This window comes from Mustela nivalis (assembly GCF_964662115.1).
Source record: "Mustela nivalis genome assembly, chromosome: 15".
In the NCBI taxonomy this organism is placed as follows: domain Eukaryota; kingdom Metazoa; phylum Chordata; class Mammalia; order Carnivora; family Mustelidae; genus Mustela; species Mustela nivalis.
In genome coordinates, this window is record NC_139034.1 from 38170898 (window position 1) to 38242986 (window position 72089).

Below are 72089 nucleotides of genomic sequence, written 5' to 3' on the forward strand. Positions count from 1 at the left end.
GCCTTTTGAAAATAATCTCCATCATTCCTACTTGGCAATGAACCTCCAGGATCACACTCAAAATTAAGTTATAGTTTTCATTAAGTGTAGTCTAGACTGTCTGTGTTGTTACCCAAATCCAAACAAACAGCTTGATTTGCCACTTTTCCAAAACTTCCTCCTAAGGAGAAAAAGCGAAAGTATGTATGATAGCTTTTAAACCTGAGATGAGCTAAGTATAGTGTTCAACAACTTCATCAAATAAGGTCTAAATTTTATGGTGCAAATACCAGGCTTCACAGGTCAGCGAGCTGTTTCAAATGGTACACAAGGCTGCCTATATCAAATTTGTACAGAAGAATTGATTTTGGTGGTTGGAATAAGGCCATTTTTGTCTTGCTGCAAGCTTTCCAGAAATAATGGTGCTATATTAGAAGAGAAATTATAAATAGATTACTGTTTTTAAGTATTCTTCAGAATGTTAACAACTAATATAATGGACTTTCTATTGCAATCCTAAATAGCAAGTGTCAACCTGATTTTTAAAGTTCTCCGCTGCCTCTCAGCAGTCCTGTGGATCCAGGGAAAGCGTGCCGTGTGGCTGACAGAATCGTCGTGTTTTGTTCTCCCCCTTTCTTTTCTTCCTTTTGGGTCTGCTGTGCCTCTGCTACCGGCCAGACAAGCCAAAGGAGGCAGACAAGACCTTTGATGCCTGGCTCACGGGAAGTGGGGAGAAACGTGTTTCCTAAATGGGGATTCTTCACGTGTGTTGCTTTTGAGTGAGACAGTAATGGGCGGAAAGTCAGTAGGTCCTCGTAATGCATCTGAGTCGGCCTTCTGCAGTGCTGCCTGTGCCCTCGTGGCCTTTCACCTGTGGACCATCTCCCAGAACGGGAGTTTTTCCTAATGTTTCCGCTTCTGAGAGGTCACGAGGGCCTTGTGGGGTACCCAGAGGCAGCTCATCTCTACAGAGGGCTTTCCACAGCTGTATGTCTCTGGTGGCTAGGAATTGAATGCAGTGAGTGTTCCGTACCTATAAAAATACAGAGTTCTGCAGGAAAAGCCTTTAGTTGCTTGAAGCCGACTCGCTCGTTTTCTGTCTCTGTATACCTGTTACCCTTTCAACTCACCTTCCTCTCTCACTTGTGTGCATGTTCATCTCCTTGACCCGGAAGGGAATTCCTCCAGAAGGTCTGGCACACAGTAAGAGGTTTGGTGAAATACCAGTTCTTCACACCAACCTTGGGGCTGAGGATTAAAATCTGGAAAAATGTGATGAAAGGCTCAAATACAGAATATTGGTTAATGTGAGGACGGGGCTTAGTGGGAAGAAATGCAGAAATCGTGTTTGTTTTCTTAGAAGAGTGAAGCTAACTTTATTTCAAACCCTCACAAGAAAGAGATGCACGCTTTCAGGGAGGAAAAACCTTCCCATTGCCGATTTCTCTTCTGTAAATGCGGAAGTTAGATAGATCTCAGGGATCCTTTCAAGCCTAAAACTTTTCAGCATCTTTGGCATAAGTTATTAATTCCTTTTATTTTGCTTTGTCCTTTATATTTCACAGATCTGATGTTGTCTTTGCTTTCCAGAATGCTGAAAAGTATGGATTCGATCCAGAAGGGCTTTATCAGCCATGAAACTTACAACAGACCTTAACTACAACCAGCACGCTGCGGAGAAAACTGCCAAACATCATTAGGGGTTTTTCAGTGCCTGAGTGAGAAGATATTTGCAGCTGGCATATCAAATTACATGTTTCATGTAAATCTTAGTAGCTGATGACTGCACTTTGAAATGTCAATAAAGAAAGGTGATTTTAATAGAATCAGCTCCAGTCGCCCATCCACTATTACCATGACCCCTAATGTATAGCTGTTTACTTCCCTGTTAAGTAAAAAGCATCTCTTCTTTCTCCGGGCCCATTGTGCCTAATCGGGCGATTGCTCGACAACCTCCTGTTAAGGATCGCACGTCCAGTCTGGTCAGCAATAGAAAGTCTACTCTAGTGGTGCATTTCCTCACTTAGAATAATGCCAGTGCTCAGACATTTAATCGACTCAGAGCCAAGGTGGTTGGGATCCATCTAGGCAAGGATGATAATGAGAAGAAGGGGGGAGGGGGCTCTGGTTCTCTTCAATGCCAGCCATGCATCAGAGGGCTCCCTTCCCTTGCTCATGCTTGTGTTCCACTGCTGGTCCTCACTCCTCCTCCTGGGGGACTGTGAGTTTCTGTTTGGTCTTTAGCATAAAAACCTGGAGCTTAAAGGGACCTCGTAGGTCCTTTGTAAGTTCGATGGATGAGGACGTTAAGGTCTGGGGAGGTTGTGCAACCTGCTCGAGGTCTGGACCTGAACTCCAGGGTTTTGGACTCTTCTGTCTGGCTGGAAAAGGAGCAATGCCAGTAGCGGCCTTAGATTTCATACTGTATTTTATATTAGCAAGAGTCTCACTTGAGGTTTCTCTCTCTCGTTTTATGTGTGTGTGTGTGTGTGTGTGTGTGTGTGTGTGTGTGTTTACTTCTCCAGTTGCCTTTGTTTTCCTACTCGGAAGGCTAATCTGACATCTTGGGCAAAAAAGTGACCCCTTCCTGCGTGTTCAACAGTGGAAAGCAAGTAGTACAAGTATTTAGGGACATTCAAGTGCTTCGTGCTCCCAGCTTCCAACAGCTCAGTAAGCGTGCTTGTCCTGATCAGCAAGGGAGTGGAAGAGGCAAGAAGAAGCTGTGTTCCGAGGCCCGGGCACCAGCAGAGGAGCAGTGTTGCAGTGAGTGAGGGAGTGAGGGAGTGAGGGAGTGAGGGACAGCCTTGGCACTGCAAGAGCTTGAGTTTTTCAGAAAATAGAGAAATGCAGAATCACTGTCTCTGTAGCTCAGAGAGCCTGGCAGCCAGCAAGACTTATTTCTGGGATTCCACATAAAATGTCAGTCAACAAGGCACTGCATGTCACATCAGGGGTCCCCAAGGACAAGCCACGCATCTCTTCTGTTCCCCAGAGACACACAGGGACTTTGGCTACAGGCTCATGGTGGGGAGAGCTAATCCCACACTGAAATGCCCATGAGTCTATGCCTGCTTGGAGGATACTGGGGACATGACCTCAGCTTAAAAGTGTCTAGATATTGGAGGCCCACGTGCAGGAAGCTTAAAAAGACTAAACCAGACATGATAGAGGTGCTGCAGTTTCACCTTGCCTTTGACCATCACCTTTCCTTTTTCCCCTTTTTGTTGCCCTTCCTGTCCCCCAACCCTAACTAACCCACAAACTGCAAAGCTTGCAGAAACATCAATGAAGAGCACTATTCACACAGTTACCAGGATGGGATCACCCCAGTGATCCTGAGCCACACTCCAGTCATGCGTTTCAGAGCAGTTAACGATGAAAACTGCTACCTGAGCAAGACACCAAGACACATACTCTTCCCTTGATCTTGTCAAACTCAATCCTGCTTCTTTTGCACTCAGAGATACCCTTATCCTCAGATGCTTATCGATGCACCTGGGGCGAATAACGCTATTAATTGCTATTTGAGTCATCCAAACAATTTTCTTTTACGGCACCTGGGTGGCTCAGTCGATTAAGCATCCTACTCTTGATTTCAGCTCATGGTATGGTCTCAGGGTCATGAGATCGAGCCCCAAGTGAGAGCATGGAGCCTGCCGAAGATACTCTTTCTCCCTCTGCCCCCTCCACAGTACCTTGCTTACACGCACTCTTTCTCTCTCTCTCAAAAAACAATTTTCTTTTGACAGGCAGTTGTGATTCTAAATAAGAGGTTTTTAATCTCTGACTTTTAAGGTGTTCCTGGGAAAGACCCATCTCGGGACACCACATGGACTGCTGTGATGAGGTGGCTGGAAAGTAAGAAAGATGTGAGGCATGATTCAGGGCCGGCAGGAGATGCCAGGTGAACGAGGGTTAAACCAGTGCTTTCAGAGAGTGTGGTCTTGCCAAAGTCAGCCACACGAGGTGAAGGACACAGTATAGGGAAGTCCTGCCAAATCTGCCCGATATTTCCGACACCATCTGCAAGTTTTGGAGCCCACGGGCTACCTTCACTTCAGATCAGCTGGCTCCAAATTTGGCGGTCCCCAAACCCTGAGGTTTGCTGATTCACTAGGACGATACACAGAATTCATGCTTACCATTGCAGGATTATTATAACAAAAGGACACACAGATTGTTCCTGGACAAAGGAAGAGTTGCGTAGGGCAGAATCTGGGACTGGGAGGGTTCTGACCATGAAGCATCCATGTCCTCTAGGACACAGTATCTTCTTGGAATCTCTGTGTGGCAAAGAATTGTCAACCTAGGAAGCTCACAGTGGTTTTGTGTCCATGTTTTTTATTGAAGTTCATTGTATAGGCATCGTTAATTGAGTTACTGACCACAGGGTTGAACTCAGTTTCTCATTCATCCCTCCCCAAGTTCAGTTGACTTCATGTGGCCCAAGCCCAACTCTCTCGCTGCATGGTTAGTCTTTCCAGCATAGTCAGTGCCCATCCTCAGCTGGTCTGTGTGGCTGGCTCACCCGCATCACCTCCTTAGCATAGACTGTGAGGTGTCTTGCATTGGCCTACACTATTCTGTGTGGTCTCATGGGCCTATCACTAAAGAGGAACACATGCCCTTCACTTAGGGAGCTCCCAGGCTTCAGGGATTAGCTCTTAAGGAGCTGGGACAAAGATTCAACCTTTCTTTAGGTAGAATGAATCCTTTACTCCATTGTTTGGCGCTGCAGGTTGACCCAAAGCACGTGTGTGTGTAACCTTGTGAGAGAGTGTGGTGCAAAGGAAGGGAACGGGTGGTGTGACCACAACACTTCACCTGCCCAGGCCCCAGCGGCACAACCTGTGAGCTGTTGAACTGCGCTCGCCCAGAGCCCAGCGGGGAGGTGTCACCCGAGCAGACGGGACAGAGATAGTAGCGTATGTGGTCAGGATGCTTCCATCTCTGGTCTTGCTCTACTTTTTATATCATATAGGTCACCAATGGCTATAAATCTGTGGTCCCCCGTTTCCAGCCTCAACTGAAAACAGAAATACCTAAGGGTGTCAGACTAATAAACCTGGTCAAAACCGACTCTCCAAACTCTCAGTCCTTTATAGTCCGCCTGACAGAGGGTAGGATTGAACAAATTGTCAGGCTGTCTCCAAATTTAATTAGCGTTTGTGTTTTAATGTGCTCCGAGGTTTGCGTTTGCGCCCTCAGACCCTCTGATGAAGGGAACAGGCAGTAATCTCGCTTTGCTCTTCCTTAGAAGCTGGAACAGACGGTTTCTCTTTGAGGTTAATACAAAGGAAGAGGCTAAGCTGAGTCATATTTTTTCAAACTCTCCGGGTGATAGGGACTGGGTGACCTACTGGACTTCAAAGGGTTTCTCTTCAGGAGAAGTAAGTGCAGGGAGTTAAGAGTTCCCCAGAATAGGAAGAGACCAAGGTGATGTTTCTCTCAGATCACCCGGAGGGAAGGTAGGAAGCAGGTGTGTGAGGCTAGTCGGGGGAAGAGGAAGAAGGACAGGCTCTGGGCACTGTGTGTTTCTCCGTTACTTCTCTGTTACTTTTCAGTCAGAGAGACCACCATGCTGGAGTACTAGTCTTGTTACAAGGAAACTGTTTTCCACCCTGTGGAGGGAGGGTTCCTGCGACAAACGCAGTGGATGGTTTGAGGAGAACTAGGTTTGACCGAGACTGCCCCACTTACTAGCTGCGAGCCCTTGGTCAGTCCACTAACCTTTCTCCCTCTCTTTTCTCACCTGTAAAATGGGAATAAAGATATCCATCTTAATAGTCCACTATTAGATTTCATGCCCTAACATATATAACAGCATCTAGTGTGCTGTCTTACCCTCAGTGGGTGCTCAGGAAGCCCACTTTCCCCTGTGTTGCCTGCTGCCTTTTACCCCAGCATGTCCTGTTCTAAGAATTCTCTGAGCAACCATTTTGACACAGAATTCTGCATTGTCTCCAGAAATCTCATGCAGCCTGCAAACCCAGCTTCTGTTTAATTGCTTCCTCCCACTATTGCTCTCGGTAAGCTCTGTATAACTCAGTTTGAAGTTTAACCCTATTTGCCCCTAGTTCTCCCTCAAGGGAACTGTGCTGAGGTGGCAGGGGGGCAGGGAGTTGTAAGCTGTTTCTGAAGAATTGTGCAATTTAGGAAAATTAAGTTTCAGGCCAGCCATGTGGCTCTGACAGCTTATACTGCTCAGTACTTAGCAATAATGGAGAAAATGCCAGTAAAAATGACAAAACGGCAGAGCCCTGACCCACCAGGTAATTGTATATTGAATATGTCTTGGCTCAAACCGGGGATGATTTTGCTTAAATGAACAAGGGGCAAAACTGCATGTTGTAAGTCATATAAAACAAGACCAGTGCACTGGGTAATTAAAGATGCAAACTAGCAATGTAAGATGTTTTCAGAAGAAAGTAGGTATCACTGGCTTTAAAGGGATAAGACTGGGTAGAGGAGGTGGAGGTGGGGAAGGACAATTTCTATATAATCAGTAGATTTTAGGCTTATACATGGGCTTGAAAGAAAAGACAGTCATTCAAGCCTAGCTCTATTTTTTTTTTCTTTTTTGTATTGGAAGAAAAAAGATGACAGATATCGGTTGTCCAGAGCCCACAACGGCTCTTATCATCCTGCAGATGCACAGAGAGGGGCAAAGAAGGTAAAGAGTTTGAAGGAGATAAGTGCAAAACCACGGAGTGAATTTGTGCAGGAATGAGGATTAGAGCCGTTAAGTGCTTTAGTCACTTGATCCTGCTAATCTTTGTTCTCTAATGTGAAGAATTCATGGGCTTCAGGAAGAGACTTCTGTAGGTTCTTATATGAAATCAGGACTGGCTGTCATTGTGTAATCCCCACATATTTGTGCTGTATCTCTTCAGTAATCAGAAATAGGCAGCTGGAGAAGGCAGGCAGAGAGATTAGCTCTCCCCATCCTAGCACGTTGTGTTTCTGTCTTGCAGCATCTTTAATTACCAAAAAGTAATTCACTGAATAGTGCCCTAGTGACTTGAAAGAGTTAATGCAGTTTCCAGAAGTGTCTTGCCTTCTCCCAGGGAGTAGCTTAAGTACAGAGAAAATCTGGCTCGATAAATACTAAACAACAAGAATGGACTGATAAGGGTCAAACTCCACAAAACAAAATTGAACCAATGGCCCATTTAATCCAGTACCTTCTCAATAAATCCCCTTTCTCCATAAAGCACTATTTGCCTGGTAATTTCCATGAAATGATGACCATTCTTCCTTAATCCTTTGAGGTCAGATCAATATCCATTTGTTCCCTTCATTCATTTCATCCCCCATCTGCCGTCCATCCATCCATCCATCCATCCATCCATCCATCCATCCATTTATCCATCCGTCTTACTGAACACCTACTGCCCAAGGTTCTGTGATAAATAAGACATAGTCATTCTCTGTCAAGACCTTCCTGGAGGAAGGCAATGGGACGAGGTAGAATATATCACCAACTTTAGGAGAGGCCTGTGGTCAGTGATCGTCATCTCCTCCAGATCCCTCATGGAGAGGAGGAGTAACCACAGTCTGGGTAAGCTGCCCCCTCTGTGTGCTCCCACATAACTCCATGTTTCCCTGGATTCTGTCACTGATCACATTGTGCTGTAATTGTCTTTTTATTGTCTGTTTCCCCTACGATGCTGTAGACTCCTTGAGGGCAAGGGCACTGTTTCATTAATCATTTTATGATTTTTTTCCCCCCAGTGTGTACTCACTGGTTCCGAGAAGGCCTTAGCAAATGTCCACTGATGGATGAATGGATGAGGATAACATTATTTTGGCTGTTAATCGAGCTATACCAGGCATGGCTTTGAGCTACACATATAACCATCTATTGCCTGAGTATTTTTAAGAGGAAATAGTTGGAAACAGCCACAGAATCTCAGGCTGTCCTATTTATGGCTTAGGCGAAATTTAAAATTTGTCATACAACTGCTTTCAGAATGAGAAATACAAATTCATCATGGAAATACATATTTACATGCACAGATATGCTATATGTATAATGGCATCCTAGATTGTTTCCTTTACCTTATGAATTATATTCAGTCAACTTCAACAGCCTGTTGATTTCACCACCTTCGTATCTTTAAAATCCGTCCAGTTCTTTCCATCCTCACTGCCACTAACCATAACACAGACCATTATCGTTTCTCACTTTGTTTATAGAAATTGTTCTGGCTTGCTAGATAGCAGTCTTTCTCCTTCTTTCCCCAAATCTATTCTTCGTACTGATGTTAGAATGTCTTTTAAGTCTATGTGATTATGTCTTTGTCTTGCCTAAGACCTTCAATGGCTCACAGTTACATACAGGATAAAGTCTGAACTCATTAGCATGGGAGACAAGGTCCTTCATGTTCACCCTCTGATGTTTCTCTGTTGATTGCTTTGTCCTATGGATGTACCATGCTCCCTCTTGCCTCCTGGCCTTTGTGCTGCTTGTTCTTGGTGGTACTGTCCTATTTTGGGAAGCCCCAAGGGCCACCCCCTTCCCTCTGTATTCTCAACTAAGTTCTAGCAGCATAAACATGTCTCATCCACAATTCCTTTGCTGAATGTCCACTCCTCTTTGCCCCTCCCCAAACACACTTGGGCTCCAAGTCATTCTTTTGTCTTCACATAGCATCTATCCTCCTTTTCATGCGGAGGAATAGATGCTTCTTTGTTTATCTCTCTCTCTAGTGTTTTGGTGGCAAATGCTTGCATTACAATGCATTCTCTAATGCTCAGCTTTTATTAGGCAAAAAGCACTTAGCAATTAAGATAAGCAAATAACTGAAAGAAAGTATTTTCAGGAAAGCTCAATGAAGGGTCAATTCAGTTCTAATTTTTGGCCCAACTGGGTCTTTCCTAACTCATTTCAAATTTTAGGTGAATTTTTATTGATGGGCAAATAGAAGGGCAGGATATTTCAAACCTCTTTGATATTTCTGAAGATATTTTATTAAAATTTTGAAAGACCCATTGCCTTCATTTGCCTGGGGCTGTTCTGGTTTTGTATGTTTTTTTTTTTTTTTTTTAGTCCTGCTTCCCAGGGGAGCCCTTATTTCCGGCTTCACCCTGAACGTCTCTCATGCTGGGAAGGCCCTCCTTCCCAGGGCTAACCAGGCACACTCAGACAGGTACATTCCCTAGAAGTCTCAGGCTTTGGAGGTCGGCTTCTTGGACTTTCCCCCCACTGAGTTACACACCTCCAGCATGCTCAGGAGGTGCAGCCCTACGGGAAACTTACAAACAGTGGAGTGAGCTGGGGCTCTATGAGATCCCACCAGCTTTCTGTACTACCCGGAGGTAGAAAACTTAGCAATGCCCTTGCAGTAGCCCTGTGAGACAACTGGTGGAGCTGAAATTCAAACCCATGACCAAGTGTCTGCAGAGGTCCTCTTCCTGACAGCTGTGATGAGCGGAGGGACTCCTGAGCTGGGAGCTGGAGGACCTTAAATGGCCTTAGAGAATTCCCAAAATTAGGCTGGCCCCAGGCCAGCTGTTTCATCTCTCTGACCCTCAGTGTCTTCATCTATAAAATGAAAGAGCGCCTTTCTGCATCCCAGGGTTGTTGCAGACCGAGAAGGATAGTGGGTAGGAGAGCAATTTGAAACCACTAGTGTTCTGCAAATGTGAATGATTACCATTATCCCATAGCACCGTTATGTGAACACAAGCTGAATTTTTCCCCTCAAAGTTATAGTTGGGATAGTTCTCAAGGTGCCTGCTCTCAAGCATATTAAAAAGACCTGTGCAGAAACATGAAGCAAATCTGCCAGTGCATGATGGCCAGTTGCAATGTTGGAAGCTCCTGGCTGAGCTGCAGGGCTGGCTGGCCACAGAAAGTGGTGTCTTCTGAAAATATAGCCTGGGATCATTTCTTTTACAGACATGAATTGTACAAATTACACAACAGTGACCCGACTATCTGGTCGTTATTTTTGGTGACATTTGCCCAAGTCGGCCCCAGACTGCATAATAAGTCGGCCCCAGACTGCATAAGCTGAATTAGGAAGGCTACACGGAAATTCAACAGCTACTCCTTTATTGCTTTAATGCTTTTTAATTGCTTTAATGCTTTTTTTTTTTTTAAGAGGTGTGGTTTTGCACTGCTATTTTATTCTCTTTCTGCAAAATAGGGAATAGGGAAACTCAATTCCTCTGCCTCTCTCTTCTTGTAGCATGTTTGAAATATAAGATATTTTCCAGATAGAACATAATAGACTACCTTTTGCAGAAAATTTATGTCATTCCTCCTTGCCGCCTCATCCCCCAACACACACTCAGTTCTACTGTGATGTGTTTGCAACAAAGAAAATTACTGACCCCATGATCTGAACAACAAAGTGTTCTCAAAATGTATTGCCTCATCTGTTAGGTTTGATTAAACCATTTATCAGCAAAAAATAAAAATTGCTTTTCTTTGCTTAGTGTATCTGGAGATTCGGGAGCACTTTGTGGGGCTATTGTTATCTTGGCATTTGTGGTTGAACTGTGTACTCTTACTAGTTTATGATAAGATGGAGCTAAACTTAAATGAGGAGGAAGACTCTTTCTCCTACTTGCACTCTTTGTCACATTAACATTGCTTATTAATTCCGACTGTACCGTTGGCTACACCTACAAGTGTTTAGTTGCATAGTGTATATATGTATTTACTTTTATTTTCTAATTATTTTGTTTTATTATTTATTTATTTGTTTGACAGAGAAGGTGGGGAGCACACAAGCAGGGGAAGTAGCAGGCAGAGGGAGAGGGAGAAGCAGGCTCCCCGCTGAGCAAAGAGCCTGATGTGGGGCTCGATCCCAGGACTGGGATCATGACCTGAGCTGAAGGCAGAGGCTTAACTGACTGGACCACCCAAGCGCTCCTGTATTTACTTTTTTAAAACAGATTTATTTATTTGAGAGAGAGAGAGAGAGTGTATGCAAGTGGGGGGAGGGCCTGAGGGAGAGAATCCTCAAGCAGACTCCCTGCTGAGTGTGGAGCCCCATGCGGGGTCTGATTTTATGCCCCTGAGATTGTGACCCGAGCCGAAATCAAGAGGCAGGCACGTAGGTGGCTGAGCCACCCAGACACCCCTATATGTATTCGCTTCTATTAACGAGATCATGCCATCTTTCCTCCACCCACGATATATATGCATTGAGGGTTCCCCCCCCCCCTTACCATGGAGATGGATTTATGGTATGTGCTTTCTCACCTTTAGTGAAATATCTGGCTAAAATTAGGAATGTGGCTGGATATTAAGCAGCAGACTTCAGTTAGAATTGCTGCGTCAAGCTCAGTGATTCTGACTGCCTCCGAATTGCTGTTTTCTTCTGTTTCTTCTCTTCCCTCCTTGAGGAGTTAGTTACTCCAATGAATGTGTATTAGATGGTTGCAGAGTTTGAGCCTCTGTAAATCCAGAAGGATTAGGTGGGCCTCACACATATGGTCAATTTCGATATGCTTCTAGGTGAAGTTGCATTTGGTGTAGGTTGATTCGAGCAAATTGTTATTCAGACCTCATTGCAGACAGTGCCAGGAGACAGTATGAGACCAAAGCCATGTACATGGGGCCACAAATTTAACAAGAGTGGATTCTTTTTGGAGTTTTTGGAGAGGTTTGTAGAAAAGAGTGGTAAATTTATTCTTTTTTTTTTTTTAAAGATATATTTATTTATTGGAGAGAGAGAGAGCAAGAGAAGGTGGAGGTGGGGAAGGGGCAGAGGGAGAGGGAGAGAGAGTCACAAGCAGACTGTGCTCTGAGCACGGAGCCAGATGCAAGGCTTGATCCCATGACTCTAATATCATGACCTGAGCTGAAACCAAGAGCTGGATTCTTAACTGACTACACCACCCAGGTGCCCCCAATTCATTTATTCTTCTAACACCTATTGAGCATATAACACAGACTTGCAGATACACACTGATGGCAAGTACGGTAGCTGGCTGATTAAACTGTAGAGAAAACATGGGTCTAGGAGAACCGCACTTTGCCTGGGGGGTCAGGGGAGTTTTCTCGATGGAATAGAATTTGATTTCAGATTTAACAGATGATTTTTAAATGTTTAAACAAGTAACAAAATAAAAGCACTGGAGGATGCGAAACATGTACCAAGGTCTGCAGCAAGAAGGAACCTGACTGTTCAGTATGGCAGGGGGTTCGGGCGTGGGGTTTGTTGGGAATGGGGGTGTCAGGAGGAGGCTGTGGGCAGCATGGGATGCAGGGAGTCAGGGTCAGGCTGGCCGCAAAGGGTCTTGGGCGCAGGCAAAAGAACTTAGCCTTTATACTGTACAAGAGCCTTTTTGTTTGTCTTTGGCTTTTTTTTTTTTTTAAAGATTTTTATTTATTTGTCAGAGACAGAGGGAGAGAGAGTGAGCGAGCACAGGCAGACAGAGAGGCAGGCAGAGGGAGAAGCAGGCTCCCTGCCGAGCAAGGAGCCCGATGTGGGACTCGATCCCAGGATCCTGGGATCATGACCTGAGCCGAAGGCAGCTGCTTAACCAACTGAGCCACTCAGGCGTCCCAAGTCTTTGGCTTTTTGTTTGTTTTTAAATCAAGACGGAGGTTGTGACAAAGGGCAAAGCAAGCAGGCATTATGAATCCCCTTCGCGTAGCTGTGGCTTGCCTTGTGCCTATGAAAGCTGGTGTGCCCTTGACACCATGTCAGACATGAGTGAGAAAGAGCCAGGACCACCTGCCTCCGTGCTTTCCAACTATCGAATGTCTCTGAGAAGGGGTATCCTGAGTTGGGTTTTCATGGTCACTTTCCTAATGCAGAAACCAGCTCACAGAGGTCAGGTGACTTCCACCCATGTTAGAGATCTAGTGATGTTTGAGGCAGAATTTCATTCAGGTTGACTCAGTGCCCCTGAACAACTTTCATCTCACTGGAAAACTGAAGAGAAGTCGAAGGGGAATGGGGTAGATGAGGACTTAGAGCAGACAGGGGAGTGAGAAGCTGAGTGCTGGGTGGTTGCATGGAATGGAGAGGAAGAATCATCCAAAGATGAGAGAAAATAATAGATGGGCATCTGGTAGACAGCCTTAGATTTCTGGTTAAAGAGCTGTCACTGAAGGGGAAGCTTCTGGAAGGTTAGAACAAATTTCAGAAGGAAGTGGAGGCTACTGTGCCTTGATGACTCTAACAACTAATTTATCCATAAACTAGCATAGTTTTTTTTTTTTTTAAGATTTTTATTTATTTGACAGGTAGAGAGAGAGATCGAGCACAAGTAGCCAGAGTGGCAGACAGAGGGAGAAGCAGACTCTCCGCTGAGCAGGGAGCCTGCTGTGGGGCTTGATTCCAGGATGCTGGGATCATGACCTGAGCCGAAGGCAGACACTTAACTGGCTGAGCCACCCAGGCGCCCCTAGCATAGTGGTTTTGGATTGAATGATCTAGTTGGGGAACTGGGAACCCAGACCCACTGTAGCATAATTCAGTATAACACGGTTCTTTTGCCTGCGCCCAAGACCCTTTGCAACCAGCCTGACCCTGACTCCCTGCGCCCCCCCCCACCCACAGCCTCCTCCTGGTGAAGCTTAGCTCTCACTGGGGCCTTTAGCTTGTGTTCTTGTTCAATGGAGTAGCTTGGCACATTCTAGGACCTCCTTCTTATTCCAGATGGAATACTCACTGGGAGCCTCCGGTGAGTAAGAACCCATGCATTGGAGATGTAACATTGTCGCTCCATTGATCATATGCCGAAAGTTTGGCGACATCTTCTCTGAAAGTTCACTCAGAATTTTTTAGTGTTTAGCACATCAAGAATGGGGGTTCTGAAGTGTGCTGGAGGTTAAGCCACGTGTTGCTTTGTTTGGGTATTTGTATTGATATTTGGTATTAATATTTTCCTTGGTCCCGTTCTCTGTCTTAAATAACATTTATAGGGACCAACAACTTTTTTTCCTGATCTGTGAGATCACGAGGACATAGCCCAACACTTGGATAAATTGCTCTGAGGCCTTTGAATATCAGCCTAGAGAGAAATGTGACAAACTGAGTAGACGTGTCTGATAGAATAATGGAATAATTGGATGGCCAATATTTTAAATGCATTTTGCCTTTTAAATTTTGAAAGTGGGCAAATAATCCTCTGTTGCCTCTTTCCTTTTCTAGAGAATATCTCTGTCTCTGTCTCTTTCCAGTTTACTTTCTAAAAAACAATCTAGCCGTTGAGTTCTGATTAGAGGTGAGGCAAGCTTCAATATGCAGGGCTGAGATATTAGAGCAAAAGATAATGCTTGAAACCACACTTTTAACATTCAATTTCAGTGCTGTCCAGAACAACTATAAAACTGGGGAAAGGTGAGTAATAGATTTGACAGCTATACTCTAAAATGGACCTTATTAGTGAAATATAAATTATAACCAGGCATTTCCTATCAGCACCCCGCACAGTTAATGATAAGCAGTCAATGAGATTTATATACCCTTAGCATTTTTATAATGAGTCTGTGGCTTTGATGACAGTTTACTGTCAAACATTATGCTTAGAAATTTATAGCATTTGATTCAAATGAATAGACAGTTTAGCTTCATTGCAATCTGTTCTGATTTTCCTTTTTCACGGGCCTCACACTTTTGCTTTTCTTTCTCTCTCTTTTTCATCCCTAGACTAAGCTGTTAAACACTTACACTGGAAATGAAGTTTTGAAGTGGGTGCACATTGACCAGGAGGAAGTGTGCGTTAACTCGAGGGGAAAGGGTTCAATGAATTCCAAGAACAGGCATGAGGAGTCTAAGAAGTCGTGTTCTGCTAAAGTGTTAAGAATTTACAGGTGCATCAGGATGGTGGCTGTAGGGAAGCCGTGAAATGTACTAGAAAGAGATTGGGTGGGGAGAAGGGTCTTTAACTCTGTGAGGGGGCGCCCATAATACGTTAGCGTCAGGGAGATAACATCTTGTTCCCTCTCGGAAAGAGACACACATCGGTCCCCAGGGCAGCCTACCGCTCTGAGGACTAGTGTCCACTAAAGGCTGCAGACTGACTGCTGCTGGAGAGGGTCACCAAGACAATTCAGACGGCACTCTGTAGAGTCCCACTGCCCCCACAGAGTTATTTTGCCGCCTAGTTGAAGCAGACACAGCTGTTGGACCTGATGGCTGCCTCCACGCAGCAGGTGCTGTCACTTCCGTAACAGGTGCCTGATTTTCAGGAAATAGAACTGCTGTTCGGAAGATGTGGTGTTTCAGGTAGACAGGCTCTGAACACAGGTGTTCTTCAAAGGTGGTGGTATTAGAATAGTATTTATACAGCATTTTTAAAATAGCTCAGATGGGTTAAAGGCATTCTGATCTCTTACATCCTGTGCTCCATGTTCTGTTTCAGACCCTTTTTGCCTTCTTTACACTCCCAAGCACCGCTGGCTCGGGTGGGGTGAGCTGGAAGTACACCTGTGTCTGAGATTTAAGATGGCTGCTCCCTGCTCCCCACCTGCTCGTGTCCTAACCCCATCTCCATCTCGACTCAGAAATCTTGGCCCTAAAATTTCCTGAGCCTCACCCTTTGGATTCCAAACTGGATGATCCTCCGGTTTTTTGAGTCTTGTCTTTTCTGAAAGAGCCCAGAGCTGGCTTGTCCCTCTGGCCCTTCATAGACCCTGTTCCTTCTGGTCAGAATTCCTTTTGGATTTGGAGCCTAAACCGTGTCAATGACAATTTACTGGTAATCAACCCCAGGGCCCCAGCAAGGGCCTGGATGTTCAGACAGGTGCCTTTTTAATAATGATTTCAATTACGGTAATAACATCATTATCTATTTGAGCCTGATTATGCACCAGGCTCCGTGCTAGGTATTTTAGACATTTTATGGTTTAGACCTTACTACCGCCTTGTGAGGTAATCTTAGTACCCTCATTTTATAAATAAGGGAACTGAGACTCCAGGATGTGTCAGAGGCTCACAGATTCAAATCCAACACAGTATTCTTTCAGAACTATTAAAACCATAAGTGGGGGGGTGCCTGGGTGGCTCAGGGGGTTAAGCCGCTGCTTTCGGCTCAGGTCATGATCTCAGGGTCCTGGGATCGAGTCCCGCATCAGGCTCTCTGCTCAGCAGGGAGCCCACTTCCTTCTCTCTCTGCCTGCCTCTCTGCCTACTTGTGATCTCTCTCTGTCAAATAAATAAATAAAATCTTAAAAAAAAAACAACAAAACATAAGGGGAGTTGGTGTAATTTGGAAAAATAAGGAACACTGATTTCTCATCCCACCATCCATCTTGCTGTCCTGCTTTGAGGTCTCAGCTGATGAATGTCTCTTTCTTTTTCATGAGGACACCATTTCATGTGATCATTCTTGCTTCCCAGTTGATGGATGACAAGTGTTAAATTTAAATAATGCCATGTTTAGGAAAGAGGGGAAGGAAGCTTTGGAGTTCTCTGTGGCCTGAGTCAGGTGAGGCAGCAGACCAGGTACCAGGCACCAGGTACCAGGACTGAGAGGGTCATCCTTAGCTAGTAACTTGCTGGGTTGGGCGTGTTCCCAGGCGAAGTCCCCGTGGGGTTTGTATTGGGAAAAAAGACACCAACATTGGTGGTCTCAGAATGAGATCCCCACGGTGAAAGCAGGCTTCAGGAGGAGTGGTTGTCAGGGAGAATTATGAAAGCAAGTGAGTTCCATGGTGACAACTTGGGAAGACATTAAAGGGTCTTAAAAGGGTCAGAAGGCAACATTTCTCCAGCGTGCCTGAGGTCACGTAGCTGAAGGCACCCCGCCCCAGTGACTGTGCAGGGTGCTGAGTGGAGGGCTCGAAGCAAGCAAATGAGAGGCTCATATTCTGCTGTCCGGAGCTTAGAAGGAGGCGAGATGTGTGATCAAGTGGTTATTGCTCAGACTGGGCTAGGAAATCCTTTCTAACCAAGGACCAATATTCCCTTAATATAGCACAGCACATGCATGGGGCTGTCTGCCAGTCCGTGGGGCTTTTAAAATACAATATTACCAAATTCACTGACATTTTATTCATAGAAGGTGAAAAATACTGCATTGGTTATCAAATGCCTTTTCATAAACATCATATTCATTTATTTCATATTGCCGTTCTCCAAGGTTTAAAAAAACAACAACTTTTCCTTAGAAACCCAGCGAGGGCACGTGGTATGGTTCTAAATGAAGATATTAATATTCACATTATAGCTAAACCTCGCTAATTTGCACTAATGACTGGGAAACCTATTGCAAATTACCAAATTAGTGAGGAAGCCAGCAACCAGGATTTCAAAAAGCCCAAAGACAGCACCAGAAAATGAACCCTTTTCCATAATTTCATCAATGCAATTGAATTTTAACTACTGAGAGTAATTTGTAGTCTCTATTTCGTCTATCTTGCGAATCTATGTGCATTTTGAAGAGCAGTGGTGGGGCCGTTAACATAAAATCTGCTTTTCACGTATGGTTATGGCTGAGATATGTAAGTAAACGGAACCAAGTCAAAACCTGTGGGAATAAAGAAGAAACTGAAGGTTGTCTAAAGGGTTTTTACTTTTTAGTCATATTTTTTCGGTTGTTATACCAGATATATCTGGGTTCATTTCCTCCTCTAGGTAGCAATCAGAAAATGCAAAAGCTTAATGAAATATTGCGCAAAAGACTCATAAGCATTAGTGAAATCTCTCAACTAACCAGATCCCTTCTTTGCGAAAGAGGTAATTTTCTAAACCCCAGTTACACGAAAATGGAAGTTGGCGGAAGCTGGAGGAGGACGGGAGTTGCAGTTAGCGGGGACCGCCGCAGATCTACTTGCTATGACGCTGGGAGGGGCCTGAATGGACCATCGCCGTGGTCTACCTGCTAATATGCTCTAGGTGTTTTTCATATTCTTAATAAATGTTCACTTTCTTTTCAAAAAAATTTTTTTATAACTTTTATTTTTTTTAAAGGTTTTATTTATTTATTCATTTGTCAGAGAGAGCGCGAGTGCACAAGCAGGCAGAGTGGCAGGCAGAGGCGGAGAGAGAAGCAGGCTCCCCACCGAGCAAGGAGCCCGATGTGGTACTCCATTCCAGGAATCTGGGATCATGACCTGAGCGGAAGGCAGCGGCTTAACTGGCTGAGCCACCCAGGTGTCCCTCAAAAATTTTTTTATAGAACTGTAGTCAACATACCATGTGGCATTAGTTACAAGTGTACAACATAGTGATTCCATGACTCTTTCCACAAGTGTAACTCCCATCTGTCACCACAGTGCCTGCCGTTGACTGTATTCCCTATGCTGTGCCCTTCATCCCCACAACTTATTCATTCCGTAACTGGAAGCCTGTATCTCCCACTCCCCTTCACTCGTCCCCCCAACCCTGGCCCATCAGACTGTTCCCTGTTTTTGTGGGTTTACACCCATTTTTATTTCCATGTTTGATTATTCATTTGTAAGAACCAGTCACTTGCATACCTAATTTTGTATTTGCAATTTTTGTATCCTTTTTCTTGGTTGTATAAGTTTCTGTCCTTCCCAAGCTTGAATCTTCCCTGGTAGTTGGAGCCAAGGTCTGGACTTGTCCCGGGAATAGTTCGGGGAATGAGAAGAGAATGGACAGAGGGTAGTGTCTGAGAGTGTGGATATATATATTTTTAAATTTTATTTATTTAACAGAGAGAGGGATCACAAGTAGGCAGAGGCAGGCAGAGAGAGAGGAGGAAGCAGGCTCCCCGCTGAGCAGAGAGCCCGATTCGAGGCTTGATCCCAGGACGCTGAGATCATGGCCTGAGCTGAAGGCAGAGGCTTAACCCACTGAGCCACCCAGGTGCCCCGAGAGTGTGGGTATTTAAAGAGGAAGAATAGTCTAGACATGGAGAAGGAAGGACCTCTGCGCTCAGACAGTTGCAGAGATGCAGAGACCTATCCTTGCCCTCTCTCTCCTCTTCCTAGACTGGGTTCCCCTCTATCTTCTCAGGGGTAAGGGGATCATCTCTCCCACCCCTCAGAGAAGATCAGAGCTTCTGTTTGCCTGGATTGGATGGGGGCTGGGGAGAGAATGGGAGTCTATTGAATCAGGTTCTCAAGTTGTGTGGGTTATGTAATCAGTCCTCAGAACCACCTGAAACTTAAGAGTTTTTAAAACATAACCCTGATTTTGTTCCTCTCCATAGTCTTGTGGCTCTGCTAGCATTTGTTAAGCTTGATTTTTTTTTTTTTTTTTAAATCTAACTTGGAAAGTTAAGTTGGGAGGTAACCAACCAGGTGCCATTGGTCAACCACAACTAGATCTGGAATTGCTTAGGCTCGGCTAATTCCATGAAGCCCTGAGAGCAACATGGCAAATGTTGGGAATGCTCGATCTGGAGAATGTAGGCTGGAATCGGCTGTGCTTCCCCACATATACTCTTGACCTGAGTAGTACAGATTTACAGAGCTCTCTCTTCCCTCATTAAATAGGGACTATAAAGTAGGAGACTGACTGTCTCAGACTGACTGTCTCAGGACAAAAAGCCTAGGAAAAAATCCACCAGCTAAAACCCTCCTTTCCCTCTTTGCCCTTAAAATGACTTATCACATTGCAACACGAGCCCATGAATTTCAGACAGCCCTGGACAAGAAGGAAATGTACATCTCATATGGGGATGGGGGATGGGAATGTTGCCACTATACATATATAATGGATTTCTATAAAGTATCTGCCTGTGTATGATTTAGCCACATCCCTTCAGAAACTAAAATAGAATCGTGAAAGAAGCATATATAATGGTTGTATTTAAAGGACTTATGATAGATGAATTGTTTGTGTTCGCAGCTAATTTTAACTTTACCTATGCCTTAAAATCCACTGTTTGATAATCTTATTGGGGCTCTATCTTATTTGAAGAAATAGGAATATGAATAATGTTTTTCAAGGGAAATGGCTTTTTTTTTGTTTTTTGTTTTTTGGTGTTAAAATCTTTGAACTAGAAAAGGAAATAAGGCTTTTAGTCCCCCTCATGATTATTTAAGTGGAGTTGTAGGAGTTTGTTATTTATTTATTTTCAAGCTTCAAGTATTTTGGAGTGTTGAGTTTGCTGGCAGCACTGTATTCTTTCCTCCTCTACTTTTACTGCTTGGAATACTTTCTTGGGCTGTTTCCCTGGAGACGGTGACGGTAATGGTCATAACAGGTATACTTAGTCTCCATCACTCTTATAAGGATGCAGTTGGTGTGAGTGGATAAAAACTTCTTGTAATGAAATCCCATTCCAATTACTACTGGGTAGAACTTAAAGCATCAGCAGAATATGTTAGGAACACTTCAACATCTTCTTGTCTTTTTTTCTACCTGGCTCAGATACTGTTACTTCTTAAGCCTTCGTCTGGAGGAATCCATCAATGTCCTTTTTCAAACTCTCTAAAAACACTCTCCAAAGTGGATGGGTAATTTTCTTTTATCTGAATTCTCGTGGAATTTTAGCTCAAGTTTTATTGTACTTTTAAGAGCCCTCGAGATGCCCATATAAATATGGGTGAGTTGAGTTTAAACACACATGCTACAATGAATGCATAATCTTAAAATATTCTGTTGGAAGAATAATCAGAGTAATTATCCCTTTGTTCGGGAGAGAGGCGACCCCAGGTCTTCTCATCACTTGCAAAGGTCTGAAAATTCAATGCCCTTAGCTGGTTACATGGCTTTTTCACAGAAGGCGTTGGAAGTGTTTATGATACACATTCACAAATAGACACGAAGCATCTTCTTATGTTGTGCCAGTTTGGGGAATTTGTGCAGACTATGACAATTTAATCTCATGGATGCCTTCACTCTGTTAGGTTGTAAAGGAGGCCTTTTTCTCTTTGTTGACTTAGAAGGTCCTTCCACAAAGCAGTGCTCAGGCAGCACACTCACGTATTCAAGGAGAGGAGAGGCTAATGGATGTTTCCAAAAATGTTTGCTGAGACTCCGCAATTGGAGTTAGCTGTTTCATTATATTCCGTATCCATGTTCGGGAATGTTTGAGTCTGACACCCTCTTCTCCCATCTATTCCGTTTTTTTTTTCTTCCAATTTCCAGATGCGTTTTTAAAAAGAAGGCGAGAGTGGTCTCATTGCAATTATCTCTCATTGAGAGGCTTTATTCTGCTTCTGTCTTCAACTTCTCCTCTTAATAGCTTTCCTAGAAAGCAACGAATGAAAATTCTTAAATACAAATAACAAAAGAATTCACTTGTAATTACCATCTTCTTGATTATCAAATTTCCAAACTGAAAATAATTCTCTTAATAAGGAGAAATTTTAACCAAGATAATGAAAACTGTTTTTTAGATTTCTTTTTTTCACATTGTTTACTTAACTAAGATTAATTCTATTGTCTAGCAACTTCATGCTGTAGAATTCTGGCATATACGTTACGGTCAACAGAAGTCATCTTGTTTGCTTGCATGGATCCCATCTGCGAATAGGCTGATTCCTTCACATAAAATCTGAAGAAACAGTGAGGGCCATTTCGACTCAGTCCATGCATGAATCAAAATGTTGATAAAGACCCTCCATAAAGAAGATAGGATGCTATCATTTAAAAAAATTCATTGATTTTTTAATTAATGTATAATGTATTATTTGTTTCAGGGCTACAGGTCTGTGATTCATCGGTCTTACACGATTCACAGCACTCACCATAGCACATACCCTCCCCACTGTCCATAACCCAGTCACCCCCTTTCCCTCCAGCAACCCTCAGTTTGTTTCCTGAGATTAAGATTCTCTTGCGGTTTGTCTCCCTCCCCGGTCCCATATCTCATTTGATTTTGCTATCACAGACACAGAGATATGCTACACATCAGCCTGCTTTTAAAGCAGTTTACAACTAACATAATTATTAGAGACACATAATCACATGACTAGTAAGAGAATGTCAAGTCTGACAGCATGAACTGTTGGAGGATGGTGAGCTCACGGTGGGCGGTCGCATGCTAAAAGACTTCCTGAGTTGTGCTGGATAAATGAGGTCCACGTGAGCTCTGGTACCTATGAAGGAGGGAGAAGTAAGTACAGGTCTGTAAGACATAAATATGGGGGAGAAGCGAGAGGGAACATGCTGCAGGGGGAGCCATTGGCACAATTAAAAGTGTGTCAGCAGCACAGGGTTGAGATTGGGAGTGGTGGAAGGAAGGAGGGCCTGCAGATCAGTAAAACTGGAGTGGGGAGTGAGCAGAGGAGAGCCAGACCAGACAGGAGAGTGGCTGAAATGCTTGATCAACGCACTTAATTGTTATTCAAACTAGGATTTTTCAACTGAGATTTCAGCCAGTCCGGACACCTATTTCCCTGTCCAAGTGGGAATTGATCCTGTTGTCCTAGTTAATTGATTCAAGTTTTAGTATCAAAGACTGGATGACGGAACAGCTAGCTAACGGTCTTGATTTTGTTCACCATGCTTTTGACCAGAGCAAAGAAGCACATACTTTCTGTTCCAAATATGTCTACATACCTGTCAACATTCACGGTTCCTGGCAGGAACTCCTTTTATAGGGGGAACACGTGGCCTTATACATGAGTTCATAGATGCACACGTGTACAAAAACAGGTTCATTTATATACATGCATGTGTATTTTGGACAGAGAATTTACATAGGGGTTGCTGAAAACTCTTGTGTAGGGTGAACAGCCTATATGCAGGGGAAGGGTTTTCTTTGATATGTATCTATTCCTGTTATTTTCGGGCATTTAATGATGGTGGGAATGAATGGACCATCCATATCGTAGTCTGTTCATTTCTTACAAAGTGCATGGTCTTTGATCATGGCTCTAGGCTATAATCTATAATTAACCTATATTCAGAGACGGGCTATGATTACCACCAAGTTTGTTTGTTTGTTTCCAGGCAAACTCTGTTCTATGAGCAGGTAACCCTCCACACCACGAACCGGTCTAAGGCCAAACGTAAGAGCAAATGTGAAAATGGCACCACAGTAATGGTTTTAAAAGGATTCTTAATTTATAGGTAGAATAACTACATGTAGTCTTGCCTTTCGGAATGTACCACTGAATCAAATTATTTCAAGTCATTTGTCTGGTGAGTTACTGAACGTTTCATAACAAATCATCTATTCAAGGAAATAATTGCATCTGAGACGTATTGATGACAGGTTTGGATTTTAGAAAACGGTAATTTTTAGTCTCAGCTCCATTGTCTTGATGACCTTCGCTAGACTGTACTAGTATTTTACTTATTCTTCTCTCTTCGTTGCCTTCCAACATCCCAGAGAATAATTCATATTCTCACTCACCTTTGCTAATGATTTTCCCAAAGGTTTTCCTTCATCAATATCAGGGAAAGCTAACCTATTGTCATCATCTTTTAAAAAGTAATTAGCCATGAATAATTGTTCCATCCTGACATCTCTCTAACTGAATTGATTTTCTTTTTCTTTTATTTGAGGGTGGATCTATTAACTGTGGCCATGTTAAAATGCTATCACCCTTCCATTTTCCCGTTCCCTAACTCCCTGCTTTTCTGCGAGTGCTCTGGATTACACTAGGCTTGTGGACTTTCATGTCATGTGAACATTTCCCTAGTTTTATTATACATTCTATTCCAAAGCAAAAGAATGGATTTTTCTATCCAGCTTTATTAGATTCGATTTTGGAATATTTTACTTAATGGCTTATTCTCATGGCAGTCCCTACGCAACATTTATATGGGAAATGTTGTGCTTCTTGATTAAAAATATCCCCACGGGGGATATTTTTCCCCAGAATTTTTCTTAAAATTACCTTTTGGCTGTGTAAAAGTAAAAAATTACCTTTTCCCTGGGCAGGAGTTGGTCACCCTGTAACAATCTCGAGACACTCCAACACAATAATTGGAGGAGGGCCATGACAAAGGATAAAGGAAAAATAAGCAGAGCGTGCCCGTATAGTTCCTGTTTCTAATGCCTGGATGGGATTTTGTCTATGTGCTCTCCTAAGGAGCTGCCCTGGAAAATTATTCAGAAGCTTTGGCTGCTACAGGCGCCAAGAGGTTAGTTATGCCTTCGCTTGCTAGTCTCCATTAGTCACTGATTTGCTTCTGGGCACAATTCGAGGGATTAATTTTTATCTACAAATCCCCGTGAGGTTGGGTCCTGGTTATCTTGGCAATAGTATTTCTGCTCACTCTAAACGCAACTAAGATTCACAAGGGAGACTCCCTGATAGCATTATATATGATGGGAAGCCAGTGCTCTGTGCTTAAATAGGTAACCTTAATGTTGTGTGACTGGAATTTGGCAGTAAACAGGTATCTTATGTTCTGCCAAGGTTTTACTATCAGATACACTCTCCTGTTAGCTATTTAATGAGACAAGGTCTTTTCTCCCCTTTTGCTATATTGGAGCACTGCTTAGATTTATGTCTGATTCAAAAGCAGCTGTTCCCAGTTGCTTCCTGGTACTTAAAGTCTGAACTATGTCTGGTGTTAGCAATTGGAAAAGCCTTTGTAGCTTGGATACTGATCTTATATGATGCTGGTGGCTTGGTGAATACTCACGTAAGCAAACAGAAATGAAAATAGTACCCAGTTCATTAGTAGAGTGTTGAAAGCTTGGAATACGCTCTGAATTTGAAACCGATTCAGCCATAAAACCGCTCTTTCTTGGCAAAGGTAATCTCTCTCTGCTTCAATCGCCTGAGTTAGAATATAGGGATTATACAATTTTCTAAACCTTGGCTCCTGTGGAGGATGATAAAGATTACTCATTGGAAGTAAGGTTGCAAATAGAAAGTGTTCCAGAATGTGAAAGGAAATAACACTAATTAAAACCATATATATAGGAGAGGATCTATTCCTTTGGGGTCTAAAAATCCCCTCAATAATGCAAAAATGCAGCTGAACTTGTCCTTTTCATGTTTCGGTCATCTGGTTCAATGTGGTGGTCTTTTCATTGTCCTGGCAACTTTTAAGAAATTGAAACAAAACGTGCCTATAATGAACAGCACTGGAGAAAGACAATTTGACAGACCGTATGCATTGTCTGGGAGTTTGAGGGCCACTGGCTCTGAACTTGTTGCCTTCAGAAAAAAATCTCAGCGAAGTAATGAAAGAAGAAAGGAGAAATAACGATAAGCTGACCTATAGCTGTTGCATCTATAATGTGATTATTTTCCACCTAATGGGGTCCTTGGAGAAGGCCACCACCACTGAGCCTCCTGTGCCAGCCTGAAACTTGGAGCATCCCAAGATGTCCATATGAGTTCATTTGTTAAAGTGCTAGGTATTTATTGAGGAGTTACGTTGTGCCAGGATAGGTGCTGTGCTGGGTAAATCAGATAGACTTGGTTCTTGCTCTCACGAACTCTTCGCAAAGAGACAAACACGAGACGAGGCCAATAAAAAACAAAGAATGGCAAATTGCTGTAAGCCTGGGAAGGGCACACATTAGGTGCTCAGGTAGATCATAGTAGGGCCCCCTACCTCCCTTGGATGGTCCAGGAAGTCTGCTCTGCGGAGGGGACATTCAGCCTGAGCCTCAGAAAACAAGGAGGGGGGTCCCTCCCTGTGGAAGGTGTTGGAAGAGTGCTTCAGGCAGAGGGAACAGCGGGTGGAAAGCCCTGAGGCCAGAGCAGAGAGAGATCCTGGGGCTGGGGTGTGGAGGCTGAGGAGAAGCCCCAGCAGTGGGTCCTGTTAAGGGCTCTGGATTTCATCCAATCAGCACCAGGAAGACGGAAGAATTAGAAGTCAGGGACAAACAGGATCTCATTCAGCTTTCAAATCTTGCTGCTGAGTAGAGGATGGACTGAGGATCCCGTGTCCTAAAGAGCCCTTGAATGTGCTCATTTTCTCCTCTTCACTGCCACCGTCCTGGCCACCGTCCCCTCTTGCTTCACTGACTGCAATCACTTTTTGACTGTCTCGTTAAATCTGAGCTTCCTCCATGTAGTGCAGCCGCCACGCTGAGGCTAGAGTGATCTCTGCATCACGCAAACTTGGTGTTCCTCACTTCTGTTTAGAAACCAGCAGTGGCTGCCCACTGCTTGCGGGATGAAGTCCACATCCTTTACTCTGCGAAGCCTGCACTGGCTTGGCCCTTTGCTGCCTCCCCAGTGTCGGCAGCCGGCTCTCCCTCCCCTCTAGACTCCAGCCAAAAGAGGCTTTTGTCCGTGTCTACAACACGCCCCTCCCTTCCTTTACACGTGCTTTTTTTCTGTCACCCTAAACATCTAGCCCTCCACTTTCCCAACCCCTATTTCCCCCAGCACAACAGTTCTCAAACTTTCTAAAATGGGAAAATGACCCCTATCTCTCTGGGGACATCACGAGGATCATGGAGGTCAATTCCTAGAAACAAGGAATACCAAGAACTGTTTCTTGAAGTCTGTATCTCCTTCCTCTCTTGCTATAAGGAAGTCTAGAGCTGGGATTTTGCAATCAGGCAGTGAGTAGCATTCGACCACATAATCTTGGAAACATCAGCTCAAAGCAGAGAAATGATTGCTTGCAAGGCCCGAGAGGCTGACCTGGGACTCAGAAAGCTAGTCCGACCTCTCACCATCGCCATCTCTCTGCATGATGGAACAGGCTGAATCAGCACTCCTCCCTCCGGGGTTGGAGAATCCAGAGAGGTACTCAGTGCGGTCTCCTAGGGGACCCAGGAGTGTTTATTATTACTTTATCATCCTTACATTTTTCTTTTCCTGATATGCTGTTCATTCAAAGAATTCAAATGACTGTAAACAGTGGACTTCACTTTAACCGAATCAGTGGAGGAGAAAAAAGAGAGACAGGGGCTTCTCTGGAAGGACATATAAGCCGCTGGGGACATCAGGTGACTGAGGTTAGGTCTAGGCATCTGGTTTAGGCCAGAATCTGGTGCCTGGACTCCAGTGGTTTGGAGTGCTCTTGTCTTGGCGGGGTGGGGTGGGGGGGGGTACATGTTCAATGGTCATCGCCTTTCTCGTTTCCATGACTGTGTACATTTTTGTATTGACAGCACCTAGTTTTCCTCCAGAGTAAGCCCGATCATCACATTTCAGAAGGCCTCCTGCACTGTCTGGGTAACTGATGTCCCACATGCTGCCCATGACAGCTCGGTCTTCCTTCCACTGGGAGACTGAGTATCACAGGTCAAAACTCTGGAGAGTACAGTTTACAGTCCTGACACCCTCACTAGACTGTAGGTGGCTTGAGGGCTGGAGCTGTCCATGCTCCCATTGCTTAGGACAGATGGGACATGCAACCTCAGCTTTTTGAAGGTGCAAATGTATCAGAGCAGCTTTCTTCTGTGACCAGAAGGGCGAGACTTCATGAGACCCTTGTTACCTCTTTAGGGCAGGAATCCGGGAAATAAAGAAAGGGGACGTAGGGAAGGAAGAGGTCACTGAAGATAAACAAGAAACTGGGGCACCTGGGTGGCTCAGTTGGTTGGGCAACTGCCTTTGGCTCAGGTTATGATCCTAGAGTCCCAGGATCGAGTCCCGCATCGGGCTCTTAGCTCCATGGGGAGTCTGCTTCTCCCTCTGACTTCCCCTCTCATACTCTCTCTCACGCTCACTCTCAAATAAATAAATAAATAAAATCTTAAAAAAAAAAACACCACACACACACACACACACAAGAAACTGCTTTACCGTTTGATTAGAGTCAGTATATTTTAGGATACTCTCTTTGCACACATTTCAATGAGGCACGCCCACGACACAGTAGTGGGCTTCAACACACTTAAATATCAGAGTCAGTCCTTACCAGCTATGGCCACACACTTTTTGTAGCTATTTTTGTAGCATTTTTATAGTTATCAATGGAGAACCTACTTAGAGGACCTTCTTGACAATTCCTCTTCCCTAAACACCCTTTACTTATGCAACATAGACTGATTAACTGTGTATGTCAGGCAAGGGCAAGCAAGAGAACACTAGCAAAAAGGAGCCCAGAGCAACTTACCTGGTGATGCAATGGAAGCGTCACCTTGCAGGTAACTTCCTAGCAGAGCAGAGCCCATGACTTGAGAAGGTAGCTTGTCTTACAAAATACACAAGCTGCCCTCTGACTGGAATGAGGCAGTTATTTGGCATGCTAATTTTTCATATTCCTTTTGAAGACTAGGATCTCGTTCCAGCAGGCTGCCCACTGACAACTTAGGAAATAGAACACAGATGCTGAAGGCAGAGGATAAGGATATAGTAGAACTTTTCTTCCTGCCAACCATGTTTTGAGTCAACTAGCCTTGGAGGCTGAGATGTCTCCAACCCATCAATGTCTGGTCCCAGGCAGCCATTCTTTCTTTGGCCAGACCTGTTGGCACTCCAACATATGCGTGCAACTCAGCACAGACTGTCTTCTGCATAAATTTGATATTTTGAAGATCAAATTTCATGTGCTCAGAAAATGAACTTGGAGGAATTCACACCTAAACTTGCCTGGTAGATCTAGCTTTCAAATTTTTCTGAACGATGAGTCCAAGTCCCACCTCCGAAGAATAATCAGATGTAAGAAAGGATATAAATTTCTTTTTGAGGCTGTGAACTTCTAGATCATTGGCAAAGGTCCATTAAATTAGTTTTCTGCTCTCAGAAGCCCAAGAACCACTAATCTGGTCTGGGGACTCTCCACTTGTATGGTACTTGCCTCCTCCTTCAAGGGATGAGATCTTTAGGTCAGGGTCTGTGTCATTTTTTAATATCCTCTAAAACACTTAAACACACTGAAGTAGACCACAGATAATTTAAAATAAGTGAAGGAATTGTTATTGAGATATAAAGGCTTAGACAGGAAATATGAACTACATTTTGGAGCAGAAATTTGACTTGGAGATGTTTTAATATACAGAAAGGAAAACACTACTGAACTCATTTATATACCTAATGAATAATGGGCACAAAAGTGGTATGTATTCCATTCCTTTGGGCCTTTGTCCCATTGTTAATTTTTTTCCCCTCATTTTTAACTCTATTGTTTATTACTAGGTAATGTTTTGTAATGAATATCTCTGCTAACTCTGAGCCTCAGCCTACATGGATCTTTTTAGCCTCTTAGGATCTTTTTAGAAAATAAAAATACTATGTTTTTATTATCAACTATAATTTACATTTAAGGTTTTGAAAGATAATGAAATTGAGCAACTGCATCCAATTTACAACTGGTTGGAAGGTTCTCTCTCTCTCTCCATCTATTTTTTACATGCCTGTATACATACTGTGCGGGCACACACGCGTAAAAGATCAAGGACACGGTCAATCTCCATTATTTCCATGTCATCTTAAGTCATTTCATAAGTTAATGAGTAATGATATGAAATGATCTCCTAGCAGAATGCATTTATAAATGGTACAGATGTTTGGGAATTTTTTAACAGAATCTAGTCTAATCTGGGAGAGACAAAGGGTACAAGCACTATAGAAGAGGGAGCACATGGCCTTGTTCCCATGTTAAAAGTGATAGAAAAATCTTGAGTTTGGAAAGTAGACACAAACTTGGAAATCCCCTCAAAACACCTGCAAAAAGTGGCTGTCAACCTCTTTGGGGATCAGTTGTGAAATTATCCTAACGATCTTTGGTCCAGTTCTTAAAGAATACTAATTATTGTTAATATTTTAAGAAATCTCCTGTGGGGGTAAAACAGGGATTTATGAGTAATCAGATTGCATTACAGACCATTTTCAGTGGCTGTGAATGTGGTGAAGAAGAGCACATAACAGGGCGGGCCTGGGGATGAGAAGACTTGATGGTATTTGAATGTAATAACACACACACAAGTGAAGAACTGACATTGAAGAACAGAGAGATACTTCAAATAGGATGTAGGCTAAGGATAATATTGCATAAATTATTATACAAAAATAATGCAGAAGCAGAGGATTTTTTCATTTTGATACAATTTTCTAAGGTGTAGATTACTGATAGAGTGAGGCTTTGCAAGATCTGGAACGTCCATTACACGCATTGTTGACAAGACAAGAACGTTAAGGGGCGCCTGGGTGGCTCAGTCAGGGAAGCGTCTGCTTTCGGCTTAGGTCATGATCTCAGTGTCCTGGGATCGAGTCCCACGTTGGGCTCCCTGCTCAGAGGGGAGTCTGCTTATCCCCTGCCTCTGCTCCTCCCTGCTCCTGCCTCTACCCCTCCACCTCTTCCTGCTCTTGCTCTCTCACATAAATAAAATCTTAAAAGAAAAGAAAAGAAAAATGAATGCTATTACATTTTGCCGGATGGTCAGCGGCAGAACTTCCTGCTGTGAACATTATGGCCAAGCTCACTTCCTATGCCATTTCCGGACTCCTAGACTTGATCGCTGGTTACCTGCATCTCCTACACATTCCTGGCCAAGTGAGAATCTACCTCTGTTATGTAGTTGTTCATTGATTAAAGTGTAAGTAGGAGTCCCAAAAGAGCAAATGGATATTCGTGTTTCTTCTCAAAATATAAGATTTTTTGCCGTGATTCATTTATTTACCTTGTCATTGTTGATTTGAGTTTTTCTTTACATGGAATATTGAATATTTTGTAAAACTATCACCCCAGTAATAGAAATATGTAGCCTCTGTGGAGAGGTAACATACAGAACAAAGGATGATCACATTCACTTTACCTTTCCTCCTGAGATCTTCAAGGAACCTGCCCTTCCATGGCTGGTTTGCCATCTTTCTGCATGCTCGGATTTGGTAGTCACTCACACTGTTCAGGAATATTATGGTTCTCCGCCTTCTAGGCATGGGGCAGGATTGTACTTTCCCAAAAGGATTCTCCTTTTGAAGACAAACTTGACCTTGTGATTTGCTTTTGTGAATGAGAAGGGAATAGAAGGAATATCAGGGTCCCCTTTATCTCCTGAGGAAGCACATAATTGTAGCGGAGATGCTGCCTCTGCTTGTTTGGGTCCCTGGCTGAACACATGGGGCAGAGCCCCCACTGTGACCTTGCATCACCATTAGCATGAGTGGGGAAAAAACTTCGTTGTGTTGGGGCGCCTGGGTGGCTCAGTGGGCTAAAGCCTTCCGCTCAGGTCAGGTTCCCAGGGTCCTGGGATTGAGCCCCACATCAGGTGCTCTGCTCAGCAGGGAGTCTGCTTCTCTTCCTCTCTCTCTGCCTGCTTCTCTGCCTACTTGGGATCTCTGTCTGTCAAATAAATAAATAAAATCTTAAAAAAAAAAAAAACTTCGTTGTGTTAAGCCACTGAGATTTGTGAACCCAGCCCATCCTGGCTGGTGTATTGGAAAAGGGCAAAGTCCTTAAGTCTATAGATGCATAAGTCAATCTATATTCTTCCCTTAAATACCAGGAGTTCCAAATTAGTATTGGTCTTATTTTATCTTTGTAAGTGTCCCAAAAACAGAAAGACAAAAATTGTTACATTTCTGAATTTTTACTTCTGGCAGATCATTACTGCTTCATTAAACATTATGTAAAATTGTGAAGTACTACTTATTTGTTAAAGTTTTAAAGTTATAATTATGGCAATAACTATGACCAAATCACTGATAAGGTTAATAATGATTGAGATTGCATTGCAAGTGGTCCAATTGGTAAACTTTATGAGCAGGTGACAAAGGACAATTAAAAAGGAATCTAGGACTATTGCACCAGAAAGTGTGATTTATCTTGTTTTGACAAGTGCAGTTTAGCTTTAATTGTACGTGATAATAATCTGTAAAGGGAGTGGAAATGTACTGGGATTCATTTTGGAAAGGTGATCCAAAACACCTCAAGACTGCACACTGTTCTTAAGTCTGCTGAGAAATGAGGTGTGACATTGCCAAGTTTCCATGTGAAAATGATTATGTTTGTAGATTGAGAGAGAATGAACCTAAATTATTCTATTGTATATTCTGGTTGACTGACACACAGATTTGCCTAATCAAGGACGTGTACTGCCAATAACTGTGTGTCTTCTATTTTTCGATTTTCAGAAAACTACTTGATAATTCAAGTTTTTTTTTTTTTGTTTTTTTTTTTTTTCCAGCAAGAATCACTCCTATGCCCTGTGTTCATTTATATTCTTCTGTTATGGTTTGGTTGTAATCCAGGGTTTTCTGACTGATTAGCTATGCATGGCTTGTTTCAAACCAGTGCAAACTCCAGCATTCTCCTGGTCTTCTGGTTTCTTTTTCATGTGCAGTGTTTTGTGGCTTTCTAACTTCTCCCAGAAATGTGGTTGTTAGTGCATAAAAAACTTTAGTGGAGCCTTAAAAAAATGTAAATACCACCTCCCAACAAGTCTATCATCGTATGCTAGAGAAATTATCTCTCTCTCTTATCAGGCTCAGGGAAAAAAGAAAAATGCAAAATGAGAAACTGAAAACTGAACTATCCATTAATCATTTGATATCCATTAAACTATTTGATATCAAAACCCTCCTAAATGTCTTGACGCATCATTACTTAATCTTAGATTTTTTTTTGCTGCCTCAAATGCACACACACACACACACACACACACACACAACCATATATATGTGTGTGTATAGTCAACACAAGTAGGATTAATTATTATTAGAGTAACATTAAAATTTGCATATAAATTATTTATTAGAAAGGATATCGCCAGAAACTGATTGTATATAGTTTTCTTTTTTTTATTGTTGTTGTTGTTGTTACCTTTCCTTCTATTACTTTAAATTCAGGAGATACAATCTCTCTTTAAACTTCTCCCAGGATTACTTTGCATTACGCCTTATTTGTTCCTTGAAAAGCTTCTGCAGATGAAAGGTTATTTACTGTAGCCCTTGCACTCTCTAAAACTTAATAGGAAAAATACTTATAAGCGTTGCAGTAGTATCTGTCAGAAAAGCAATAATTTGGTTTCAGAAACCTGTCTGATCCTTTTTCTTTTCCCTAGGCTCTGCCAACTGATACAAAATTGCATACCAGTGACTCTGATGGGCAAAAAGAAAACACCCATAGGAAGCCCTAACTCAGAGGTTCGGTCTTCTATTTTTCTGTATGGATTTTCTTAGAGCGGGGAGTCACATGCCGTTAGTGGGTGCTGGCACGGGGCAGCATTTCAGTAATTCGGAAGGTGGCTCTGTGGTTTCAATGACTCTCAGGTCATTCCTGCACAGTCGTGTGGCAAGGAACGTGCACCGGGTTCTCCTCTCCTTGAAAATCACTGTCCTGATGATGGAGTCAATGTTTCCATAACACCTGTGGAGAAAGAATGAGATAACCCCTAACTTCTCTTTGAGCTGAACTAGTTTAGGTGTGTATCGTGAAGTTATTAAGAGTTCCAAATAGCTGATTCTTTTTGCCATCTTGGTTGTCAAGGGTATGTACTAAAATTCTGGATCACAAAAAAGACTGTCAGGAAGGGACCTTTTACTCTGTTAATCTTAACTAAGTAGGCCCCATCTTCCTGCTAAGTAGACCCGCCTTCAAGGAAATGAGGACAAAAACGGCACCCCCAAGGATTCTGAGAAGGCTTTGGTAGTCCTTGATGGTTTCTGGGTACCCTTTCTACTCAGCTTCTCGGGCTTGAGAGTTATTCACTTGGGTTCCCTTGGCTTGTGGATTTACTAAGGCAGCAACTAAAGCTGTGCATGAGACTTTTTTAGTTTTCCTTTTTTCTTGATTTTTGAATTATCTGTGGCTCCCTTGTCCAATGCCTCTTCTCCCACCCTCCCATACCCATGGCATTTATGGCCCTCAATATTTTATGGCTCTATAGAGTATCTTGACCTTTTCAGCCTCAGTGCTTCCTAGCTTCCTGATCTGTACATTGCCTTCTCAAACGTTTTTCGGAAGTTTTGCACCCCACCGCTGGATTCCAGGCCTTGTCCACACTCCTCCCCTTCTAATTTTCACTGAACCTCAGAGAATCAGTACATCCCAAGAAGGTTCTGAGTTCAGCAAATAACATCACCATCTACCATATTGTCTGAGACCAAAGCGTAGGGGGCGTTCTCGCTTCCTTCTTATCCCTCCCTCTCCACTGTCTATCCTTTAGCAACTCCCATCCCTTCTGTGACCAAATACATTCCCTGTTCTAAGGATCTCTAGCCATCTCCCCAAGGACTGTTGCCATCCAAACCACTGCCTGTCTTGGATGACCAAAGCAGACCCCCAACTGGTCTGCCTATGTCCACATATGACCCATACAAAACATTCTCTGCTCACTAGCCAACACGATCTTTCATTTCATTTATTCACTAAAAAGATTTTATTTGAAAGACAGTGCATATGCACACACCTGGAGGGAGCGGAGGGGCAGAGGGAGAGGGAAAAGCAGGTCCCCTACTGAGCAGAGAGTCCGTGGGGATCCCTGGGATGACCTGAGCCAGAGGCAAGACGCATAACCCACCGAGCCATCCAGGCGCCCCTAACATGATCTTTTTTAATTTTTTATTTTTTATAAACATATATTTTTATCCCCAGGGGTACAGGTCTGTGAATCACCAGGTTTACACACTTCACATCACTCACCAAAGCACATACCCTCCCCAATGTCCATAATCCCACCCCCTTCTCCCAAACCCCCTCCCCCCACCAACCCTCAGTTTGTTTTGTGAGATTAAGAGTCACTATGGTTTGTCTCCCTCCCAATCCCATCTTGTTTCATTGATTCTTCTCCTACCCACTTAAGCCCCCATGTTGCATCACCACTTCCTCATATCAGGGAGATCCTATGAGAGTTGTCTTTCTCTGCTTGACTAACATGATCTTTTAAAGAGCGTATCACCCCCTGAGAAACGCCACAGTGGTCTCCAGCAGCTGTGGTTATCTGGTCTCAGGTATGTCCTCGACTTCATCGTCTGCTTCTCTCTATCCTTGCATCACAGGCCTTCTTTCTGTACCTTGAACAACCGAAACACGTTCTCCTCTGGGGCTTGGCATTTGTTGTTCTGTCCACAGGGAATCCACTTACCTGCAGACCTCTGCTTCTTAAAATTCAAGTCTCAGTTCGAATGCCACCTCCACAGAAAGAGTGTCCCCCTCAGTGACCCACTCCAGTGACTCCGTGTGCTATTAGGCTATTTTATTTTCACTGAAATTCTTACTATAATCATTTTATTAAGCTTCCTCCCACACACATCAAAGTGGATATGCACTTTCCTCTTAAACACTCACTGAACCATTGGCCCCATGAAGTCCAACCTAAAAACATTGTCCATCTGAAGGAAGAATTCGGAAATGCCGCTTCCTTCGTGAATGCCCGTTAGCTTCTCCTAGGGCACCTCCCCTACCTACATTTATGTATTTGTTTCACTGTTAAAATTGAAGCTTTTCCAGGCCCCGTGCTGCGTTCAAATTGTTATCCTTCAGAGGGCTTCTGGTGGGGGAGACACTTAGTGTATATTTACTGAATTCAATTATACTCTTAAAGGAAATTGAGTAACAAATTTAAGTAGCATGCTGGAGTATCAGAGAGAGGTAGAAACAATTAGTCACAGCCTCAAATCCTAACCACACAGGCTGTTCATTTTCAGATTCATTCTCAGATAGGTTTTATTTCTAGATCTCCCCTATTCAAGAGTTGCCTCTGCAGAACCTGCTAGCGGTCTATTGCTCCAAAGCAAAGGAAAGAGAACTGGCAAATACTTGAGCAAAGGAAAAGGCTCATGTCCTCAAAAGTATAATCAGTACCTACTGTGTGGCACGATTTCCTGACAGTATACAGGCAAGGTCATGAAGCGGAGGTGTTGGGGAGAAAGCTATCAGTCTTTAAGCAGAGGGGAACAGGAACAAGCAGAGGAAAGGAATGATAAAAAGAAGATTGATGTTCAAAAATCAACTTTCAAGCCAGACCAAGGAGAATATAGAAAAACTTTCTAAATCTCGACAGTGGTATTGGTTACTGTGCTCTCCATAGCAGGTAAAGAAAAGACACTCTCAACCCTCTGTAATGTGTAAATTGCTTTTAGTCACTCTCCCCAGGAAAGCAAGACATGTCAGCTTGCAAGTTGTTAGGCTGCCAATCCTATTGTCAGGCAACCAGGACATTTGAATTCAGAAGTGCTGAAATTCCATTTGGGGGTTTTCTGCCACAAATCCCCTAACATAGACAGAGACCTCTGGCTAGAAAATGAGTAAGCTTCACACATCAAATCTCTTTTCGAATATATTTTAAACAGCTCCGCTCAAGGAGTCCTGGCAACAAGTTACAAATGGAGGGGTACTCCACAAGGCTGGGGACAGGTGAGGGGGAGGGAAGGCTGTTCTTGTTGGAAGAACAACAGCCACCCACTGTCATTGCAAACCCTTTGTTCTTTCCCTTTTATTCATTCAACAAATCTTCGGGGCAGGGCAGTGCGTCACAAGGCTGTGGGATTTAGGCTTGGCAGCAGCAGGTTTGGTTTAAATCCTATTGTGCTGGCTAGTCTTATGTGTCAAACTTGGCGAGGCCAGGTTATTCAATCATACTTGAATCTAGGTGTTGCTGTGAAGGTCCTTTGGATTTTGGAGATTTGACATCGGTGGTTAGTGTGGCCTTTACATAAAGGAGATTATCCTTGATAATCTGGGTGGGCCTCATCTAATCAGTGAAAGGGTTTAAGAGCAAAATCAAAGTTTCCCTGAGGGAGAAGAAATTCCACCTGTGGCCTGCAGTATCAACTCTTGCCTGAGAGTTTCCAGCCTACTGTTGGCCTGCCCTAAAGCTTTTAGAGTTGACCAGCCAGACCTGGACAACTGCATAAGCTGGTTTCTAGAAATTTCTTCCTACTGCCCTCCCTCTCTCACTATATATAGCATTGGTAGAATTTATGGTAGAATGTGTGTATACATAGGCTTATAAGTTTATATGTATATAATCTTCTTTTAGTTTTGTTTCTCTGGTAAAACCCTGGCTTATACACCTAGTGACTGAGCTGACCTTGGGAAAGGTCCTGTGGTCTCTGTGCCTCAGTTTCTTTATCTGTAGAATTAGGATAACAAGAGCACCCATCTCATAGGCTTCTGTTGAGGATTAAATGAGTTAGTAAATGTGGGTCCTGAGACTTGGGATTGGCACATAGTAAGTCCTCTTTTTAATTATTAAGCATCTGTTGTTTGCTTAAAATAGCTGCTGGGGAAAAATAAGTAAAAAAGATGAAATGCCTGACATTAAGAAGCATGCATTCCTCAGAGGTTTACAAAGCATGATCACAAGTAAATGTAATCAGAATGTAACCATAGTACACATTTGTAATTCGAGAAAGGTTGGTTTATAATGCTAATACTTCTCCTAATGAGGATAGATAATATTTATCTACTATATGCTAAGTATGGCATAACTTCATTTGCTTGTTTTTTTTATTCTCCCTTTGTTCACTTATTATGTCATTTAACAAACATTCATTGAGCTCCTGTCATATATTAGGTATAGTTCTAGATGCTAAGGAACATAGTGGAAAATCGGACAGGAGTGGTCCCTGCCTCCTCGTGATATGTATTCTAACAAGGACTACAAACAATATGCAAATGAAAAAAATGTCATATAATTTCAAGTATGGGTAAGTTCTATGAAGAAGGACAAAGCATGGTAAGAATGGGCAGGGTAGGTCTGGTGACACTTGAGCTGAGACCTGAAACAGCAGCTTTGCAAATTATCTTGGGGAAGGTGACTGACATCTGAAAGCAGCAAGTGTGGGGCGCCTGTGTGGCTCACTTGGTTAAGCATCAGACTCTTGATTTCAGCTCAGGTCATAATCTCAGGTCATGAGATTGAACCCCACATCTGGCTCTCTGCTCAGCAGGAATCTGCTTCAGATTCTCTTCCTCTCCCTCTCCCCACACCCTCTTCTTTCTAAAACAAACAAATAAATCTTTAAAAAAGGAAAAACAAAACCAGCAAATACAAAGGCTCTTAGCTTGAGAATGATTTTATTGTTGGAGGAAAATAAAGAAACCCACCATGGCTGTCTTCAAATGAACAACGGGGAAGACCAGTAAAGAAATGAGGCCGAGAAGGGCAGTGGGACCCAGACCTTGCAGAGCCTGTAGGCCGTGGTGAGGAGTTTCCTTGTACTTAAAGTGTGGTGGGAAAATGTGGATGCATTTTGAGTAAGAAATGCAGATGTTTATCATAGATACTGGCGGAAAGTCTGGGCCCTGCTGGTATGGGAGTGGACAGAAGAGTGAACACAGCAAGGGGCTACTGGAGTAGAACGGGTGACGGATGGCGCTGGCTGCCCCACCGGTGGCAGGCACGGAAGACGCAAGACATAGGTGACAGAATGGATTGGGAGGAGAGAGGCGTGGAACAAAACTTGAAGTTAAGGTGCAGGTGGTGCTTTGACATCTCTGAGCTTCACAGGCTTCAACGGCCTAAGTATGAGCTCCCCAGCGGCTGCCAGATGTGCTCCCCACCCAGCAGCTGTGCCTCCCCACCTGGAACTTCTTGCCTCAGTGGGACTAGCTGCACCCCACCCGTCCTAACAGGTTTCTCTTCCCTGCCAGCCTGTGAACTTATTCAAACAAGCCAATCACAGCCTCCCACTGGAACCAGGGGCCACGGAGCCCACCAGGTCCGCTGCCCCCACCCTGCACCCCGGGCTTCCTGGCTTATTCCTGCTGGTCCTGAGGGTGCCCCCTCCTGGAGATGCCTCTTATGCGCGGCTCCTCTGGGCCCTGCAGAACCTGCCGCCAGGTGAGCAGCAGCCCCCCTTCTAACCAGGGGTGGGTGCTGCGTGTTCGGGCGTCTCTTACTACTTGACGCGGGGGATTCCTCCCTTACCCGTGGAGTGAGTGGGGGCGAGCAGAACAAACGATGTCACGAACGGAATGGCCCCAGACCCGGGGCCCCCGTCAGCTTCCATACACAGCATAGCCGTTTTCTGCCGCCTCTGGCTCTGTCACGGCGGAGAACCGAATTCGCAAGAGTTACAGAACAAAAACAGAAACAGAAGGTATCCACGACACCCCCGGGGCACAGCAGAGGGGTTAATTCAAACCTGCCTTAAGTCCGGGGTCCTTGAGCTGTACAACCATTGCCAGTGGGGAGGGCCCTATCCCCACGGAGAAAGAGACCTCGAGGGTCCACCGGCTGCTGGCATCCCTGCCCGCTGCTTGGAGTGGGCTGCGCGGGCACAGGCTGGGGAGAGCTGTGCGGCCGGGCATCGCAGGCTCTGATGGGGAGGGGAGCCCCTTTAGGAAGGTGGCAAATTGGGAATGCTTTTTATGGTTTTAAACTTTTTTTTACTTCTTAAAGAAACATGTATATATATAACTGGAATGACATATAAATGTATACATGAGTTTATATATATGCACTTGTACTTATATGTATATATGTTCTTATATATATAAATATTTTATATATACTTTTTATAGTTTTAAACTTCTTCTACTTCTTAAAGGAACATTATGTATATATACAACTGGAATTGTATCTAAATGTACACATGAGTTTATATATATATACTGATACTTGTATATGAATATATATTGTATATATACTTATGCTTAAATATGAATATATATATATATATATATATATATATATATATATATATACCTTTCATCCTATGATTGCATGCGCTTAAGCTCCATACCCAGTATGCAATATTATTGAAATTACTGAGTCCTTTCCATCAGCCACCAGTAAATATTTATGATTCCACATTAGGTTAATATGTTCCACTTGGTGCCTATTTCAATGGCCTTGGAGCTGCCATTCACCTGCAACTCTGAAGGACCATGTACACCTTTACCAGGCTACCTGTGGAGTGTTCCAGGAACTTTGGCATTGCACAGTCTCTGCAGGGAAGCTCTTAGTTGCATCCCCCTCTCTCAGGAGCACAGGTATGACATTGCACTAATGCAGTTCTTCTCTGGAGACTTTCATTTGACACACTTGCTGAAGATATACAAATACAGAATAGCTTACAAAAAAGGAGCGGGCAACTATCCCACACATCATGTAATGCCTTGTCACCTTGGCTAAATTTTTGTGAATTATTTAGGAAATCAAGAGATGTTCCTTTCCTGAGACTATCAAAACACAGCTGTTAACCTTTTTAGCACCCAAATATGAATATAAGTTCAACATCTTTTAGTCATTTGGGGGCTCTGAAGACAACATGCCACCCTTTAAATTTAAAGTTTTACTTAACCCATTTGTGTCATTGCTTGCAAATCAACCCAACTTGGATGAGTCGCCAACAAAAAACTGTAGGTCCATCCAAATTATCAACAAGAATTCCTGTCCTTGCTCTCAGAGAGACTTTCACTATAGAAGTTTTAGCAACTCCTCTCGTGGAGTCTCTGGGCTGCTTGTGATGGCCATAAACTGGCTTGGGCTTCTGATGCAAGAAATTGCCCTTCCTTGGCCCATCATCAAAATGGAAATGGCAGGCCTCTTTCTGGGCTTTCTTTGAAATAGAGCCTCTAACAGCCCTGAGCCTATGACCCTCTAAATCATTATGTCTAGGTTCATGAAAGTGATGCCCCACAAGCTTGGTACAACTACCGAGGCTGCGTTGATGCAGAATGGAGCCAAAGATGGGCCTTCTGGCATATTCTACCTATAGGAGGTGGTGGCCTCCCCCGATCTCAGTCTCTTGTCATATAATATGGTGCTAGAGGAGGATACCAATTTCCTAGATTCCTTGTTTATCAGGGAAGCCCCTTGAGATTAATTGAATTAATAGAAATGACATTTTATGGGCTTGATGAATGAAATTACCACCACCATATGTGATGGAGCTCAGTAGAATGTTGCTGTTTTCCATCCCTTAACCAGGATGTCCCTGAATACAAATGGGTTCTGAAGGTGAGCACAGATGCCCAAATTTCAAGCATCCATCTTAGCACAGGATGCCTTGAGCAACCAATGGCCTCATCTGCACCTTAGACAAACTGGGGTCCTTACCTAAGTGTTGCCCCATTTGGGATCAAGAGCTCTGGTCATCTGCCTCATAGATACCCAAGATAAAAGTCAAGGTCACAGACATTTCTACATATAGTAGGGCCATAACACAAGGCTTTCACCAGGACGCTCCTATTTTCTTTGGAATAGTTTCAGACATTACTGATAGTGACCAGGGCATTAATTTCCATTTTTCAGAATATACAAAGCTAGGCTCTTGGAGAATGTGTTTAGTGGAACACTTACTTCCCTTAGAGACCAAGCAGCTGCTTTAATTGAGGGGCCTAATGGTTCCTCAGAGAACTCCTATTTAAGTTACCAAGTGGCAAATGAACCTCCCCCTGGGTGTCGGTAGTGCCACAGGCATTGATTAATCGAAATTCCCACTCCCTAGCACATGTAGCCCTTGCACTCATGCCACGCACATGCCTCAATTGGCTGTATTGACCACAGAGGAGGATACCTCTCAAGTTCTTGTTTTTGACAACCACCCCATTGTATGGTCCACTCCCACTTGGTCATGTGCTCATGATGCTTCTTGGGGAGGTCTTTTTACTCCCTGAAAGTCTCAGTCATCAGCAAAATTTAAACTGATGTCAAGGCTTCAAAGATTGATTGTGGTATAAGGTCTGAAATTAAGATGCAGTGGTTAAATGCTGCCTGGACATCTTGAGCTTCGCAGGGTCCCAGTGGCCAAGGCACGAATTCCCCTGCTCTTTCTAGATACGCTCCCACCCGGCCAGCTACCACATCACTGCACCAGCTGTGCTGCACCAGGGCCTCAGCTTAAAGGATTTCACTTCTCTGTCATCCTCAAAATCATTCAAACAAGCCAATCATATCCCCCCGTTGGAATCAGAGGGCAGCTCCCCTCTTTCTCCTACAAAGTCTGTCTTCCAAGCTCTTGCTTGTTCACTTTGTTCTTGAGCACAGCCCTTGCATGGCCCTACCTGGTATGTGTTGTCCTTTTGCCCCGGGCTTTTGAGTACATATGATTGAAAAGCTGCTCTCAATCTCATCTGCCCAGGGTTGGGTGTCACGTGTTTGGTTATCTCTACAGTTAGGGGAGAAGATTCCCTCCTTCACCCACAGGGTAGAAAAGAGACAATCAGGATCAGATCCAACAGCATTTGCTGATAGATTGGTTGGGGGGTGCCAGGGGAGGGGAGGATCAAGAATGTCATCCAGATTTTTTACGTGAGAAACTGAGTAGATGCTGATGTTATTTCTTATAAGGGGGAAAGATTGGGAAGGAAAACATAGGGTTGGGGAGATAAAAGACTGTATTGTCAAACAAGATGGAATGGAATAAAGTGGATGATGAGAAATAAAGAGGGAGAAATCCCTTCCAGTTGGGAGAATCAAACAGGCTCATGTGAAGGCAGACATCTGAATCCAGCCTTGTTGAAAAGACTCCCAGAGCTAGTGTTGGGATTATATATTCCAGCAGATGGAAATAGCAAACCAAGGCAGAAAGTTAGGGAAGCCCAGAAGGGCAAGTGATGTGTTTTAGCTGATTGGAAATAGCAGTCAAGGCTGTGAACATATGTTGGGCTTGCCTTATCAAAGACCTTGAACCTTGACTAGGTCCCCGTTGAGAGCTTAAATCTTATCAAGAAGGCATTAGAATATGTTGAGGATTGCCAGCAGATGATCACTCTCCCCCTCTGTGATGTCCAGCTTGGAAGGGGGTGTGGTGGAAGTTGGGAGAATGAGGAGCAGGTTTGGCAATTGTCTGTGCTCAGAAATGATGAGGGTCTTATGATGGATTGAATTGGGAACAGATGTGAGAGACATTGCAGGAAGATGATAAAAACAAAAACCATTTGAACAGGGGTCTTGGTGGGTGACGGAGAAAGAGAGAAGTTCCCAATGGTTCAATGTCTAGGAGATTGTGCCATCATCAGTAAATATGAAGATCAAGGGAAGAGAAATAGGTCTGAGACAATTGGGATGACTTTCATTTTAACACGCTAAGTTTGAGATGTGGCTGTGACTTTTATATCAAGGTAGCAGGAAATAGGGGCTACTCCTTTGGAAATATATGGGGATTCTGGCTAATAGTTTACATAGGAGGCTGCAGCAGTGGCTGAGGTGAGCCTGGAAGAAGCTCTCCTGATGTCACTTTGTCCCTGTTCCCCTTCTCACTCCTCTGCAGCCACCCTTGCTCCCCTCTGCCCTAGGAACTGGTCAGGCACTCCTTCACTCAGGGCCTTTCATTGTCTTTTTAAAAAATATTTGCAGCATTTTATTTTTAGCATATTTTAGGTATTTGAAGTATTATACCATATGAATTTTAAAAAATGGATTCTTTTACCTTCTTAAAAAATTAAATTCAGTTAATCAACACATATTATGTTATTAGTTTCAGGGATAGAGTTCAGTGATTCTTCAGTTGGGTATAACACCCAGTGTTCATTACATCATGTGCCTTCCCCAAAGTCCATCACCCAGTTACCCCATCCCCCATCCCCTCCCCTCTAGCAACCCTCAGTATGTTGCCTATGGTTGAGCCTCTTATGGTTTGTCTCCTTCTCTGATTATGTCTTTTATTTTTTCCCTCCCTTCCCTTATGCTCCTCTGTTTATTTTTCTTAAATTCCACATATGAGTGAAATCAAATGATAATTGTCTTTATGTGTTTGACTTATTTCACTTAGCGTAATATCCTTTAGTTCTATCCATGTCATTGTAAATGACAAGATTGCGCTTTTTGATGGCTGCATAATATTCCATTGCGCATATATATGTATATACATCTATATATATATACACACATACATACATACATACCACATCTTCTTTATCCATTCATCTGTTGATGGACATCTGGGCTCTTTCCATAGTTTGGCTCTTGGGGACATTGCAGCTACAAACACTGGGGTGCAGGTGCCTCTTTGGATCACTACGTTTGTATCTTTGGGGTAAATGCCTAGTAGTTCGATTGCTGGGTCACAGGGTAGCTCTATTTTTAACTTTCTGAGGAGCCTCTATACTGTTTTCCAGAGTGGCTGCACCAATTTACATTCCCAGCAACGTAAGAGGGTTCTCCTTTCTCCACATCCTTGTCAACATTTGTTATTTCCTGACTTGTTAATTTTAGCCATTCTAACTGGTGTAGGAAAATTGGACAGCCTCATGCAGAAGAATGAAACTGGACTACTTTCTTACACCATATACAAAAATAAACTCAAAGTGGATGAAAGACCTAAATGTGAGACAGGAATTCATCAAAATCCTAGAAAAGAACACAGACAGCAACCTCTTTGACCTGAGCTGCAGCAACTTCTGGCTAGACACATCTCCAAAGGCAAGGGAAACAAAGGCAAAAATGAGTTTTTGGGACTTCATCAAGATGAAAAGCTTTTGCACAGCAAAGGAAATAGTCGACAAAACCAAAAGACTAACCTATAGAATGGGAGAAGATTTTTGCAAATGTTTTATCAGATAAAGGGTTAGTATCCAAAATCTATAAAGAATTTACCAAATTCAACAGCCAAAGAACAAATAATCCAATCAAGAAATGGGCAGAAGACAGGAACAGACATTTCTGCAAAGAAGACATGTAAATGGCCAACAGACACATAAAAAAAAAATGCTGAACATCACTTGGCATCAGTGAAATATAGATCAAAACCACACCAGGGCCTTTGTGCTTGCCCTTCCCACAGGTGGATGGGTGATCTCCCTCCCTCCAGAATCTGGATGGCTCACTACCCTCTTCACCTTATTCAGACCTCTGCTTCAGTGTTCTCTCAGCCAAGAGGTATTCACTGATCACTCCATGCAGAATGGTGCTCCTCCTTCTTCCCTCTGACATCCTCTGTCCCTTTACCCTGCTTTACTCTTCTTCATGGCACCTATGCATATCCTATATTTGCATTTTGTGTGTTGCTACTCCTTCTAGAATGTAAGCTGTGTGAGCGAGGACTTAGTTTTAGTTAATGCTCTGTCCATGTATCTGACACACAGTGTCCTTAGTGTTGTTATGAATTGGGTGGCAAAGGGGAAGATGGAAGATAGAGAGAGAGGGAAGAAAGGGGGAAAGGGACGGGAGACATTCTGTGTATACTTCACGGTGGGCATCTCGTTGTTCTGTTCATCCTGCTGGGTAGCCAACTGCCCTGTCCACTGTGAGCCCCGGGGGGTTCAGGCAGTCTGCTCCCAGTACTGCATGATATGGGATTCAAGTGTGGCTAGTCACAGCATCAAGTTGAAGTGACCCACTTCCATCCACCAACAGCACCAGAAGACAGTGTGCACAGTGGTTAGGGGTCCAGACTCTCGGTCTTGACTCCTCTGCCCAAATGCTCCCTCTATCACTAGCTTGACAAATGCCTTAGGGATGCTACCTCTCTCCTGTTCATCTCAGGATAAATAGGATTGTTTTATAGATCGAGTGAGTTAACATAAGGACAGCTCTTAGATCAGTGGCTGGCACAGACTAAGAGTTCTGGAAGTTATCATCTGGTGAGGAAAGGCAAACTGAATTTGAAGCCAAGATGCTGTAGTTTTGGACCTGCTGAGGGCCATCTTGCCACCATGTGGAACCGGAGAATAAAGCCACACGGAGGAGAACCGCACTGAAAGACGAAGAAATACAGACTCTTGATGAGGTCTCTGAGTTGTGTAAGGACATTGGAGTTAGCTTGTGAGGCCATTGGTAATGAAAGAGTCAATCAGTACAACTTCTACTAATATTTTCCCCTGTTTGATGGGTGGCACCCCTCATTCCCTTGTTTTAGGCGATTCTGTGGCTTGTCTAGAACTTTTCTGCTGCTGTCTCACCATTCCAGAAAGCACTAATGGAGCTACCTGGCTTGCTTGTTTTTTGTTCTTATCTGAGTGTTCCCTCAGCTCCTGTGATTCCCCAACTCTGCTGTGCTGGGCAGGGAGACCTCAGAGCTCCACTCTGTCCTTGTCTTCAGGGGCCAAGGCAAGGTCCACCCTTCATGTCCTCTGTCCTAAGCTTCTCATCCTTTGCTGTCTTGCTGCTTTTCAAAAAGAACACATGATTCCTTCCACCTTATGTCTGTGTCTCCTCAGCCTGCTCTCCAGTGCTGCTTCATAATGGGAAGGTCTGAGAAGAGGGAAGGGTGAAACAGTTACATGCTGGCCGGATCTGCGGTGGATCCTTGCCCCTTCGGGGAGTCCAGGGGAGATGCCACTGCAGGGGGAGGCAGCTCTGGGTGCTCTTTGTCTTTGCTTTCAAGGTTGCTCTGTCCTCCCACACAAGTTCCTCCTCAGTTCTGAGCACAAGGCTTTGACCTTGTAGGTGCTCAGTGCCTGCTTCTCAGACCGGCCGCCCCTCTCTCCTCTTCTTCTCAGGCAGGAGGTCAGGAGGGAGAGTGGAAGGAACACACAGGACCATTTTGGGCCTCAGTGAAGGAAGAGGAGAGACTCTTCCCTGCTCTAAGAGTGAGCGAGAGGTGGGGAAATAAGGAAAGGGTGTGGAACACCAGGATGGGAAATGGTGGGTGGGGATTTCAACCAGAGATCAGGAGGGATGGACCAGAAGCAAGACTGCCATTCCTGTGGGTGATGTCCCCTCCACACACCCTCTTGCCCTCCCCTTACTCTCCTCGTCCAGCCGTGCTGGCTTTCCCTGGGTCCTCAGAGACACCAAGCTCTCTTTGACCTCTGGGCCTTCACAGATGCTTTTCTGTGTGCCCAGTAAACTCCTGTGTCTTGGCTCAGGGGTCATTTCTGCTGAGAGACTTCACTCGCCTCAGGCCTTGGTCAGCTGCCGTTGCCTTCTGTGCTTGTCGCTCCCCGAACGTTCCCGTCACCACACTCACCACACTTGATCTTTCTGATTTTGTGTAATTGTCCTGCTTTGTCAGTGGCTAGAGGGTTCCCCAGAAGGACAAGGATGATGTTTATTCTATATTAACCTCTGCTGTAGCCCTAGGACCCAGTACATTTCCTGGCCATCCTCCGTGTAAATCTTAGAATATTCTTAGGACAAGAGATAATAATTGTAGATATTTTCTTTGGCAATGGAATTATATTTGCTTCTTCTGTTGTCTTCTTTCTATCATATCACATAAGACTAGGGGAGGGCTTCAAGTCCATTAATAGCATGTCTGAGCAAGAACCATCAGCACCGAGGCTCCCAAAGGGAATGCTGTCGATTCAGATCCTTGCCTTATGACATAGAAAATTGGGATAGTGATCCTCTTAACTCCAATGGGATGTTTTTCTCTAATACAAAAGGTTTTTTTTTTTCCTCTAAAGGGCCACTGTGTCCTCTAGAAAGATCCCCGGGGCCCGCGGGGATCTCGTGACCAAAAGGTGCCTGGTCTTCAAGCTATCCTTTCTCAGAAATTAGCTTCCTGTTAGAGTCAGTGTTTTGTGTTATCTCTCCTGAACTCAGCAGTCTCACTGGGAAGAGGAGTAGGGACAGAACTGGAAGGCAGCGTAAGTGGAGTGAAGTGAGGGACAAGGGCATTCTGTGAATGGGAGAGTCCCCTGCTGTGACAAGTTGCACTGCGCAGACATGATCTATGTCTGTGCATGCATATACACACATGCACACACACACATACACATGATAGCTGTCCTGGTCTCCTGATGCACGGAGGTTCACTTCACCATGGCCACTCCTCTACCTGAGCCAGAAAATGACAAACGAAGCTGAGAGGAAAGAGTCAGGGAGTCAGCGGGAGAGTTTCTGAGTTTGACAAGCCAAAGCAAAGTTAGAACAACAATGACTGGTGCTTATGTAACAGTTTTCAAAGTTGACATTTGACGCTTATGGTGCTGTCGTTAATGAGATGTTTGAGTAGAGAAACAATAGTGCTCAAATTAAGTTCAACTAAAGACTCAAAATACCTTCTTAAATTTTTGTTTTTATCTTGTCTTCCAGCGACACACGAAGAGAAATCTGTTCTCAGTGGCAGTGACTATGACAACAAACGCATTTCATTTTCTTACTTTTATGCACATGATAGACAACACCGAGGAGCTTTGGATATATTTTCTACATAGACATTTAAGCAACTAGAGACTGCCTCCCAACCCTAAAATGATTTGAACCCGTACCACGTTATCCTGGGATTTAAGGGCAAGTCCGTGGGTGGGGACTAGACACAGTTAATAAACCAGAGACTCGGGCTTTGTGACTAAGGAAGAATCATGTTGTCTTAACCTCGGGTAATCAATTCTCTCTCTTTGTCAAGTGTAACTCTAGTCTTTGTTGGGAGACGTTGTGGATTCAGGAGAATGAATTTGAAGAGAAGCAAGATAGGGTGAGACTCTAAATGCACAAGGATTCTCTACTACTCACTGCGTGCAGGACATTGCCTGATGCGCTGGCTTAGTAGCAAAAACATGCAAGAGGTGATTCCTGTTCTTCTTCCAGTTTTAGGTAGGTAGCATGGGTGTCCCTGTGACTCTAACTCCCGGCAGAATCTTGCTCTCACTGACCATCTTAAAGTCCATCTTAGTCTGTGGACCCCCAGCCCGGGGATTCTCAGCAAGAGACTCTCAGGAGAAAACAAGTTAGCAAAAAACCTATCTGATGAGTCTATGTCTTTTAGTATTCAAGGTGCAAGATGTCAACTATTTTTATAGCCCAAGAGCCAAAGAGTTTTCAGTGACACTTTGCTTATCATATAGCATATTGTGTAGGTGACTTGTTCCCCCTAACCAATTTCATTAGTAAAGATACTTGAGAATGCTAGGCTTGTGTCTAAGTGTGTATGTGTATGTGTGGGTGTGTGTGTTCTGATTTAACGGTTTAAATGATACTAAGCAATGTGGATATTTTCCAGCACGTCTCCCATTGGTCTGTGTCAACCCTGTCTCTGCAGCTCTTCCAGCAATGATTTCTAAACTTGAATGGTTATTAGCACTGGGTGGGTAGCATTTTAAACTTACAGCTTTGCAAGCCCAGCCCAGGTCTACTCAGTTCGAATCTCTAGGAGTTCAGCCCAATTTTATAAAGCTTCTCAGAAAATTTGGATAATTAGCTGGTTAAAAATGTATATTACACTGTAATGCAGTGTAATGCAGAGTTTCTTGTGCAGTATTTTCAAAGACAGAAATGTATGCGTGAGTGGTGGGGGCTGGTTAGAACGTTCCTTTGGACATCGGCTAGATGGCCTGGGTCTCAATAGTACATTCACCACATTTCAGCTGCAGCAAGACTTCAGCAACATTCTTAGAGCCTCATAGAGAAGAGGGAGTTAATTCCACCACCTAAGGAGTAGGATCGCCGTGGAGATCAATTTTAAAAACAAATGCGGTACAATCACATCAGGGAATATGGCACTTCATAAAAGTTAGCTATTATTATTAGTTGTGTGTGAGTGTTTATGTACGTGTTATATAGTAATGTATGTATGCATATGTTCATTGCATATGCTAGATGTTTTTCTTCTATGTCAGTCTCCTATAAAGGTAGACTCAAGAACGTCCCGTGGATAATTTTTTCAGGACAGTATGTAGCTTTGATGTTTCACATCCAGGCTATTCAGAATTTCCTGTAAGTCATCTCTAAAGAGTACATGAGACTATCCAGTTTTATGTTGGTCTCTGCTGTGTTTCAGTTCCCTGGCATTTAGGACAGTGCATGGCACAGGTGGACTGCTCACTAAAACAATCAGGCTCATCTGTTTATTTTAATTTTTTTCTTCCAATTTTTATTTAAATTCTAGCTAGTGAACACAGAGTGTAATATTGGTTTCAGGAGTGGAATTGATTGCTTCCTCGCTTACAAGAACACCCAGGGCTAGAAAAACCAGCATTGGAGAATCCTTAACACCCATCGCCCACTGATTTAAAACTGCCCCAAGCCACGCCAGTGGGACAGTCTGTGCAGGTGCGTGCTGAGCAGGGAGGGAGGGTAAAGAGCATCTCTCAGAAGCTCGTTCATATCCTTCGCGCGTGGCTTCTAAAGGCCACGTGGGTGCACACCCCGTGTACCCACTCAGCCCATCTGGCTTGCCAGGTAGACCTAGCGGCTGATGGCAATCTGCTGGGAAAGCGAGGCGGCAAAACGCTCCAGTAGGAGGGATGTCATGGAGAGATGAACACTTAGGAAGCATTTGTTCCAGTGCAAGGTCACTGCTCATTAATACTCGTGCTGATAGCTTATTAACCACCTAGAAAATTCACTTCAAGTGTTCAAGGGTCCTAATACTCAGAATCACTCCCTGAATAGAGATGAGGAGATGCACACTTGCTGCCCAGATGCTAGGACAGTGGTGCAAACTGTAAACCCCATTGACTCTGAAAGTGGAGGTTATCCCGTGTGGGGCTTATCCCACCGTCCCCATCCCCCGCCTCTAGTCCAGGGCACTTCTCTTTCCAGTTCAGGTTTGACACGTTTTAAAAAGGATTCAGGACTCTGAAAAACAGCACTTTACACCAGTGGGAGGGGTTGGAGGAAGAAGAATGTCACTGTGTGCCAAGGGAACTTTGCTGTGGGCACCCACTGAGCAGTGACCCTGGTGCATTGGCCAGTCTTCCAGATACGCTCCTTTAAGCAATCCTTGGTCCCCTCTAGAGCCTTGTGTGACATCCACTTGCACACGAGAGCACTACATCCCATGAGTAAACGGAGGGAGTCACTCATCCTAGTGTGATTTTTAAAAATATAATTGAAGTTCCCTGTCATGCCAGGCTCATTATCTAATGGGGTGAGGTCGGGGTAGAACTTGCCTAACTATAGTTCAGATGTGTAAGATAAAAATAGTCATGATCTTATAGCCACATTTGCTTTACCTTGGAGCCCCTTTCCTAATGATGGCTGCAAAAACTTCAGTTTGCCAGTGACGTATAGCCCAGTATCATCGGGTGTAAAAAAGGGCTTATAGTGTCCGTAAGCGCTTGGTCCAAAGTTCAAACTTCCCATCTGTTTCTTTCAAAGCAGAAGGGCCTCTCTTGCCTCTGTTCTGCAAGGATGCCATCTGCGTACAAATAGATGCTTAAGTGTCCACAGGGGACACCAGAGGGACCTTTGTTTGATTTCATGTCCATTCTGTCTGCATTCTCAGAGACGTTTCGCTGCATCTGATCATTGAGCAAGTTGAGTGGGTGTCCACGGATGTGGGGCTGGTGCTGCGGTGTGGTCTGGCCACTGTGTTCACAGCTACTGCTTAAGTCAGGGGTGATGAGGTTTCCCGCCCTGTGGGCTCTTTCCTGACTCAGGCCTCTCCTAGTCCACAACTTGGCTCAGTATTTGTGTACTGTGGCCCCGCCCCCCTCCGAACACAGGGACATTCTGGATCCCTGGACCACAGAGAATCAGGACTACAAGCTCCATCCATCTGCCTAGCAGCTAGACAGCTTCCTAGACAGCTACCTGCCAGCCGATTCCAATTTTCCCATCTCATAGTGATCTGGCATCATGAGAAACTTGGGCTTCTGTAAGGGGCTTGCACATTTCTAGAGAAGTGAGGAGAACTCTTGTAAAGGGTGTCTCGACTACACCCTTCCACAGAAGTTCAAGTCTCAGATGAGAGATGACAGATGTTTAAGCTATTCCTGAATTTTCTCTTTTTTCTTCTTCTCTTCTCTCGTTTTTTTCTTTCTCTTTCCACCTCTCTGTCTTCTTGGCTCTTTCCTTGACTCTTGGTGGGTTGTCTCCTTCCTTACAGCCTGATGACTGGCTCTAGAGCCCATCATCCTCTTCCTTAAGAGGTCCTTACCTACCCTTTCCCTGGCTGCGGGAATGGTATAAGAGTTGTAGGGAAAGAATTTGCATTGCTATATTGGTTCAGTAGGGCTGCTCCAACAAAGTCCCATGCGCCAGAGCCTTCAACAACAGAAATCTCTCATCTAACAGTGCTAGGGGCCAGAAATCTGAAGTCAAGACGTTGGCAGGGTTGGATCCTTTTGAAGGAACCAACCAAAGGAACCAGCCATTCTCTCTCTGTGAGAGAGAATCAGTTTCAGACTTCTCTCCCTGGCTTGTAGATGGCAGTCTTCTTCCTATGTCTTCCCATCATTTCCCTCTGAAAGTGACTATGATAAAAATGTCCTCTTCTTATGAGGACACCAGTCATATTTGATTAGGGGCCACCCTAATGAAATCCTTGTAACTTGAGCACCTCCATAAGGTCCCTATGTGCAAATAAGGTCACATTCTGAAGTACTAGGGTTTTGGATATCAACATATGAATTTGGTCAGGGGTTAGGGTGCTGAAGAAACAATTCAACCCAAAACAATTACCGAGGAGGGAAAACACATTGGTAAGCATTTTAAAGTGTTTCTCTTATCCTACCACATTACAGCTGTGTGCTAGGATGGAGTGAGGAGGCTGTCAGTGATCTGTGGATGATTGTCTTTGTGGCTTTGAATGGAATTGGAAGTTGTCTTATCATTTTTTTATACTATCACCAAGGGTACAGTTTCAGGTAATAACTCTATCAGTGAAATTTGGTATGGGGAATGAATGGATGTGGCGGACTTTGGAATATATGAGGTTCCTGAGCTTTTATAGCGTGAGAAAAGGGGCCAAGAGACAGAGTAGAGGTTACATTTTTTCTAGGAATCCCTTGGAAACCCTGCTCCATCTTCTCTATGAGATTCAATATTTTCTGGAGATGGCTGAGGCAGCATTTGTTGGTCCAATTAAATATGGAAGTTGGGGGAGAAGGGGGCGTCAGTGATGGTCCCTATGATTTCAAGTTGAGTAATTGGAATGGGGTAAGGGTGGGGCTGATAAATTAACTCTGGGGTTTGAAGTGCCTGAGGGACATTCAAGAAGAGATGCCCTATAGAATGGTCCGTAGCTCTGTGCTCTATCCATGGAGTATTTAGTGCTCTACTGGTAATTATGGCCCCCATTTTACAGATGAGAAACTGAAATTCACAGAGGTGAAATACCTTGCTCAATGTCAATATCAGACCTGTGTGATTCCAAACCCAAGGACTCAAAATGGTCCGACCACTTTCTCACAGATCTAAGACAAAGGCAGCCAGGGACTATTGCTCTTTACTCAGGACACATACGTGTCCTGTGCTGGCATGCTTCCTCCCGGATCTGGAAACTGTACAAAGCAAACCCTTACCATGAGCTCCTATAGTGTTAGTGTTTAAAATAACATGGGATCCTAGAAGTACTTACTTAATAGTCTTATGGTAAGACATATATTCCCTTTATAGTATGAAGTTAAATATATTTTGAATGATGGTCACATATAGGATAGAATTCAGGAGTTTGGAGAAGAACTGTCTGCTTCAAGGGTTTATGATTTGTCAGTTTTGCTAAATTCCTTCTTCCTTTCCTTTCCTTCCTTCTTTCTTTCCTTCCTTCCTTCCTTCTGTTTTATTTTTGTTTTTAACATGAGATTAATACTGTTTTCTTGGATTATCTACACTTGTTTTTATGATAACCTTTAAAAATGTTATGTCATGGGGTGCCTGGGTTGCTCAGTTGGCTAAACATCTGACTTTGGCTCAGGTCATGATCTTGGAGTCCTAAGATTGAGTCCCATGTTAGACTCCCCACTCAGCAGAGAGTCTCCTTGTCCCTCTGCCTTTCCCCCTCCTATGAACAAATAAATAAACTTTCTCTCTCAAATGAACAAATAAATAAACTCTTAAAGTTATATATGTTCACTATAAAAATTTAAATTTTTAATTTTTTAAGAAGTTTAAATTCTTTATTATAAAGAATTTTAATGTATTCTGCTTGGGAGATAACCTACATATTATATGGTAAAAATGACATGCCAACTTTGGATAATGGAAGTTTTAGAAGGATAAAGAGAAATTTAGTGGCTTCTGACTTAAACAGTTTCAAGCCAAGGCAAGAAATTTTGTGGGCCATTAATTCCTAATGGAAATTAGTGACTTAACCATTTTCTTTTAAGATTTTATGTTTTTATTTGACAGACAGAGATCACAAGTAGGCAGAGAGGCAGGCGGGGAAGGTGGGGGAGCAGGCTCCCCACTGAGCAGAGAGCCTGACAGAGGGCTCGATCCCAGGACCCTGGGATCATGACCTGAGTCGAAGGCAGAGGCCTTAACCCATTGAGCCACCCAGGCGCTCCACCGTAACTATTTTTTATGCATGTGTAAATGTACTGGCAAGATACTGAGGTTTAAACAATAGCACAGTCATTTCTGGTCTGCATGCAAAGGGGCATACTGAATGACTTGAAACATGGTCTGTAAGGGAATGCTGAAAATCACTGGGTGCTGGCTGATGGAACATAGCTCATGACCCCCTGAGGGTAGGATACAAAATATGGTCAACAAGCTGACTCGTTTTTGGCTCTACCACTAATCTAAGAGATTGGTACGGGGTTCTGAATACTTCTTTCTAACAAGAAACCTGAAAGAAAACTCATCAGAATAGACTGCTATGTTTTCTGCTTGAGGAAGGAAGTAAGGCAGTGAAATGCCTTCTTTGCAGACACAGATGTACGTGGGTGAATGAAAAAAAAAGCAGAAAAATGAAGAGATGGAATGACATCTTATCTGCAGCTTTAAGTGAGCAAAACTTCAAATGGAGGTTATTTACTTCTAATTTGAGTTAGAGTTGAGTATTCCAAATAGTAGGCACTAAGATGTAGTTTTAAAGAACCTGAACTCTCTTTTCAGAAAGACCACCCTAAAGATTTCACCAATTACTAGTTCTGTGACCTTGGGCATATTCCTTGCTTTCCAAGCCTGAATATTCTCCACTTCTACAATAGAAATAATATATTTATACCTGCTTCAGAGCATTGTGAGCATAAAATGCAATTATGTTTGTAAGGTGCTTAGCCTAACATCTGGTCCATAACGCAGAGTCAATTCACACAAGCAATTACTATTATCCTTATCATTGAGGCAAATCTAGTAAAATGCCGCTGACATCTCATTCCAAGTTACCTTGTATCTTTTGCCCTGCCTTCTAGTAGAAAATCAGTGACTGCCTCTGGGTTCTGGCTCACCCAGGAGTCCGGCTTCATGAATCCTCTAATGCATGCAGCCATTGTCCTCTGGTAGAAGTGGAGATCAGAACTCTGTGGTGTGGGCTGGAGCCTAGGTAGACCAGCTCTGGAGCTAGAATAGTGCATGAGTCTCTACAGGGCCCTCCTCCTTTGCCAGAGACCCGGGTTTCTTTCTGACTTGTCCTTCTCCTCTGACATCTCTCCCTCAGCATTTCCAGTGTCTTTCCCATTCCCTTTAATGCATTTTTTTTATCCCTTTCTTTCTACTCAGCTCTTGAACCAGACAGAGTGACAATGAACTCAGCCCAACGGGGCGACTTGGCTGTGTGACAGTCCCATTCTTCTGTTTAGCTCCACAGGTCCTCAGATGGGAAGATAGAACAATGCTTAACTGAGCAGGATGTTAGTATCAGGCTCTCACTCCTCCGTACTTTCTCTGAGCCCGCCTTGCTCACCCTCCTGTTGTCAGGTGTCCTTTTGTGCCTGATCATCACATGTTGTTCTCTGCGCTGATCACTGACGCCATTTTGTCTTGCCAAGAGAGCTCCTCATCCCTGCTTTAAAAGCTGAACTCTTCATTAGCTGCTTTAACACTTTTGTTTCTTATTCTGCCTATTGTCACGACTGTACTGATATTGCTATATTTGATTCTGCCCTCAAAGTGGTAGATAGGCAAATATTCGGTATCTTTAAGAGCTCAGTGAATAAAATATTCCATGCCCCCTCTTTCCGACCCTGCTTCTCTGTAATGGAACTAGGTAACCTGAAATCCACAGAGGCTTTAAATGGAAGTTTCCACAGTGATCGTCCCACGGAAGGGTTGCTTTTCTTATCACCCCGACTGATGTCTTCACGGATCACACCTGTAGTCTTTCATACAGGTGTACACGTTATCTGTATTGTTTGTGGTGTAAAGAGCTGCTGGTAGGTGGTGTTGCCTTCCTTGCTTCCTTCATGGACAGAACCATGTTACACAGAATCCTGAAGCTTAGGTAGTTTTTGGATCCTCCTTAAGGAAAGGAATAAAAAATTTGTGAATATGAAATTAATATTTCTCCAAAATTAAAAAGAAAATTATAACAAGTTATAATGTTTGAAAGCTAGAAACCCCCACAATCATATGTGGTTCAGGAGAATAATATATCCTTTATGAATTTATCCTTTGGTGCACCTCTATAATATTTTCCCCTACATTTTGGGTTACATGTTCTTTAATTGCTTCTTTATACAACAAAAGATTTGCAGTATTGTTCTACATAGAGAGAGGACAAAATTCATCCTGTTCTCTAGCACAATTAATGGAACTTGGTATCTTTTTATTGACAGTTTAGAAAAATTCCTGTCTTAGTCCAGCTGGGTTGCTATAACAAACTACCATAATCTGGGTGGCTTGTAAACCACAGAAATTTATGTTTCACAGTCCTGGAGTCTGGGAAATCTGACAGTCAGTGTTCCAGCACGGTGGGTTTTGGTGAAAAACTTCTTCCTGGTTTATAGATGGCCATCATCTGTCCTCACAAAATAAAGAGAGATCATCACTCTGTGTCTCTTCTTGCAATGCTATTGACTTTGACCTTCATGACCTTATCACCTTGCAAAGGCCCCATCTCCTAATGCTATCACACTGGGGTTAGGATTTCAACATATAAAGTGGGGAGGGGGCACATACATTTAGTCTGTGAGCACTAAAAATCACAACTCAGATGCAAGTGAGTACCTAGTACATAAATGGATCCTGCTGAATCCAAACTCAGTATGCCTTCAACTCAACTTACCTTTAGCTGGATCCGAAGTTACTCATGGCCACTCCAATGTCCCTCAGCAAGAGGGCAAGTATAATGAAGGTACAGTAAGAATAAAAGGAGAGATCTCAACTCATTGCGTTCAGTGAGCTGCATTACAAACTTCACAAAGTTAAAAAAACAAAACAAAACAAAGCACCACCACATATTCTAGGACCTCATTCAAGGACTTGTAAAATTGGGGGCTCTGAAGCTTAAATTTCATTAGCCAACCCCCTCCACTCCCCGGCCATAGACCCACCCCTGCCTCTTCCCTACCTGCTTGCCTTTCTCTTTCCTTCCCTACCTATTTCCTTTTTTCTTCCCTTTTCCTCTTCCTTCCCTTTCTTTCTTCCTTCCTTCCTTCCTTCCTTCCTCCCTTTTGTCCTTCCCTTCTTCCTTCCTGCCTGCCCTGTTTTCTTCCCTCCTTCCGTTGTAGAATGCTTGGTGTGGGAGAAATGGGATGATGTTGGTCAAAGTGTATAAACTTCCAACTAGAAGATGGGTAAGTTCTCAACGTGTGATGTACAGCCTGTAACTATAATTCACGATACTATATTATACAATTGAAAGTTACTAAGAGAGTAGATCTTAAATGTTATTACCACACACACACACACACACACACACACACACAACACACACACACAAATGATAATTATGTGAAGGGATGAGGTGTTAGTTAGCTTTACTGTGCTAACCATTTTGCAGTATATGCGTGTACCAAATCATCATATTAGATAGCTTATATGTAAATAAGATCTCCATAAAGCTCAGGGGAAAACCCCAGAATTATTACGAGTGATTGCTTGGGTTTGCATCCCTGTGGCTCACTTGCTACCTATTTGTCTTTGAGTGAGTTGCTTACCCTCTTTGAACTTAATTACTCATCTTTGAAATGGGGATAATTATAATTCTGGTCTCATAGAGTTAAAGAAGATAAAATATGTAAATTATTGAACTGACACATACAGAGTACTCAATAAATGTTAGCTTTTGTTCTATAAAGATACAAAGCAGAAGAGAGGTCACACTTTTTGGGGATGTGAAACAAATGTACATGAAAAATTATCTCATGAATCTTCATAGTAAATGCTCTTAATAGCAAGTGGTGAGTGTCCTAGCAGGACAGAGTTGTTTGGTATGCCAAATAAGTGACTGAGCCACGAGTTAAGTGCTAAGATTTGGATAAACCAAGAGGAAAATGAAGGAGACATATCTGTTGGAGACTGACACAAAGAAAGAGTCATGGATTCTGGAAAATATATGGCTCCTGGTACTATAAATTATAATTTTCAAATTTCCTTTGAACACAATAAGCTGGACCATAGGTTTAAGCCACCAAAATATAGCTGGCTTCATAAAATTTCCTTTCTTTTACCAAATTAAATCAAGAGATAAAATATTCCCAAATTATAAGTTTTTATATGAGTTTTTTTTTTTTTTTTTAAATTAGGAGCTGACTTCCACTGCCTTGTTGACAAACGCTAGCATGTCGTGGAAGCAAACAATACCTAGCAAATGAATATTCAACAGAAAATTCTGTACTGTAAATAACTGTGGCAGACACCATTAATAGGCTGCCATGATTGTCCTTTCAGTCTCCTTCTTTTTTTTATTGTTTTCCATGAAAGATGGTAGAATATTAGATGTTCATTTCAGTCTCCTTGACAAAGTAGAACTTTGTGGTTCAGTAGTACAGTAGAACTGTACTGGGGATTTTCTGAGGAGTTTTTGCTTTCCTGACAAAGAGTGACAAGGCTGGCAAAACACTTTCTCCTCTTCCTGTTGTCTTAGATGCAGACATATTGCCTGGAACCAGAGCTGTAATTTTGAGATTAAAAAGGAAAGGCCAGAGAACTATGGAGATACTGGCCCTGGCATCACAGATCTTCCAAAGCAATGCCATTAGCCACAAGGGTAGAGCAAAAGCAAAAACAAAAACAAAAACAAAAAGCTAAAAACCAAAGCTCTCATTATTGTTCAGTAGCAGTTGAGGTGTGAAGTTCTGAATCTGATAACATTTTATGCCACTCTAGAGTTTTCAGTTGTGTACTAAACAGTGAGTCAGGGACTTTCAGTCTTTCATCCAAATTATCTATGTGACCTTGGCTAAGTTACTTAACCTCTATTTTCTCATTTATAAGAAGACCATTACACCAACCTATCTTATAGGGATATCATGAGCTCTAGTAAATAAGCCTAAAGTGCTTCGTAAATGCTTAATGATGATAGTGATCAGGCAAGCAGAACCCCTTTTGTAGGACACAGAAATGAGCTCCTCTGAAGAAGGTATCCACAAACACAGACAAGGAAAGAGTATGCACCTTCCAAAGGAAAAGGTGATCATTTAAACCCTGAGTATCTAATCGGAGACTAAATGGAGAAGATGACAGGGTCATGATTGGGTTTATTCAGAATGCACTTGAAGGCTCATCTGTTGAAGAAGAGACTCATTTTATTCTGTCTTCAAATTGTACAGCGCAGGGGGTCATGCCCAGGTCAATGTTAGCGTACACACCTCTGTGAAACAGCTCACCTTTTAGCCTCCTCCTTCAAATTTTGCTTACATTTTTTTTTTTCTCCGAAAAAAGAATTGAGATGTAAAAGCTAAAGATAGGACAAACGCATAAAAAACCTGTAATTTCAGAAAGCATTAAAATTATGTTCTAAATCAGCTTTAAAATGTAGGCATGCCTGCTGGGAGCCTGTTTTGTTTTTCAAGTGAATTCTTAGGCATAGGACTGTGGATTATCTACAGGGGTCCTGCCATGTAAATTCCCCAGAAAACTGGCAACACCCTGTTCTCCTTCAATGATGAGACTTGCATTAATTGAGGTAAAAATTTCAAATTCTTTAATTTCCTTTTGCCATGTTTCCCTTTTCTTATTGTTAGTAGTTTTCTTGTTCCCTTTGATATTCTAACATTTAAAAATCTATACCCAAGTAGAGAACCAAAGGTAAATGTTTAAATGAAGCTTCAGAAGTGTTCTGTCCATATTACATGCCTTTCACTGTCTTTTTGGGCTGGATATTTCAGTTAAATAGACATGTGCCTAATGAAGCTGAGTATATGGTTTCGATCCTACTTAATGAACTAGCTAGATTTTCACAGAGAAAAATTCTACTCATTAGGCAAAAGCTGTGGTTTCCATTTGTTAATATGTTTTGTTGATTCCCAAATGTGAGTGAGTACGCTTCCATAGCTGAGACTACAACTCAAGGCAACAAACACATTCTACCCAAGGAAGGAAAGGATTAGCGTCTACAGCATCATAGTTGATTAAAAAAGAGGGATCATGAAAAGTGAATAAAACTGTTTTTGCTTTAGTAAGTCTTATTAAGTTTTGCTTTTTTTTTTTTTAAGATTTTATTTATTTATTTGAGAGAGAGAGAGACAGTGAGAGAGAGCATGAGTGAGGAAGAAGCAGACTCCCCATGGAGCTGGGAGCCCGATGTGGGACTCGATCCCGGGACTCTGGAATCATGACCTGAGCCGAAGGCAGTCGTCCAACCAACTGAGCCACCCAGGCGTCCCTTAAGTTTTGCTTTTGACCTTCTCTTTGCTTCTGACTTTCTAGGCAGCATTGATCTGGACTAGTAATTTCTCTGGGCCTCAGTGTTTCCTGAGGAGGGACATGACTTGTGATGAGTTCCTATATGCAAAGCAGTCCCACTTTTCCCTTCTCTCTGGATATAGAAAAAGTCTCTTTGTGGACAATCTATGACTGTCCTCTCATTCTTAGTGACCAGTAGGCTTCTGCCCTTTTAGGTAGATGAGCTGAGAATGAATGAAGTGACTCTTCACAGACTCAGGTACCTTTTCTAGGTACATACTTAGCAGGTAAAGTATATCATAAGAAATTATGTTCCAATTTCAAATGGCAAGCTTTCACTTCTTCTACTTTCTACTGCTAATGTTAAAAATTGTTAAATTTGATATAAAATACTTATTTACTATTTATTTCTTTTTAATGCACAGCTGGTTCTTTAGGTATAAGTAACTTCAACTGTCCAGAGTATTTACTTTTCCTTCCCCAAAACACACACATGCACACGTGCGCGCACACACACACCCACACACACCCACACACACCCATACACACACACACACCCCTTTTCTTCCTACATTCATTCTTTAGTCTAATTTATGTCTGTAATTGGGATTCTGTGTTTAAAAATATTCAGTATATTGTTTGTTACGCTTCCACTAAAATAAATTTTCTTGTTTATATGATTTCTTAAAAATATAAAAAGGAATACACATCCCCGTGTTTCCTATTAATACTTCAGTGCTTCACAAAGTGGCAAGTGGACTTCTGTAAACTCTTTAAACTTACCCCTTAATGAGTTTCTCATTCTAATGGATCTGATTTTGGTAACACATTATGCATCTTGAATGACATATTTAATACTTAGCCTTTAAAAAGTTATTGGCAAGATTGTAAGTGTAAGTATTAAAGGTCTTTCCTCACCTATTAGAAAAAATAAAAGGATGGGGGAAGAACTGCATCAATTATCATGAAAAGAGGAGCAGATAATGTCCTTTTGCAAGAAACACTCTTAAAAGATAATGAACATGAAAAATTAATTAGATTTCAAGTTGGAAGTATCTTTCTCTACTTGATGAATTTGATAGTGCTGCTATTGCTACCTTAATGCATAAAAGGAAAAAATGTCACAATTAATAAGATAGTCAAGAATAAAGGGACTGGAATGGTTATCTTTGCGGGGGCTGAGTACTCACTAGAAATAATAGCTAATTGGTATAAAGCTAACTTCGGAAAAGAATCAGGCAACATTGTTTTAGACATCTTTGACTGGCATGGTTTATAAAAACACTCTAGTTTGCAGAGATTTAAATGCATTATAATGGAAATTGGATATCTTTGGACTGAGAAATTAGTATTTGTGTCTGGCTTGTAACTTATAAACACGTTGAAAGATTTTTATTTCTTGAGAGGAAATGAGCCAGACATTTAGGATTCTCATGCCTTTCATATTCCAATTTGTTCTTTCATAAAATTAAAACTTTTTTTTTTTTTTTTTTTTTTGGAGTTCAAAAAAGATTTTTCTGGGGCAGATGTGTGAAGAGAACTAAATGAGAGTTTTTATTTTAACCTCCCACGTTTCTCTCCTCAGTGATTATTTGAAAACCATTTATCTCTGTGGTGATAAATAAAATCTGGAAACCTGTCATCTTGTAGCTTAATTAAAAAGTTTAAGAAAAATATTTGATGGCTTACTTGGAAGAGCCCTGGACCAAATGGCTTCTTGAGGCCCCTTCCAGTTTTCAGAAGACTTTTTTCTATAAATCCTTTGATTCCAGGATTAGATCCAAATGATTCAAAGAATTTTACTGTCCTCCAGTAGCCCTGTAAACAGATGCAGAGATATACAAATACGTCAAAAATGCAATGGATGGTGTATGGGTGAGGTCTCCCAGAATGTGCTCTGGACAAAAGAGTTTTGTTAATCCATGCAAAAAAGGTTCTATGTCAAAATTAATCTTCAAAATCCTATGAACCAGGGCTTAGAGAATACAGGCTTGCCTAGGTGCAACTGATATACTTAAAACGAAATGAGATATTTGGTTGTGTAACAGGATTAATGATATTTGAGACTACCATCCTTCTGAATTCGGAGGCAACACTCTCTTGAATAATCTGAACCATCATAAGCCAGACTGTCTTTAACCAACAAACAAAACAAGTCTCAACCATGCATCCAATTCAAAAGATCCATGAGGCCACTTGGTGCCATTACTTCTGAGTCTCCCAGCTGGTGAGGTCTGTCCTCCCACTCAGTCAGGATGGTGGCAGCCACATTTGCTCTGAGATTATTGCCAGAATCATTGGAGGCTGTGACATATGTGCTGGGACTTTTGCCTGGATTTGTTTTTTTTTTTTTTTTTTTTTTTTTTAGACTGGTTTGATTCTATTTTTAGATTATGGCTTATTATTCTTTTAAAATAAAGTAATGCTGGCTTATGTTAATTATACTGAAAGAATAGGGTGACCTGTAAAGAGAATCACAATAATATGGCTTAAAAAACACAACTTTTGTTCTCTCGTGTGACACAACCAACGGGAGTGTCTCTGGCTGTTGAGTAGCTCTGTTCTGGACACTTTCAGACATTTGGCCTGACACATCCGCCATCTACAGTGCATGCTTTCTAAGTTGGCTGTTGTCACCAGACAGGAAGGAGAATGAGAGAATTCAAAGCTCATGCCCAGTGGAAGTTGAACATCATTTCCATTCATATTCTGCGAGAGAAAACTTAGTCACGTAGCTCTGAGCAAGTACAAGAGAGGTTGGGAAACGTGGCTTAGCGATGGCGCAGGTAGGAAGTAAGAAAGGACTTTGGTGGGTAGCTAGGAATACCACACATCACTTGTCAAAAGACACAATAGTGGGGCACCTGGGTGGCTCAGTTGCTAAGCATCTGCCTCCGGCTCTGGTCGTGATCTCAGGGTCCTGGGATGGAACCCCGCATGGGGGGCTCTGCTCGGCAGGAAGCCTGCTTCTCCCTCTTCCACTCCCCCTGCCTGTGTTCCTTCTCTAGCTATCTCTCTCTGTGTCAAATAAATAAATAGAATCTTTAAAAAATGTCACAGCTGAATAAAATTCAAAGGAGGAAGGAAGAATCACTCTTAATTCTACTACCAGTGATTTGATGAATATCCTTCTGTACATCTTTTTTGGGGACAGATTCAGTATAGATGGAGAACTATTTTAACTTTGAAATAATGCAATCATTCTCTGAATAAAATACTGCATTAATTTTATTTAATTGATTTAAATTTTAGAAGAAAAAAAGTGAAGTGAAACTTAAGAAATTACTAGTGTTTTTCTTATTCTAGAAGAAACAGTAAGTTCCCCTTATTTCTTTAAGACTTATTTATTTGAGAGAGAGAGACAGAGTGAGAGAGCAAGAGAGAGGGGCAGAGGGTTGGGGAGAGAGAGTCCCAAGCCGACTTTGCACTAGGTAGGTAGCCTGATCTCAGGGTTCAGGGCTTGATCTCATGACCCTGAGAACATAACCTGAGCTAAAACCAACTTTGTCACTAAACCAACCATGCCACCCAGGTGCCCCTGGAAGAAATAGTAAGTCTTATATCATTCCATTAATGGCATTGAAACTTATACAAGATCATATATATATATATATATGATGTGTGTGTATATATATATACACACACATATACATATGTATATGTATATGTATATTTTATATATATATATATTTTTTTTTTTTTAATTTTCTTTTTCAGCTTTAAATAGTATCTGATAGGCAACCTGATAGGGAAGGTGAAGAGATAGAACTCCTCTACTTCTTTTCACTCTTCCTTCCTTCCCTACACCTCCTGGTGTTTCTTTGAAATGATTTCTCTTTGTCAGTGCTGTAGCATTACATTGTGTTGTTCTGCAGACATAATTCCCTCTGTTAATCATTATGAGTTCTCTATTTAAATGGAAGCAATGCTCAGCACTAGTTCCTTTAGCATGACTTTTCCATTACTGAGCTTGCTTTTTAATTTATCACTTGGTTGGTTGGATTTTATTGTCGTGTAGTTTTAAATTTTTTATTTACTTTATTTTTTAGCAAAGGGATTATAAATTCTCTGTTCTCAGAGCTCGTTCGTATTTGAGAATGCCGCCTTTATACTCGAACAGCTTGGCTGGGTGCACTGTTCTTGGTCACATGCGCTGCTCCTTGATATGTTACGGACATTGTTCTGTTGGCTTCTGGACTTAGATATTGCCTTGAAAAAGCATGAGGCCAGCCCGATTTTCCCCACTGTGGGTAAGTTTTTCTGCCTAAATGCCTGAATGATTTTTTTTTTCCTCTTTATCTTTAAAGTTCCATCCCTTAATTTGGATGTGTCTTGATGTTGATGATAATAATAGACAATTACTATGTCTGGGCTCTGTCCTAAACACCTCATGAATATTAATATAGTACATATATAATATATTACAGCAGAGATAAATAGCTGGGACAGAAACTGTGTGGTCTGCAAAACTCCCCATCTTTACCATGGGACCCTTTACAGAAAAATTTGAAGACCTCTTCTCTAAGGGATTAATGTGATCTTTTTAGTCATGTTCATTTTCTTTTTATTCGGTTTTAAGTTTCTTTATTATGGTTATGTTCATTTCCTTTTGGGGTTGCTACTTTATCACTTACGTTTGGGCTCTTGTTTTACAGATGTTGTGTTGTTTTTAATCGCCCCTGTTTGTAGTGCTTTTTTTTTTCTTCTGGACGTCCAATCTCAGTTCTTACTTGTGTCTTTGCATTCCACGGTCTCTTTTTCTCTCTCTCCTTTTGACTGTAGGGTGTTTGCATCCTTCCTATGCTCTTGTTTCCCCTCTACCGATGTTAGCCTGACGGGCTGTGCCGAAACCTTACCCATGATCTCCTTTCCAGGACCAGTTAGCTTTCCTTCGCTCAGCTCAAGTTTTGTATCTGAGTGTTGCCTCGTACACCTTCCTGCGGTCTGAGGCCCTGGGTGTGGGGGCTGCGGAGAGCTCTCGTAGGGACTAAATGAAGGCCTGAAGAACCACTATAATTTTTTTTTTTAAAGGTTTCTTTAAATGTTCTGTCCCGAGGCCCACTCTGTCTAGAGCAGGGCTCTACCCACCCCGTGGGCTTTCATGTGTTTCTTCCTATTCAGCACGATTGTTCTGGAATAATGTTCTTCCTAACTTTGCTGAGTTCTAGGGTGGGTAGCGGCTTCTGCTGATGCCTGCTTTCCCTAAGGAAGCTTCTCCCCACCTTGGAGGACAAGGGCAGGAGTCTTCTGTGTGTTGCCGATTTAAATTTCTTTGGAACTATGTGGAGGTATGAGTGAAATTAAGAGTCCATTATCTAATTTCTCAAGTAAGGCACCATGCACAATGCTTTAATGATCAAGCCGTGCTCTGAAATCGCACCATGAATTTTCATCATAACTGCAAGCAAATGGCTCTGACCCATAATTTTGAATTCTCTCTTTGGTTTGCAAACAATTTCCTCTGGAGTGCATTGCTTTCTACTTCACAGAGATCTTGGATATAAACATGGATCTAAGAAAAATGAAGCCAAACAAAAGACCCTCTTTGAAATGTATATCTCGTGTAGCACCGAAGACAGCTGCTTACCCTATTTCAACCCCACAGATCCTGGAGGAAATAGAAGAATGGCCGCTATCAAAAAATAACAAACACCGAAAAGTTTTGACAAGTTGACTATAATTACCACAGCTGCTCACTTCATTTTTAAAAACCACTGTTAAGTAGCAATTATGAAATACGTGTTTTAGGATGCACGGCCTCTATGTAGTTGCTCTTTCTCTTTCTCTGCTCTAGTCCAGGGAGAAGAGATTGCGTATCATAAATTCCATTGTCATCTCTTCCCCTTGGAACTAATGGTTGTATGGTTAGCGTCCACAAAGGACCTGAGTTGAAATAACCCTGACTCATGCCTTGCTCATTCTTAAGCTCCGTAGCATTGGCTGTTTCCCAGCAGGAGCTGGGAAGATCAGGGGTGCTACTTTAAGCAAAACCAGTTTTCAGCACCTCTTTCCGAAGAATATTCAGGTCCCCCGACGAGGTATGTAGACATGGCAGACATGAGACATGGGGACCATTGTCATCTCAAGTGCATGACTCAACCGTATCAGTGGGCACTTCTGCCAGCTCAGCCCAGAGCCAGCCTTAGGGTCCAGGAAGCTGAGGCCAATTCCTCAGGATCAATGCAGGAGCTGAAAAGAGCATGTTGTCCTTGATAAGCATAAATGACTAACTGTAAAAATCAGAGTGGATGAAACGGTAAAGCCCCTTTCCCTCTTAATTCTGAAAACATTGTACAATATTGGACTTTCAGGTGTTCCTCCTTATGACAAACTTTGATTGCATCAGAGAAATACAGGAATAGTGATGAATATTCAGTTACTCATTCACGCATCCTTTCTCTGTACAAATATGTTTTGAGTGTCTCCCAAGTGCCGAGGAGTGGGATGGCAACAGGAAAGGCACTGTCTCTATCTTAGGAGGGTCTCCGTCTAGCAGGGGAGAGGGATGTGTATGTAATAACGTTGGCAGTGCCCCAGCTGAGGCTTGTAGGAAAGACTGTGGGAGCCACTGATTGTGGCTAGAAGGGTTGAGGGTAAGAAGTCACACAGTACCGGTTCTCCTGAACTGGGCCCAGAAGCAGGAGTCAGTATTAGTGTTTGACTTGTGATCTAAAGATAGCTTTAATACCTATTATCTTCGCTTCCTAATATTACTAATTAAAATCCAGTAAAAGTAATAGTAAGAGAGCAGTTGAAGATAACTATGTTTTGGGACTTGCTATAGCTGGATAGTCTTAGAACCCTTCAGAGAATCTGCCTCATCTGTGTACGGCTGCCTTCCTCCCTGAGCAAGGCACAGAAGCACAGACCTCTCTCTCTCTCCCGCCTCGATTCCATGCATTTTTCATGTCTGCTTTCTTGTTGTTGTCAGTGAAAATAGAGACTTCATTGGACTAGCTCAGGGATTTTCAACATTTTATCGATGACGGCCATAATAAGAAATAAATGTAGAATTTCAAAATCCAGTCCCCCCACACAATGTATGTGTATGTATATGTGTGTGTGTGTGTGTGTGTGTGTGTGTGTGTGTATGTGTGTGTGTGTGTATATAATGAAAGCTAAAATTTTCATGAAACAATAACCATCCTATGTGTCATGAATACATTTGAACAATTGTTTAAAAAGTTGTTAAAAGTTTGGTCATGACCAACAAATGGATTTTATAAAATTGGGTAATTTGAAATTTGAATAACACTTGTCTAGACTGTTTAGGAAAGTAAATCCAGCGAGACTGTAACTCACAGGGTATCTTTCTAAATCAGATAGAACTAATTTGGAAACTGCCCAACTTCTTGCCAGGAATTGTGCTTCTCCTGAACAATGGCATCAAGGGCACATTTTTCTTTGGGATACCACCAAGCGCAGTGCCAAATTTAGGTTTCAGGGAGTGCATTTTGTGTGTTAATTTCACTTCTGACTTTATTTTATTTTTCTTCTTTTTTCCTGGCATTCTGAAGCTGCTTTTAAGAAATCCTGTTGTATTATTTGTATTTTGTAAGGTGCATTTACAGCTTTTGGATCAGGATGCAAATAAATAAATAAAATCAATATTGCTATTGCTGCTTTTAGTACAGACAAGTGAGCACCGAAAGTCTCTATATTCTGTAGTGTGCTTTGAATTGCACTGTTGGAATTATGCGGAATGTTCCTTGCCTTTAATGTGTTTGTACCATCATTCCACTGTGACTACTTCAGGCTCATGCACTTGAACTCCCTTGGTTACAGTGTGAACAGAAACTCAGGGAAATGGCACTGAGAATTTGGAAATCTGCCCCCCTCTCCCTAGGCAATGCCTTGTAGGTAGCTCCCTATTTCAACACCGTCCTATGGAATGCTGTGTTCCAATTACCTTCTATTGTAATTCACATGTTGCTGTGGTAGAAATTTTTGACAAGAACAAAAGTCTCTAGTGAAAATTTGATGCATTCATACATTTTTAAAAAACCCGAAGCATGCTAATTACTTCAAAGATGGCATGTCAAGTGTATCCCTGAAAAGGGGATTTGGTGCTGTGACTACCCAATGGAAGGGCAGATATTTGCTTACATGCAATTACGTATGGTAATTATGTCCCATGTGAAAACAGGCTTTACGCAGCCTAGTGGCATAATTACCAAAACCAGAGAATGGATGTTAACATCAAGATACTGGCTCAGAATAATTCACAGGTGAGAGCAGTCAGCAGCCATCTGAGAGTCTTCCGGGGGCTTCTATGTGTCACCCATACTGGTTACCAAACGTGCCACAGATGTTTTTCAAATGAGCAGGTGCCTAAAACCCAAGCATCATATAGGTTATGTTGGGATTTACATTGCGCAATCCTCATCATATGTGTGGATATCTGTACTGGTTTCGAAATTTTAAGCAGCTTTTATAGGCTTTAAAGCATGAGTCCTAATGATTATACAGTAAACAGTGCATTTCAATCCCCATCATGGTGCTGTCTGATTGCTTAAGAATTTTTCAAAAATACACATGCAGGTAATTCCCAGATTTTCCAGCAGATTATTAACTCCTGGACCAAATCACACAAATGTGGTACATTATTCAAGATGGAAGGAAATCTGGAAAATGTACCTGTGTATCTTCTTCTTATATGTCACTATTACTACCATTATTATCAAGAGCTTTTCTTGCAAAAAGAAGGGAGGAAAGCCTAAGGCAGCAGTAAGAGAGGGATGAAGATTTATGTCTCTATCCTCCTGCTCCTCTGTCAAAAACCTCCCAGCTCTCTGTTCAGGTTTGCCGATTCTGTTCATTTCCTCTGCTTCCTCCCATGTTAGGAAGAAGTTACTAGAAAAAACTTAACAAATATTTATGGACTACCTCCTGTGTTCTAGCCACCATGCTAACCCTGGGGAAAGAGCAATGAACAAACCGACGCTCTCATGTCCTTCCTGGGGCTTATAGTTCACGAGGGGATAGCCATTAAATAGGGACTTACAAAAGGGATTCGTGCTTCAAAAATGTATTATCTATACTTTATTCTTATCAATCCCAGGACACCAAAATGCTACAGTTTTCTGTTTTGTAAGTCAATATTTTCCAGGGGTTCGATTTCTGATGAGTGGCATTTCAATTTCATGACTTGAAGAAATGTTTTAAACAGACGCTCGGATGGTCTCCTGAAGGATCTGCAGGGAGCCCCTTCTAATGTATGCCACATATAAATTCATATTTTCTTCCCCAATTCCTTAGGAACCTTAGTCAGATTGTTTTTTTCGATATCTGAAAAGAAAATGAGTGTTGGTTAATTAGAATTCTACATAAAACCCCCACAGAGACCGTGATGACAGTGTTGCCTGTTTTCTGTTTCAGCCTGGTAGATGATGGTCAAACAAAGTTTCTGTCTCAGAGTTTCTCATGCGTCCTGGATGGCTGGATGCCTTGGTGTTGTTTTTTTCCTGTGGAATCATACCACTGTAGAAATAGCAACAGATATTAATATACCCGAGAAGTGTCTTGCTGGACTATTGCATGGGAAGGGGGAAAAAAAGGAGCATACATGTTTTTACAAAAGAATCATTTTCCTTTTAGCTGAGGATACACAATGAGCTGATTTAATTTTAATGAGTTTTAATCTGTCATTGTCCTTTCTTATGCCTCTATACTCCAAATCAGCATTCATTGTCTATGCGTCAGACTGGAATGCTTTTCATATACTTTCAAAACATTCATTTTCAGAGGAATTCTTCTGTTTGGGAAACACACCCCTTTGTCCTCTTTCCACCTGTGTAGTTCCCTTTTCAGAGTGTCAAAGCAGCTATGGCTTCAACTGACTACAGTGTTTAATCAGAAAACGCAGGGTGTCAAGGTCACGTTTCCTTGACAGGCTGAGTTGATGCTGCAAGTTTTATGATTTACAGAATGTTTGCTTATTAAAAAAGGTTTTTTATATACAAAGATACCTTTAAAAAATGTGTAATAAATAAGGGTGCCTGGGAGGCTCCATTGGTTAAGCATCTGACTCTTGATTTTACCCCGGGTCATGATCTTGGGGTTGTGAGATCAAGCCCCTCGGCACGCTCTACCCTGAGTGTGGAGTCTGCTTGAGACTCTGTCTCCCCCACTTCCTTTTCCCCTCTCCCTGTTCATGCACACGCTTGCTCTCTCTCTCAAAAAAAAAAAGTAATAAAGAGTAATTAGTAGAATTTTAAACTCGTAGTATTTCAACCTAATTTTTTTCTTTTTTTGGTCCTGAGTGGTGAATCATGTGAGGAAGCAGTGAGGGTATGAGATCCTTTTTGCCCTTATTATGTTTACGTTTACCCACAGATCTCATAAAATATGTTTTTTCCTCTAGTGTGCATACGTGTGTGCACCTACCTATGGTATCTAGGCACACTTCCCAAACACACACACGTATTTACATAAAGTTCCCTCTCTGTTATTGTGTTTATTTAGGAGAATTAGTAATATTATAACAACAAGGCAGTTCAATCATGTGAAATCTCAGACACTCTTAAAATTGAGGAGCTCAGGAAAATATCATTTTGTCTGTCTCCTTTGTTCATCCAAAAAGTGATAAACGGTTCTGACAAGACTAAATAAGGGGCAGCACATCAATGTTGGGCCTGAAGAATGTTTAATTTGGAGGCAGGTGAAAATAGAGATATTTTTAAAAAAAATTTTATTTATTTATTTGACACAGAGAGAGATCACAAGCAGGTAGAGAGGCAGGCAGAGATAGAGGGGGAAGCAGGCTCCCTGCCAAGCAGGGGCCCCTATGTGGGGCTCGATCCCAGGACCCTGAGATCATGACCTGAGCCGAAGGCAGAGGCTTCACCCATTGAGCCACCCAGGTGCCCTGACAAGAGATTTATTAGAGAAATCAGAATAGTCCAAGCTTTTTATTCATGGGTATTTAAGACAGTGTACATGATTTAAAAGACAATTGTAAATTACAGCGTGAAAAGGAATGGACGAGAGCAGAAGGCAAACTCCCCCATTGCTTGATGTTAGGTTCCTTTTGATTTTGCCATAGGTGTACCTCAAATGAAGGATACATTCTGAAAAAGGAGGAACAGTAAGGAACTAGAGACTAGGAATATGGGAAATATGAGCTGTTGATTGATTTTAATCTTACCTTGGCTCTCCTGTAATCTTGTGAATCTAAGCTCTGGCCATTCTTTGTAAGTTAAGAACAGCTGGGCCCAAAGACAGATTTCTTCAGGTTATTTCATGCACGGTTGCCTGACTCAGGTCCTTCTGGCTCTGGTTTCCTTCTTGCAGAGTGTGGAAGGGCCGTGAAGATCACATGGTAAAGTCTAGTTGAATTCCCATGCTCCTTCTGGACCCACCCTATGTCTCTTCCTGGTCTTGAGAAGGAAGGCTTAGTTTGTCCCTAACGCAAATAGACACAAAACAGTTTTCTAAGGCATACCTTAGAAACACCTGGGTGTTTGACAGAAGATTTTAGATTTCTCACCTGAAGTTAAATGTTGCCAGGTCAAGTGTCTACTATACCAAATTAGATGTTTGAGCCCTCCTTCCTTGGACTGCAGGTAGTGATGAAAACTCTAAAACTCTGCAGTTTGGGTCAGATTTGGCATTGCTCTGGAAAAATATCTTGCCCCAGGAGGATTTATGTAGAGAGGCTTGGCTGGTTTGTCAATCAAAGTAGACCTTAGAAAGAGTGTGAGTGAGTGAGTGAGTGAGTGAGTGTGTGTATGTGTGTGTGTGTGTGTGAGAGAGAGAGAGAGAGAGTGAGGAAGGGATTTTTTTGGTTGTGGGACCATTGGACAGAGAAATTCTGTTTTTTTGGTTCTTTTAAAAATTTTTTAATTTTTTTTATAAACATATAATGTATTTTTATCCCCAGGGGTACAGGTCTGTGAATTGACAGGTTTAAACACTTCACAGCAGTCACCATAGCACATACCCTCCCCAACGTCCATTAAAGCCCCCTCTCACTACCCCCTCCCCCGAGCAACCCTCAGTTTGTTTTGTGAGATTAAGAGTCACTTATGGTTTGTCTCTCTCCCAATCCCATCTTGTTTCATTTATTCTTCTCCTACCCCCCAAACCCCTCATGTTGTATCTCCACTTCCTCATATCAGGGAGATCATATGATAGTTGTCTTTCTCCAATTGACTTATTTCACTCAGCATGATACCCTCTAATTCCATCCATGTCGTCGCAAATGGCAAGATTTCATTTCTTTT

General features: G+C 42.6%; 1 protein-coding gene across 1 annotated transcript; it reads left to right on the forward strand.

Moving 5' to 3' along the window:
- The first annotated feature begins 5956 nt into the window (after positions 1–5956).
- LOC309849113 (uncharacterized protein) lies at positions 5957–47744 on the forward strand. The gene is made up of 5 exons (XM_082701390.1): positions 5957–6008; positions 6572–6652; positions 32692–32773; positions 39394–39569; positions 47503–47744. Exons 2-5 carry the CDS (start codon positions 6579–6581, stop codon positions 47537–47539), a joined length of 369 nt encoding a protein of 122 aa, XP_082557516.1. The 5' UTR covers positions 5957–6008; positions 6572–6578; the 3' UTR covers positions 47540–47744.
- Positions 47745–72089: the final 24345 nt, after the last annotated feature.

Bases quoted from the DNA above. Each gene is read 5' to 3' on its own strand.
- LOC309849113 (XM_082701390.1), top strand. From the start codon at position 6,579: ATGACAGATATCGGTTGTCCAGAGCCCACAACGGCTCTTATCATCCTG. The intron at 6,653-32,691 runs GTAAAGAGTTTG...TCTTTTCCCTAG, and splicing joins CACAGAGAGGGGCAAAGAAG to GCTCTGCCAACTGATACAAA. The intron at 32,774-39,393 runs GTTCGGTCTTCT...ATTCCACATTAG, and splicing joins TAGGAAGCCCTAACTCAGAG to GTTAATATGTTCCACTTGGT.